The following is a 71,215-nucleotide window of genomic DNA, read 5'->3' as shown; positions in this document are numbered from 1 at the left end:
ATCTGGCACTGTGGACATCACATTGTGCGGTGTAATGGGCATCATGGTATGGGGCATAATGAGCATTACGGTGTGGGGAGCATTGGGTAATTGCCATCACAGTATGGAGTGTAATGGGCATCAAGGTGTGCGGCATAATGTGTAATTAGCATCACAATGTGCAATCTGCAGGTACACAATACAATCATGGTACAGGCCACGCCCCCTTATGATAGGCCACATGCCTAATTTTTCAGTGCACCTCCAGTGCGCACAAGCATTCCGTCTTCCAGAAAGTTGGGGGGGGGGGGGTATGGGCCAGTGCTCTGGACTTGCCCCCTAGGCTAAAAGTTGCCAGCCAGCCCCTGCTGCCGCCTCATTGTTAATATGGCCCCGGATGCGGGTATAGACGGACGCTGGGTGTGAGAGATATCTGTATTTGAGGTGCGAGAGAAGAGAGCTGTGAGAACACAGGGAAGAGGGCCCTGCTCCAAGGAGCTTACAGTCTAGTCCAACATAACATCTACTACACACTCCTAGCATTAAACATGTAATGACACAATGCAGGCTGGGCAACAGATAACACCCAATTACCTAGCAGCATGAAGCACAATAAAGGTAATGTCAAGTGTGGGGACCCTGAATTACTGTAGTTTGGCTGCTTCCGAGGCATAAGTATATAACAATTTTAAGACGTGCAGTAGCTGCTCATATCCCCTAACACGTGCAGCAGCTGCTCATATCCCCTAACACGTGCAGCAGCTGCTCATATCCCCTAACAAGTGCAGCACAAGCTCATATCTCCTAACACGTGCAGCCGCTGCTCATATCTCCTAACATGTGCAGCAGCTGCTCATATCTCCTAACACGTGCAGCAGCTGCTCATATCTATCTCAGGGGCTAATTTATCATTCAAGTTTTGCGGCTAAATCCCCGAAAACACCAGTTTTCAGGGGTTAGTCGCAAATATTATGTATCACCCAAATGTATGCATGAGCAGACCCCCCAGCGCCTGACTCAGCACATCGCAGGGATGGTTTCCTTTCGGAGCCCTGTCCCTGCCTGGCAGGGATGATACATCCTGGAGATAGGATTGCATTTTACAATGTGATCCTGGGCGGTAACATTATACCCAGTGCGATCATTTATATATGGGCCCCGAGCACTGCAAACACTTCATTTGCTCCACCAGTGTGATGCCTTGGGGTAGTTTGGCTGTCCTGTATTCGGTGGTGTCTCCCTATAACTTTATAACCTGTCCTGGGTCCAGATCCCCATAGCAATGGCACCCCTTGCACCCACTATAGTTACACCCATGAAGGGAACCAAAGAGCCTCATGGCAGGGAAGATTGGGGCAACTCCTTGTTTTTCCAATGGTCTGGCCGGGGATCCGTGAAATCCAACATGTGGGAAATATTCATTATCGGGATCGGATCATTGACTCTGGATCGGGGGGGGGGGGGGGTGGTTTAATGGCAGGAATCATGGCCTGAGTTCAGATTTGTGCTGTGCAGTTAGAGGGGCGCTCTGCGAACCAAGTCCTGATGCCACCGGACCACCGGAGAAGGCGTCTGCATGTTCCCACGGAGCCGGAGAAGCGCTGTGAGTGGGTTTGTAAATGTGAGAGATGTTGCCCATAGCAACCAGCTGTTATCCTCTAGACAGTGCTATATAAATGTTAAATAGATTATGATTGGTTCCTAGGGGAAACATTACTCACTTTTATAAAATCTCTCTTTAGAACCTACCACGAACATACTGGTGAATGGCACCATGGGGGAGAGAATCACCATGACAAGGGGGACGAGACAGGGTTGTCCCCTTTCCCCATTACTTTTCAATATAGCGTTGGACCCTATGCTTAGGGTACTGCAGGACTGGACACAATTTAGGGGCATCAGTGTAGGGAACAGGGAGGTAAAAATTTCGGCTTTTGCCGATGATGTACTTCTCTTCATTTCCAAACCAAGGAGATTTCTTGGACAGCTAATGGGGCGTGTTGGAGAATTCGGTGTAGTCTCCGGGTTCGAGGTCAATTTTGATAAATCAACTGCCCTCTACCTGAGACCAGGATATAAACTCCCAAAATGGCACAGGGAACTTCCCGTCAGGTGGGTAACTAAGGCTATAACATACCTAGGGATACAACTCCCCAAAAACCTTGCATCACTATACACACTAAATTTGAGCAATATCATACGCTCCATGAAAGAAGACACAGATAAATGGCGTCACTTAACCTTATCTTACCTAGGGCGAGCGAACTTGGTAAAAATGATATTATTTCCTAGAATACTATACCCGCTACAATCTTTACCAATTTTACTTTCCAAACGGGATGCTAGGGAAATTGATAAAATCATCCGTACTTTTATATGGAAGGGCAAACGGGCTCGAATTGGTCTGGTCAGGCTGCAACAAACAAGATCCAATGGTGGCATTAATCTACCCAATATTACTGAATATAGCCATGCTTCTCATCTGCGCTACTTGCGTGACTGGGTACATAGTGAAAGTGTTTACTCCAATACGGTATTGGACAATGCATTTTTGAACGGGACCAATTTGATCTCTTTTTTGCATCTCCTTGACGAAGAACTCCCCACTAATATTAGGAATAACCCGCTATTAATGACCACACGAAAGGTGTGGCACTTGCTTCGACACAAGCTGTCATTAAACTCACACGTATCACTGTTCTTACCATTAGTAGGTAACCCATCTTTCCAAAATGGGCTAGCAGGTCACCCCTTCTCGTTATGGGAAAAACGAGGCTTAAAAACCATCGGACAGATAACGAATCGCGCTGCTAGAAAACCATTACAATTCGTACAGGCCAAGGAGAAATTCCCAATGTTAACATCATTCCCCATGGCATACCTACAAGCCCAACACTACATAGCCAGTCTCACTAGAATACTCTCCCCGAATGATTATAATAATCCATTAGATACTCTATTAGCGACCCCAAACCCATCATTTAAGGCAATCTCGGTACACTATCGATTCCTCCACGCCCCTATTCAATATGAAACCCAACAAACGGGACTAGCGCAGTGGAAGAATCACCTCCCATCTCTCACTACAAAAAAGATTCTGAAATCGTTTGAATTATCTGTCAAGGTAGTTCCAGCAATATCATATACGGAATTATTCTTAAATGTGCTCCATAAAACATACCTGTCTCCACATCGGAGATACCTTATGGGCACGCTCGAGAATCACTCTTGCCCCAGGTGTGGTTCACCAAGAGCTGAAATATTCCATTGTCTATGGAGCTGCCCTATAATAAGGAGGTTCTGGATCCGAGTCTGGAGGTTTGCAACTCAACACTTGGTTGATGGCCTGTCCTTAACACCCGAATGGGCAATATTTGGTATTATACCGGGTCAGACACGAACGACCCCGGGTATTAAAAAGTTGATGATAATTGTATCCGCAGTTGCAAAGAAATGCATCCTCCAGGTTTGGATACAGCCAACGGCCCCCCCGTTTTCTATGTTTTTGGATAAATTGTTCCATATCTTTAGGATGGAGTGGCTTGAGGCCTCATTGCAAAAAGAAAAATTTACTGAGAAATTTTTTGGGACATGGGAGAGTTACATAGAAATATTGTCAGATTCCATGAAACGACAACTATGGAGTAGCTTTCGGAACACCCTGTGGTATGAGACAAGGATGTGCACACAGGACCCCCCAATATTAATCAATGCACAGACTTAATGGGATTGGGTCTGGTCTGTAGGCGTGGATCCAGTGGCACCTTTAATTCTTCTTGTTATGGTAATACTTTTGCATTGTGCAACAAATGACATGATCACGTTATATTCTGGTAAAAGAGTTATCTTTATTATGTCCATATACATTGATTACCAGGCCAACGTTGTAACACTACTTCCCTTTAACAAAATGTACACTTGCAATGCATTCAATCTGTTTTTATTGTAAATTGTAATGCTTCAATAAAAGAAAAGTTTATAAAAAAAAAAAAAAATCTCTCTTTAGTACATTTACCCCTAAGAAATAAATGACAAAAGTGTTGAATGGACAGAGAGCGCTAGAAAGACGATCAGAAGGCGGGAAATGGGCCGAGGGAACGAAGCGGGAGTCAGAGACAGCGCCATAGAGGAGAGGATTGTCTCCATTTATCTTTGCATAATTACATCCTAATTGCCCGCCTGCTCCGTTTAATTAGAGCCGCAGAGATGGAGTCTCTCCCCCCCTCCCATCTGCTAATTAATATACATGCTTTAACAAGCCAGCTAATGAAGTGTGAGTGTGGGGGAAGGAGCGAAGGGGTTAATGGAGCAGGGCTGAATCACCTCTGGCAGGCGAGGGGTTAATGGGCGGTGCACTGCAGGGTATAGCAAGTGGCAGGATAGGGTTAATCTGTGGTGACTAGTGTAGAAGCCTGACGATGGCAGAGGATGTGTCCATGGCAGGAAGGGGTTAAGTACAGCAATAATTATCTCTTTACAGTATTATTAACGGAAGGTTGGACAATGGGGCAGAGATCTGATGGGCCCATGTAGATCTCTCTGTACTAAGACACAATGGATCTCTCCGTACTCTCATCTGCCCCCCATACACTACTCTTTGTCATTCCAGCCCCCCCCCACTATGTTCCGCCTATCCCCTTATCCATATGAAATCTGGCTTCCAACATCTCCCCTGCTCATTACCTCTTTGTATAATATACCCCTCGCCCCTCCCCCACCTCTATGGGGAATCTGACTGGGATCGGGGGAGAGAGAGAGAGAGAGGCTTCCAATGCTGGAAATTACACATTTATCTGCTATATTCCTCATCCATACACCTCATCTATCTATCTATCTATCTATCTATCTATCTATCTATCTATCTATCTCTGTATCTATCTCTGAATCTATCTCTGTATCTATCTATCTATCTATCTATCTATCTATCTATCTATCTATCTATCTATCTATCTATCTAATATTAGTGCCAGATAAATAAATGTTAGTAAATGTTAATAAATATCTATATATGAACACATGTAACTACATTATAAAGGAGCCTACACACGGTGACAGTGCTGAGTGATCTGAGCAATGTAGTCAATGTAGACAGTGATCTGTCAGGGCCAGTAGCTGGACTACTCTCTCAGGCTTTTAAAAAGTGAGTGGACCCAAAAAGCTTTGCAACTCTCTCGGACTTTGGAGACATGAACAAACCTAATAAGTTGTGCTACTCTTTCTGACTTTGTAGAAGTAAGAGGACCTGAGAGGATGGACTAGACTACTCTTTCAGGCTTTGGAGAAGTGAGCGGAAGTGCAAAGGCTACTCTCTTGGGAAGTCCAGGAGGACTCTTCCAGGCTTTGGAGAAGTGAGCGGAAGTGCAAAGGCTACTCTCTTGGGAAGTCCAGGAGGACTCTTCCAGGCTTTGGAGAAGTGAGCGGAAGTGCAAAGGCTACTCTCTCGGGAAGTCCAGGAGGACTCTTTCAGGCTTTGGAGAAGTGTACAGAAGTGCAAAGGCTACTCTCTCGGGAAGTCCAGGAGGACTCTTTCAGGCTTTGGAGAAGTGTACAGAAGTGCAAAGGCTAGTCTATCGGGAAGTCCAGGAGGACTCTTCCAGGCTTTGGAGAAGTGAGCTGAAGGCAAAGGCTACTCTATCGGGAAGTCAAGGAGGACTCTTCCAGGCTTTGGAGAAGTGAGCTGAAGTGCAAAGGCTACTCTATCGGGAAGTCCAGGAGAGCTCCCCTAAATTCTCAGAATTTCAAAGAAAGTATGTAAGTCTGCATTTTGGACTTCCAGGTAGACCAAAGGAGTCATAGAAATCAAACCGAAGGCCCACCTTGAGAGTTTTCCAGGGACCTCCAAGCCTCTATGTACTCTACTGTATGAACTATCCCCACCCTTGCACTCCAGGCCCCTAAAAGTGCAAGGCCCAAGTAATCCGTACGTGATTCCATCTCTTGGCTCCCCTGTCCAGCATTCTTCCATGCAGTGACACAATTTGCATTATCATTTAGTGAGGACAAAATTACCCAATTTACCACAAATCGCTTCAAGACCTCCCAATACTTTTGAGAAGTGTGTTAACCCGAGAAGCTGGGCTACTCTTTTGGGCTTTAGAAAGTGAGTGGACCCAAGAAGCTGAGCTACTCTCTTGGGCTTTGGCAAAGTGAGTGGACCCGAGAAGCTGGGCTACTCTCTTGGGCTTTGGCAAAGTGAGTGGACCCAAGAAGCTGGGCTACTCTATCTGGCTTTGGAGAAGAGAGACGACATGAGAGGCTGGACTACTTTGTTGGGTTTTGGAGAAGTGAGCTGGACCGGAGAGGCTGGGCTACTCTCTTAGGATTTAAAGTAGTGAGTGAACCCAAGAACCTGGGCTACTCTCTTGGACTTTGGAGAAGTAAGAGTACATGAGAGGCTACTCTCTACAGCTTCAGAGATATGAGCAGACCTAAAAAGCTGGGCTACTGTTTCGGTCTTTGGAGAAGCGAGCGGACCCGAGAGGCTGGACTACTATTTCGGGCTTTGGGACTGATATTATCTTGATCATTTGCCCTCTGCCCCTGGCCCACTAATGCAAAGAAGGTCCCTGTAGTACATATTTATTTATTGACAGTTTATATATAGTGCAGCAGATTCCGTTGCGCTTGTAGACCGTGATAGACCAAACTGGGTAACAGCAGACAGACATGGATGTTAGCTTACAATCTATAGGATATAGATTCTATATAACAATATTCGGTGTCATACTGTATATTGTGCATTATATTAACGTGGATATTTATGTATTTGTGTTAAGGATGTAACCAACAACTGGCTGAGATTGTCATTCGGAATGTGGAGATATAAATTGATACCCTGTATTCTAGCGCACAAATTCCGCTTACACCGCCTTCCTCTTCTTATCACTTTCTCCCATTCTCTCTTTCCACAAAGCCTTCTCTATCTTCCTATCCCAGGCTGTCCGCCGCAGCCTGTACCCATAATTTTGTATCCTTTATCTATAGGAAAATATGACTTTTTAATATTCTAATGCACCCGGGAAGCACAAACACAACTGTGGCCAAATAAAAGAATAATGTTAATTTTCCATGGCCTGAGGTTCTGCTGCTTATCTCCAGAATTCCCCAGATAACAGAGGACAGCTCTTCTTCTCCCCAGCCCCCATCCAGCTTATTTCAAGTGTAAATGACCAGCGCTGAGGGTCTCTTCCCCTTTTCACACGAGCAATGATTAAACTAACAGCTTGAAAAGCAAAGGAAAATAAATGAGGAGATAATGGCTTTGCAGGAGGGAAGGGGTTCTGACCTCCCCCTGCCTCATTTAGAAGACAGGAGATAAAGAAGACTTTACACAACAGATAATTATCTCCCATCTCTGCTGCTAAATGTTTGCACTGAATTAATAGATACCTGTATTTCCTCTAACAAACTGTATTAAGCTGCATGTATATACCTAATACAGTATGTATGGTTGCACAACAGTTATATACCCTGAACTAGAGGACAGTGATGTCATCATGTATAATTATGATGGATGATATCATCCTTTATAGTTTATGATGGGTGATGTCATCACTTACAATGGGAGTCGGGTGATGTCATTATTTTAGGATTAAGGATATTGGAATATTTTAGATGATATCTCCTATTGGAAACTATAAGGATTTTTAAAGTAATGTATACTGGAGCTTAAGGGGCGATAATTGCCCATTTTCTAAGCAGCGCAACAAAGCCCCTTGCGGACTCGCTGCGGGCGCGGTGGCGAGCTACACTTGCCACTTATTCTATTCTCCCTCTATGACGGTCGTGGACCCCCACGAGGGCCGACGGGAACCCGTCTGTTGGTGTTTTCACAGTCGGGGATCCCCTCCCCCCGCTCTCCATTCCAACTCCTTTTCACGTGCCTCTGTCCACCCGTGCTGCTGCCACTGGGGTCCCATTGCGTCTGCAGGCAATGAAAATGTCCCTGCCAAAATGGCCGCCAACTTCTCTATCAGCCATTTTGGGAGGGACAATTTAATTGTCGGCAGGTGCAACAGGACCCCAGCAGCAAAGTACGTGGGCAGAATGTAGGGTAGAATCCTCTGACGGACCCTTGGCGGCCCTTATGGGGGGATTACCTAGCGATCAGGTACAGGGGGCGCTACATGTGGTGGGGGGGGCAGTATTTATAGGTACACTACTGCACAGATCCCTCCTTGTGCATACCCCATAGCAACATGGCTTAGGTCGACACAAGAGATAGGTTTGTCCGATTCCTTATGAAGGCTCGAAAGTCGGGATCCAGACCAACAGTGGCTATTCCCCCTTGTGGTGGTCCGAGCCTGCAAGGGGCTTCTTTGTGTTCGCCCCCCGGCGGTCAGGATCCCAATGTCGGTATACTGACTGTCCGAATCCCAAATGTCGGACCGTCATACCGCACTCCTGCTCAGATATCAGCCCCTAACTGTCATGAAGGGTTTATGGCTATAACTGATCCAATAATAACTATACACAGGTCAAAGTTCAGCTTCCTCTCCTAATACGTGGGAACATAAATGATGTCCCGCTGATAAACGACTGATGTATGATATATCTGCTGTCAATCTGCGTAAGAGATAGCGGAGTAGGAAGTGTCAGTTCATAGCGAGCGGTTAATTCATTGCACAATAACAAGTTAATTAAAAATGAAAATGTATTTAATAAACTAGCAATTGCAGATCTCGGAAACCTGTAAAATACTAATATAACAAATATTCCAGTGACATCTCTTGATGTAATGGTTTCATATGAAGTGTTCTGGCTGAGGAATGCCATACAATGTAATTAATAGCAGCTCCAGCAATACACAGAAGGTTGCTATCAGCGAAGATTATTGTTATTTACACTCTCAGATACAGAATGACTGATGAGGGGGGAGATAAGGAGGGGAAGGGAACAGATAAGATGGGGGTGGGTGTTAGAGGGGGGTGGGGGAAAGAAGTCATCTTGGTGGCATTAGATTGCAGAGACAATGAAGAGAACAGACAAAGGGGTACATTTACTGATACCCCTTTTCCATCTGCAAGGCGGATCGCACCCAGGATTTTGTACCCGGCTTGCAAACCCATTCACACTAGAGTCCCCACCTGGCATAATGCCGGGCGGGCGACGTCATCGGGAGGCGGGGTCGGGGAGGCACTGAGAGATGAAAGCTTTTGCACTGTAGTGAACGGGACCCGGGTCGCATCCACCCCGGTTACCCGTTTACACTACACAGTGACCCAGGTTTAACACGTGTTCCACCCTGGTCGCTACCTGGGTAGAAATGCTGGGTCTCACGACCTGGGTTATTTCTACAGGGAGCGTTTCCACCTGTCTAAAATCCCGGGTATTGCGTGTTCCCGTGCAAAAACTCTGGATATTTAGGCTAGTGGAAAAGGGGGTGTAAGATGGGAGTTCTACCCGCCCTCTCCGCTCTGCACAAGATCTGCGTCTCTCATCCACACTCATTACTTGCTCCCACTTACACTTGCAGGGTTTTTGTCGGGCAGCACCCACCCTACTGAAGGGTGTGGTATGGGACTCCAACAGTCGGGATCCCGACAGTTATTATCCCGACGTCAGGATCCCGGCTGCCCGGAGCCTTGCGGGCTCGCTGCGCTCACCACGCTGCGGGCACGGTGGCTCAGTACGCGAGCCACCTATTGGACCCCCACGAGGGAAAATAGCGGGTGGCCGTCGGGCACCCGGCTGTCGGCGTTTTGACAGTCGGGATCCTGACGTCGGGTAAATGACTGTCGGGATCCCGACTGTCGGGATCCTGTCCGGCACCCCTACGGAATACCATGTCACGCACACAAGACTCTCCTCTAGCCTCCAAACTTTCAAGCGTTCCCTGAAAACTTACCTCTTCAGGCAAGCTTATCATATTCAGGAACCCCCACACAACCTCCAGTAGCGTTCATATCTAATGGCATCCCATCAGGACTGTCCTGTAATTTGATCGGACTGCCATGCTATGGGATCCTATCCTTATGTATACCTCCTATTATTCCTATAGATTGTAAGCTTGCGAACAGGGCCCTTGTACCTCCATGTTGGTTTGGATCTACCCAGTTTGTTTAATCACTGTTGTCTCCAATTGTAAAGCGCAATGGAATATGCTGCCGCTATATAAGACACTGTAACGGAATCTGCTGCGCTATATAAGACACTGTAACGGAATCTGCTGCGCTATATAAGACACTGTAACGGAATCTGCTGCGCTATATAAGGTGCTGTAACGGAATGTGCTGCGCTATATAAGAAACTGTAACGGAATCTGCTGCGCTATATAAGACGCTGTAACGGAATCTGCTGCGCTATATAAGGCACTGTAACGGAATCTGCTGCGCTATATAAGACACTGTAACGGAATCTTCTGCGCTATATAAGACACTGTAACGGAATCTGCTGCGCTATATAAGACACGGTAACGGAATCTGCTGCGCTATATAAGACACTGTAACGGAATCTGCTGCGCTATATAAGACACTGTAACGGAATCTGCTGCGCTATATAAGACACTGTAACGGAATCTGCTGCGCTATATAAGAAACTGTAACGGAATCTGCTGCGCTATATAAGACACTGTAACGGAATCTTCTGCGCTATATAAGACACTGTAACAGAATCTGCTGCGCTATATAAGGCACTGTAACGGAATCTGCTGCGCTATATAAGACGCTGTAACGGAATCTGCTGCGCTATATAAGGTGCTGTAACGGAATGTGCTGCGCTATATAAGAAACTGTAACGGAATCTGCTGCGCTATATAAGACGCTGTAACGGAATCTGCTGCGCTATATAAGGCACTGTAACGGAATCTGCTGCGCTATATAAGACACGGTAACGGAATCTGCTGCGCTATATAAGACACTGTAACGGAATCTGCTGCGCTATATAAGACACTGTAACGGAATCTGCTGCGCTATATAAGACACTGTAACGGAATCTGCTGCGCTATATAAGAAACTGTAACGGAATCTGCTGCGATATATAAGACACTGTAACGGAATCTTCTGCGCTATATAAGACACTGTAACAGAATCTGCTGCGCTATATAAGGCACTGTAACGTAATCTGCTGCGCTATATAAGACGCTGTAACGTAATCTGCTGCGCTATATAAGGTGCTGTAACGGAATCTGCTGCGCTATATAAGACGCTGTAACGGAATCTGCTGCGCTATATAAGACACTGTAACGGAATCTGCTGCGCTATATAAGGCACTGTAACAGAATCTGCTGAGCTATATAAGACACTGTAACTGAATCTGCTGCGCTATATAAGGCACTGTAACAGAATCTGCTGCGCTATATATGACACTGTAACGGAATCTGCTGCGCTATATAAGGCACTGTAACGGAATCTGCTGCGCTATATAAGACACTGTAGTGGAATCTGCTGCGCTATATAAGACACTGTAACGGAATCTGCTGCGCTATATAAGACGCTGTAACAGAATCTGCTGCGCTATATAAGACACTGTAACAGAATCTGCTGCGCTATATAAGACACTGTAACGGAATCTGCTGCGCTATATAAGACACTGTAACGGAATCTGCTGCGCTATATAAGACACTGTAACGGAATCTGCTGCGCTATATAAGACGCTGTAACGGAATCTGCTGCGCTATATAAGACGCTGTAACGGAATCTGCTGCGCTATATAAGACGCTGTAACGGAATCTGCTGCGCTATATAAGACACTGTAACGGAATCTGCTGCGCTATATAAGACACTGTAACGGAATCTGCTGCGCTATATAAGACACTGTAACGGAATCTGCTGCGCTATATAAGACGCTGTAACAGAATCTGCTGCGCTATATAAGACACTGTAACGGAATCTGCTGCGCTATATAAGACACTGTAACGGAATCTGCTGCGCTATATAAGACACTGTAACGGAATCTGCTGCGCTATATAAGACGCTGTAACGGAATCTGCTGCGCTATATAAGACGCTGTAACGGAATCTGCTGCGCTATATAAGACACTGTAACGGAATCTGCTGCGCTATACAAGACACTGTAACAGAATCTGCTGCGCTATATAAGACGCTGTAACGGAATCTGCTGCTCTATATAAGACACTGTAACGGAATCTGCTGCGCTATATAAGACACTGTAACGGAATCTGCTGCGCTATATAAGACACTGTAACGGAATCTGCTGCGCTATATAAGACGCTGTAACAGAATCTGCTGCGCTATATAAGACGCTGTAACGGAATCTGCTGCGCTATATAAGACACTGTAACGGAATCTGCTGCGCTATATAAGACACTGTAACGGAATCTGCTGCGCTATATAAGACACTGTAACGGAATCTGCTGCGCTATATAAGACACTGTAACAGAATCTGCTGCGCTATATAAGACACTGTAGCGGAATCTGCTGCGCTATATAAGACACTGTAACGGAATCTGCTGCGCTATATAAGACACTGTAACAGAATCTGCTGCGCTATATAAGACACTGTAACAGAATCTGCTGCGCTATATATGACACTGTAACGGAATATGCTGCGCTATATAAGACACTGTAACAGAATCTGCTGCGCTATATAAGACACTGTAACGGAATCTGCTGCGCTATATAAGACACTGTAACAGAATCTGCTGCGCTATATAAGACACTGTAACGGAATCTGCTGCGCTGTATAAGACACTGTAACGGAATCTGCTGCGCTATATAAGACACTGTAACGGAATCTGCTGCACTATATAAGACACTGTAACAGAATCTGCTGCGCTATATAAGACACTGTAACGGAATCTGCTGCGCTATATAAGACGCTGTAACGGAATCTGCTGCGCTATATAAGACACTGTAACGGAATCTGCTGCACTATATAAGACACTGTAACAGAATCTGCTGCGCTATATAAGACACTGTAACGGAATCTGCTGCGCTATATAAGACGCTGTAACGGAATCTGCTGCGCTATATAAGACACTGTAACGGAATCTGCTGCGCTATATAAGACACTGTAACGGAATCTGCTGCGCTATATAAGACACTGTAACGGAATCTGCTGCGCTATATAAGACGCTGTAACAGAATCTGCTGCGCTATATAAGACACTGTAACGGAATCTGCTGCGCTATATAAGACACTGTAACGGAATCTGCTGCGCTATATAAGACACTGTAACGGAATCTGCTGCGCTATATAAGACGCTGTAACGGAATCTGCTGCGCTATATAAGACGCTGTAACGGAATCTGCTGCGCTATATAAGACACTGTAACGGAATCTGCTGCGCTATATAAGACACTGTAACAGAATCTGCTGCGCTATATAAGACGCTGTAACGGAATCTGCTGCTCTATATAAGACACTGTAACGGAATCTGCTGCGCTATATAAGACACTGTAACGGAATCTGCTGCGCTATATAAGACACTGTAACGGAATCTGCTGCGCTATATAAGACACTGTAACGGAATCTGCTGCGCTATATAAGACGCTGTAACAGAATCTGCTGCGCTATATAAGACGCTGTAACGGAATCTGCTGCGCTATATAAGACACTGTAACGGAATCTGCTGCGCTATATAAGACACTGTAACAGAATCTGCTGCGCTATATAAGACACTGTAACGGAATCTGCTGCGCTATATAAGACACTGTAACAGAATCTGCTGCGCTATATAAGACACTGTAGCGGAATCTGCTGCGCTATATAAGACACTGTAACGGAATCTGCTGCGCTATATAAGACACTGTAACAGAATCTGCTGCGCTATATAAGACACTGTAACAGAATCTGCTGCGCTATATATGACACTGTAACGGAATATGCTGCGCTATATAAGACACTGTAACAGAATCTGCTGCGCTATATAAGACACTGTAACGGAATCTGCTGCGCTATATAAGACACTGTAACAGAATCTGCTGCGCTATATAAGACACTGTAACGGAATCTGCTGCGCTGTATAAGACACTGTAACGGAATCTGCTGCGCTATATAAGACACTGTAACGGAATCTGCTGCACTATATAAGACACTGTAACGGAATCTGCTGCGCTATATAAGACACTGTAACGGAATCTGCTGCGCTATATAAGACACTGTAACAGAATCTGCTGCGCTATATAAGACGAGGTAACGGAATCTGCTGCGCTATATAAGACGCTGTAACGGAATCTGCTGCTCTATATAAGACACTGTAACGGAATCTGCTGCTCTATATAAGACACTGTAACGGAATCTGCAGCGCTATATAAGACGCTGTAACGGAATCTGCTGCGCTATATAAGACACTGTAACGGAATCTGTTGCTCTATATAAGACACTGTAACGGAATCTGCTGCACTATATAAGACACTGTAACGGAATCTGCTGCGCTATATAAGACACTGTAAATAAATAAATAAATAAATAAATAGATAAATAAATACTGAAGATGGGATGTTGCCGATGGCAACCAGATTCTGCTTCTTATTAAGCACCTACTATAATAAATAGAATGTGGTTGGTTGCTAGGAGCAACATCTCCATGTATATTTGTGCACCTTGTACAAATATATATAGGGGCAAATTTACTAAGATGGGAGTTCTATTGAAGATGAGATGTTGCCCATAGCAACCAAACAGATTCCATTTCTTATTATTTAGTACCTTCTAGAAGATAATAGATAGAATCAGATTGGTTGCTATGGGCAACATCCTATCTTCAATAGAACTCACATCTTAGTGAATTTACCCCAAAGGAACACATAGAAACAGGAAGAATGGTTTTATAGAACAGAAACCAAAACAGAAGCGATCATGTGGTTGCTATAGGTTACAGAAACTTTAGCCATGTTGAGCACTATTATACTGTTTTTTCACTGAATTCCCGGGTCACACACCCGGGATTTTGACCCAGGATTTTGGTGGATACCCTTCCATGGTCCCCGATCGCACTGCCCTGTTTTACCGGGTTTATCCCTTTTTCACTGAAAAGTGAAACCAGGGAAAGCAGGGCAGCAGGAGGTCAGCGATGGGTGGGCACCGGCAGGTGGGTGTGGGCACATCAGCAACAGGTGGGCACTGGCGGGGGAGAGGGCTGGTCTGTGACCAGATAGCCACTGGCCCACCAAAGAGAAACCCCGCACTGTGCAAGCCTATGGAAATTAGAGATGTGCGGGCTCGGATATCAGAGATCCGAGCCCCCACGGACGGCATCATTCCGAGCCCGATTCCGAGCAGCGCTCGGAGATTCCCGCCTGACTCGGTCCGTCCGCGTGATTAGAACGTCATCTCCCGGCGTCGGATTTCGCGAGGCTTTATAAGCAGCTGCCGCGCCCCCGCCATCTTCACTCCAGTTAAGTAGTGGGTTGGGAGAGGGTGTGTTGGTGCTGCTGCTGGGGCTTAAACTTGAGCTTGTCCTTGAGCTTTTGCAATCGCTGGTGCTGTCTCTCAGTGCTGCTGTGTAGTAGTCTAACTGTGTACTTGTAGTACTACTGTCTCCTCTGTGCGGTCTACCTCTGGTGTGCTGTGCTGCCTGTAATTGATTATTTTATTTGCTGGGGCTGTCTCCCTCAGTGCTGCTGTGTACTCTGTTCTCAGCTTAGGACAACAGTCTAACTGTGTACTTGTAGTACTACTGTCTCCTCTGTGCGGTCTACCTCTGGTGAACTGTGCTGTAATTAATTATTTTATTTGCTAGGGCTGTCTCCCTCAGTGCTGCTGTGTACTATGTTCTCCTCTGCTTAGGAGAACAGTCTAACTGTGTACCTGCCTGTAGTACTGTCTCCTCTGTGCTGGGGCATACCTCTGGTGCTGTGCTGTGCCATTTATTATATATATAATTATTAATTAATTATATTAAATATAAATATATATATAGTCCACTGGTGCTGCACTGCTGCCTGCACTGAATCTGCCAGTCTGGCGGTCTGTGGTCTGGGGCTCACTGGCTAATAAATAATTAAATACTGCCTGCCTAATAAATAATTAAATACTGCCGTATATCTCTACCTTTGTGGTCTGGGGCTCACTGCCTATACTGCCGTATGTACCGTCTGGTCTGGGGCTCACTGGCTAATAAATAATTAAATACTGCTGTATATCTCTACCTTTGTGGTCTGGGGCTCACTGGCTATACTGCCGTATGTACCGTCTGGTCTGGGGCTCACTGGCTAATAAATAATTAAATACTGCCTGCCTAATAAATAATTAAATACTGCCGTATATCTCTACCTTTGTGGTCTGGGGGTCACTGGCTATACTGCCGTATGTACCGTCTGGTCTGGGGCTCACTGGTTAATAAATAATTAAATACTGCCTGCCTAATAAATAATTAAATACTGCCGTATATCTCTACCTTTGTGGTCTGGGGCTCACTGCCTATACTGCCGTATGTACCGTCTGGTCTGGGGCTCACTGGCTAATAAATAATTAAATACTGCCGTATATCTCTACCTTTGTGGTCTGGGGCTCACTGGCTATACTGCCGTATGTACCGTCTGGTCTGGGGCTCACTGGCTAATAAATAATTAAATACTGCCTGCCTAATAAATAATTAAATACTGCCGTATATCTCTACCTTTGTGGTCTGGGGGTCACTGGCTATACTGCCGTATGTACCGTCTGGTCTGGGGCTCACTGGTTAATAAATAATTAAATACTGCCTGCCTAATAAATAATTAAATACTGCCGTATATCTCTACCTTTGTGGTCTGGGGCTCACTGCCTATACTGCCGTATGTACCGTCTGGTCTGGGGCTCACTGGCTAATAAATAATTAAATACTGCCGTATATCTCTACCTTTGTGGTCTGGGGCTCACTGGCTATACTGCCGTATGTACCGTCTGGTCTGGGGCTCACTGGCTAATAAATAATTAAATACTACCGTATATCTCTACCTTTGTGGTCTGGGGCTCACTGGCTATACTGCCGTATGTACCGTCTGGTCTGTGGCTCACCGGCTAATAAATAATTAAATACTGCCTGCCTAATAAATAATTAAATACTGCCGTATATCTCTACCTTTGTGGTCTGGGGCTCACTGGCTATACTGCCGTATGTACCGTCTGGTCTGGGGCTCACTGGCTAATAAATAATTAAATACTGCCATATATCTCTACCTTTGTGGTCTGGGGCTGACTGGCTATACTGCCGTATGTACCGTCTGGTCTGGGGCTCACCGGCTAAAAAATAATTAAATACTGCCTGCCTAATAAATAATTAAATACTGCCATATATCTCTACCTTTGTGGTCTGGGGCTGACTGGCTATACTGCCGTATGTACCGTCTGGTCTGGGGCTCACTGGCTAATAAATAATTAAATACTGCCGTATATCTCTACCTTTGTGGTCTGGGGCTCACTGGCTATACTGCCGTATGTACCGTCTGGTCTGGGGCTCACCGGCTAATAAATAATTAAATACTGCCTGCCTAATAAATAATTAAATACTGCCGTATATCTCTACCTTTGTGGTCTGGGGCTCACTGGCTATACTGCCGTATGTACCGTCTGGTCTGGGGCTCACTGGCTAATAAATAATTAAATACTGCCATATATCTCTACCTTTGTGGTCTGGGGCTCACTGCCTATACTGCCGTATGTACCGTCTGGTCTGGGGCTCACTGGCTAATAAATAATTAAATACTGCCGTATATCTCTACCTTTGTGGTCTGGGGCTCACTGGCTATACTGCCGTATGTACCGTCTGGTCTGGGGCTCACTGGCTAATAAATAATTAAATACTACCGTATATCTCTACCTTTGTGGTCTGGGGCTCACTGGCTATACTGCCGTATGTACCGTCTGGTCTGTGGCTCACCGGCTAATAAATAATTAAATACTGCCTGCCTAATAAATAATTAAATACTGCCGTATATCTCTACCTTTGTGGTCTGGGGCTCACTGCCTATACTGCCGTATGTACCGTCTGGTCTGGGGCTCACTGGCTAATAAATAATTAAATACTGCCATATATCTCTACCTTTGTGGTCTGGGGCTGACTGGCTATACTGCCGTATGTACCGTCTGGTCTGGGGCTCACCGGCTAAAAAATAATTAAATACTGCCTGCCTAATAAATAATTAAATACTGCCATATATCTCTACCTTTGTGGTCTGGGGCTGACTGGCTATACTGCCGTATGTACCGTCTGGTCTGGGGCTCACTGGCTAATAAATAATTAAATACTGCCGTATATCTCTACCTTTGTGGTCTGGGGCTCACTGGCTATACTGCCGTATGTACCGTCTGGTCTGGGGCTCACCGGCTAATAAATAATTAAATACTGCCTGCCTAATAAATAATTAAATACTGCCGTATATCTCTACCTTTGTGGTCTGGGGCTCACTGGCTATACTGCCGTATGTACCGTCTGGTCTGGGGCTCACTGGCTAATAAATAATTAAATACTGCCATATATCTCTACCTTTGTGGTCTGGGGCTCACTGGCTATACTGCCGTATGTACCGTCTGGTCTGGGGCTCACCGGCTAAAAAATAATTAAATACTGCCTGCCTAATAAATAATTAAATACTGCCATATATCTCTACCTTTGTGGTCTGGGGCTGACTGGCTATACTGCCGTATGTACCGTCTGGTCTGGGGCTCACTGGCTAATAAATAATTAAATACTGCCGTATATCTCTACCTTTGTGGTCTGGGGCTCACTGGCTATACTGCCGTATGTACCGTCTGGTCTGGGGCTCACCGGCTAATAAATAATTAAATACTGCCTGCCTAATAAATAATTAAATACTGCCGTATATCTCTACCTTTGTGGTCTGGGGCTCACTGGCTATACTGCCGTATGTACCGTCTGGTCTGGGGCTCACCGGCTAATAAATAATTAAATACTGCCTGCCTAATAAATAATTAAATACTGCCGTATATCTCTACCTTTGTGGTCTGGGGCTCACTGCCTAAATACTGCCGTATATCATTATCTACCTGTCTGGTCTGGGGCTCTCTGCCTAATACTGACGTACCTGTCTGGTGTGTGGCTCACTGCCTAATACTGCTGTATCTGTATAACTGCCTGACATATATAATTGCACACCAGTGGCGCTGTTCTGTGACATAACTCCACAATAATAATGGAGATCCAAAATATGGAGGTTAACAAACAAAGGAAAGATGAAGATGCACTTCCTCATAGTTCTGAAGCTGCTGCCACTAGTCATGACATAGGCGATGAAATGCCAACAACGTCGTCTGCCACGGCCGATGCCCAGTGTGAAGGCAGAGGGCATGTACAATTGAAACCAAACTTCCGTAAAAGGAATAAAACTATGAAATGTAAATCGTTGGAAGAGAAACTTAAACTTGGCAATATGCCATTTACGACACGGAGTGGCAAGGAACGTCTAAGGCCATGGCCTAACTTCATGACTAGTGGTGCAGCTTCAGATGACGAGGAAAGTCCTCCTCCTCCTCTCTCCCCGCCCAATAGGAAATCAAAGAGAGTTAGGCTGACACCGACTCAAAAAAGTCTGACAAAATTTCTGAAAAAGAAACAGAAAAAAATTCAGAAAATAAATCTGGAAATAACTCATCCTTCTAAAGACATATCCCAAATCCCCACAGAGAGTCCGAGGGTGGCGGTGGTTGTGATGCCGGACCTTCCTATCACTGTACGTGAAGAGGTGGCTCCTTCCACCATTTGCAGTATGCCCTCTGCATATGCTGGAAGGATGACCCACAGTCTAGTTCCAGATTTTATTAGTGAAGATGATGTTGTACACCAGGAGGAGGATATTGATGTAGCTGTCACTGAGGAGGAAGTTGTCGAGGAGGATGGAGACTTGGTTTGCTTAAATGACGCACCAGGGGGGAATGAGGCACCTGTGGTGGAAAAAGTTGTTGTCCATGGGATGAAAAAGCCCATCGTCATGCCTGGACAAAGGACCAATAAATCCACCTCTGCGGTCTGGAATTTTTTTTATCCGCATCCGGACAACAAAAGTATTGCCATTTGTAGCTTATGTAAAACTCCAATAAGCAGGGGTAAGGATCTTGCCCACCTAGGGACAACCTCCCTTCAACGTCACCTAAAGAAGCGTCATGGTTCAGTGTTTAGTCCAGAAAGTGCGGCTAGCAGTCCAGCGACACCTAAATCACTTGGTCCTCCTTTTGGAGCCAAATGCCTGAAAAGCACACCACCAACTCCCTCCTCGACAAATTCCTCCTCGATCCGGATAGGGGGGAGTCCTGCAGTCCATCTCACCTGCATGAATGACTCCATAGATTCCTCCGGAGGATCCTGCAGCACTACGCCTACTACTACTACTACTGCCGCTGCTGCTGCTGCTCCTGGAAGTCAGAGGGGAAGTCAGTCATCATCCCAGAGGGGAAGTCGTAAGACCGCTACGTCTTTCACTAAGCAATTGACCGTCCAACAGTCATTTTCCATGAGGATGAAATACGACAGCAGTCATCCTATGGCAAAGCGGATAACTGCGGCCTTGACAGCTATGTTGGTGTTAGACGTACGTCCGGTGTCCGCCATCAATGGAGTGGGATTTAAACGGTTGATGCAGGTATTGTGTCCCCGGTACCAAATCCCGTCTAGATTCCACTTCACTAGGCAGGCGATACCCGCGATGTACAGGGAGGTCAGAAAAAGTGTCCTCAGTGCCCTGAAAAATGCGGCTGTACCCACTGTACACTTAACTACAGACATGTGGACAAGTGGATCAGGGCAAACTAAGGACTATATGACTGTGACAGCCCACTGGGTAGATGCATCGCCTTCCGCAGCAGCAGCATCTCCTGCATGTCAGCTCCTTCTTAGGCAGGCTACGCTGTGTATCACCGGTTTCAAGAAGAGGCACAACGCCGACAACCTCTTAGAGAAACTGAGGGAAATCATCTCCCTGTGGCTTACCCCCCTTAGACTCTCCTGGGGATTTGTGGTGTCGGACAACGCCAGTAACATTGTGCGGGCATTAAACATGGGCAATTTCCAGCACGTGCCATGTTTTGCCCACACAATAAATTTGGTGGTGCAGCATTTCATAAAAAATGACAGGAGTGTGCAGGAGATGCTTGCGGTGGCACGCAAAATTTGCGGACACTTTCGGCATTCTGCCACAGCCTGCCGAAGGCTGGAGCGGGAGCAAAAACTCCGCAACCTGCCCTGCCATCAGCTGAAACAAGAGGTGGTGACGCGCTGGAACTCCACCCTCTATATGCTGCAGAGGATGGAGGAGCAGCAAAAGGCCATTCAAGCCTACACAGCCACCTACGACATAGGCAGAGGAGCGGGGCTGCACCTGACTCAAGCGCAGTGGAGGCTGATTTCCGTGTTGTGCAAGGTTCTACAGCCGTTTGAAGTAGCCACACGTGAAGTCAGTTCCGACACTGCCTGCATTAGTCAGGTGATTCCCCTGATCAGGCTGTTACAAAAGCAGCTGGAGAAAGTGAAGGAGGAGCTAAAGCGGAGCGATTCCGCAAAGCATGTCGCTATTGTGGATGAAGCCCTCCATACGCTTTGCCAGGATACGAGGGTGGTCAGTCTGTTAAAGTCAGAGGAATACATTTTGGCCACAGTGCTCGATCCTCGGTTTAAAGCGTATGTTGTGTCTCTGTTTCCGGCGGACACAAGTCTAGAAAGGTGCAAAGACCTGCTGGTCAGGAGATTGTCATCTGAAGGGGACCGTGACATGGCCCCAGCTCCTCCTTCATTTTCTCCCCCACCTGTGCCTGTGAGGAAACAGCTGCGATTTCCCACACAACCCGCTGGCGGGGATGCAGGGCAGGCAGGAGGGAGTTTGGACATCTGGTCTGGACTCAAGGACCTGCCAACGATTGCTGACATGTCTACTGTCGGTGCATTGGATGCTGTCAACATTGAAAAAATGGTGGATGATTACTTTGGTGACAGCATCCAAGTAGACATGTCAGACAGTCCTTACCTGTACTGGCAGGAAAAAAAGGCAGTTTGGAAACCCCTGTACAAACTGGCTCTATTTTACCTGAGTTGTCCCCCCTCCAGTGTGTACTCCGAAAGAGTATTCAGTGCAGCGGGGAACCTGGTCAGTGAGCGGCGAAGGAGGTTGCTCCCGAAAAATGTTGAGAAAATGATGTTTATAAAAATGAATTATCACTTATTCAATGAAGAGCAGGAATTGCCTCCAGAGATTATAACGGGACCTGTGATTGTGGAGTCCAGTGGGGACGAATTGATAATCTCTGAGAATGAGGAAGTACACACTGAAGGGGGCGAGGAATCAGAGGAGGAGGAGGAGGAGGATGATGATGATGAGTGACGATGACATCTTGTTACTGTAGAGCCAGTTTATACAGGGAGATATTATGAATTGTTTTATTTTTTTGTGGGGGCCCAAACAAACCAATCATTTCAGCCACAGTTTTGTAGGCCCTGTCGCTGAAATGTTTGGTTTGTTAAAGTGTGCATGTCCTATTTTCGCAACATAAGGGTGGGTGGGAGGGCCCAAGGACAATTCCATCTTGCATCACCATTCATTATTCCTACTGCTGAGAGTCATTCATATGTGGGACTTGTCTTTTCAATGCATACAACTGTTTGCATTCCACTTGATTGCTGCACCTTCATGGGTGAGAATGTGATCTCCCTGACCTGGGGGACTCAGGGCTGGGGCAGGAAGGCTCAATTTCACTTCTTTTTTTGGGCGGCTAACCTTTTTTTACCTGTCTGGTCTGGTGCCCACTGCTGAGAGTCATTTTTAATGAGGGTATTGTCTTTCAAATGCATATAGCTGTTTGCATTCCACCTCATTGCTGCACCTTCATGGGTGAGAATGTGATCTCCTTGACCTGGAGGAGTCAGGACTGTTGCCGGAAGGCTCAATTACACTTATTTTTGGCCGGCTACACTTTTTTTTACCTGTCTGGTCTGGTGCCCACTGCTGACAGTCATTTTTAATGAGGGTATTGTCTTTCAAATGCATATAGCTGTTTGCATTCCACCTCATTGCTGCACCTTCATGGGTGAGAATGTGATCTCCCTGACCTGGGGGACTCAGGGCTGGGGCAGGAAGGCTCAATTACACTTCTTTTTTTGGGCGGCTAACCTTTTTTTACCTGTCTGGTCTGGTGCCCACTGCTGAGAGTCATTTTTAATGCACATCAGGGTCAGGATCAGGCACATCATAATTAATATTCAATCAATCATAATCAATCAATCATAATCAATCAATCTATCATAATCAATCAATCATAATCAGAATCAAGCCTGGGCGGCTGCAATTAAAGTTCTTTGTGGGCGGCTAAAGTTTTTTTTAGTTTTCCAGTTACTGCAGTTTTATACATAGCTTGGTTTTTGTAAGTTGAAGACTTGTCAGTGCAATTTTCTTTTACAATATCCTTTATCTTTGCATGGACTTTGTGTATTTGGTTAGCATTCTGAGGTGTACACTGACTGCCTTCACCTTGAGCATGATCAGTTTCTGAAGCGGCAAAAATCCTTTTGTTTTGAAGATAGTCACTTTCTTTGCCGTTAGTTGTACAGGCTGACCTACTAACAGACACAGTTGCTTCGGAACAAGTTGTTGGAAATTTTTTAGGAGATAAAGCTGTACAAACCTTCTGGCCCCCCTTTTCAATTTTTAATTGATTTGCAAACATTTTGTAGTATTTGTCATATGTGCATAGCCTTTTAGAGAGAACTGCTTTTTCCTCATCAGATAACCTTTGTAATGATTTGACCTTCGCATCTCTCTCCTTTTTATTTAATGACAAGAACGATGAATACTTCTTTAATTTCTTCATCAACTGTTCTTTATTCATGAAATGGTCCGATAAAGCCTTTCCTCAAAACTTAAGTAAAGTTATGTTTCCTTGATAATACTTTCACAGCTCACAAAATTCTCATCACTGGCTTCCTTTTCTTTGCCACTTGATACCTTGTTTTCACAATAAAGATTGATTTATTTTTGATGACCAGTTGGGTACAATTAGTTACACATCTTTTTGGGCGGCTAAACTTTTTTGGGGGAGGCTGCATTTAAACTTCTTTGGGGGCGGCTGCAATTAAACTTCTTTGGGGCACAGGGGCACAGGGGGTATCCTGTAGTGGGCTGCCACACATTTTTTTAAATATGGATCTTTCAGCACAGAGACAAACTGCACATCAGGGTCAGGATCAGCCAGGTTGTTAAACGGGGTTTCGACCACTGTTGGAGCACTCCTCTTAAAGTAATCTTTTCACGAGCGTCCATCACTTTGATAGGCTTGTCTCCTGCCATGATCTGTTGCTTATTCGAATTCAGCATTTCACGGGCGTCCTGCACTTTACCCCTTATGCGGAAGCGAGCATCTTTGGCCACCAACTTTTCACGGGCATCTTTTATCCCTAGTTTTTGGCGTGCATCAGTCACACCAATTTTCTGACGAGCATCAAATGTTCTCTGAAAACTGGTGGCAAGTGGACGATTGTTCACAGATGGTTGGAGTCTGGATCTCACGTTTCCTATACCTCCCCTGTTACTGACCCTGCGGTACATCCCGGTGCCCACGGACATTCCCCGTTTCCTGATCAGTTCATCCAGCGACACGTCGGCCATATTCCTCCAACCACACAGCTGCTATATCTAATTTGATAAAAATAAAAATAATACTTGTGCTGTGTGGGACTGTAAAAAAGAATTCCATGCTGCTTGTGCACTGACGTCTGCCACTGAGTGCCACGGCCGAACAGTACCTAATAAGAAAATTAATTATTATAAATTCTGCTGGTGCACAATACTAGTATTGCTGACGTATCTACCTGTCTTGTGCCTAGTACTACTGTCTTATCTACCTGTCTGGTGCCTAGTACTGCCATATCTACCGTCTGGTCTGGGGCTCACTGCCTAATACTGCCGTATCTACCTGTCTGATCTGGGGCTCACTGCCTAATACTGCTGTACCTGTCTGGTCAGGGGCTCACTGCCTAATTTTTTTTGGAGCCTTGAGACTTTTAGGGATGCTGTACTAGCCGACACCTTTAGGTGGACTCTGGTCTGTCTTGTATCAAGCACAGTGGTCTCATGTGCATGAGATTGTTCTCTGTCCTCTTTTAAAATTGTGTCACCATCTTTATGGGTGAGAATGTGATCTCCCTGACTTGGGGGAGTCAGGGCTGGGGCAGGAAGGGTACAGGCTGAGTGGGGGTAGGGCACCCTTGTACTCTGCTGCTTTTGCCGGCTCCGTCCGGTAGCGTCTCCCTGGTGTCTCCCTGGTGTCCCTGGTGTCTCCTCCGGCACAGTTTCATTTCACCTCTGACCTCTCCTTTTGCGCTCCTGTGCCAGTGCCCCTGTAACTGTGTGGTGCAAAATAGTACCTGAATCTGGAGCTGATTACGGCGGCAGCTTCTGGATTCCTCACGGCTTCCCTCTTGCCTCCCTCATGATGCTGGCTGCTGGCTCTCTCTGTGTGCGCTGCTGTCCATCACCGCCGGGTCTCCTGCACGGAAACGCTGCCCGGCTCTCTCCTCTCTAGCGGGTCTCACTTCTGCACGCTTCCAGGCTGCGCACTCTGCTGCTCTCCTCTCTGTGGATCTTTAGGGTGCCCAGCCTGTCTTCTCTCTCTAAGCACGTGTCATCCTCTCTCACGCTGCTGCAAACCCTCCTCCGGCACAGTTTCATTTCACCTCTGACCTCTCCTTTTGCGCTCCTGTGCCAGTGCCCCTGTAACGGTGTGGTGCAAAATAGTACCTGAATCTGGAGCTGATTACGGCGGCAGCTTCTGGATTCCTCACGGCTTCCCTCTTGCCTCCCTCATGATGCTGGCTGCTGGCTCTCTCTGTGTGCGCTGCTGTCCATCACCGCCGGGTCTCCTGCACGGAAACGCTGCCCGGCTCTCTCCTCTCTAGCGGGTCTCACTTCTGCACGCTTCCAGGCTGCGCACTCTGCTGCTCTCCTCTCTGTGGATCTTTAGGGTGCCCAGCCTGTCTTCTCTCTCTAAGCACGTGTCATCCTCTCTCACGCTGCTGCAAACCCTCCTCCGGCACAGTTTCATTTCACCTCTGACCTCTCCTTTTGCGCTCCTGTGCCAGTGCCCCTGTAACGGTGTGGTGCAAAATAGTACCTGAATCTGGAGCTGATTACGACGGCAGCTTCTGGATTCCTCACGGCTTCCCTCTTGCCTCCCTCATGATGCTGGCTGCTGGCTCTCTCTGTGTGCGCTGCTGTCCATCACCGCCGGGTCTCCTGCACGGAAACGCTGCCCGGCTCTCTCCTCTCTAGCGGGTCTCACTTCTGCACGCTTCCAGGCTGCGCACTCTGCTGCTCTCCTCTCTGTGGATCTTTAGGGTGCCCAGCCTGTCTTCTCTCTCTAAGCACGTGTCATCCTCTCTCACGCTGCTGCAAACCCTCCTCCGGCACAGTTTCATTTCACCTCTGACCTCTCCTTTTGCGCTCCTGTGCCAGTGCCCCTGTAACAGTGTGGTGCAAAATAGTACCTGAATCTGGAGCTGATTACGGCGGCAGCTTCTGGATTCCTCACGGCTTCTTCCGGAGAACCTGTGGCAGGGAATGGCACAACCCAAGGAGAACCCACAAAAGACAAGGCTACTACGGCTAGCAGCAACAAATATTTATTTAAAGGAGATATGTAAATGGGTTGCTGCAATACACTCACGTACTTATGCAAAACAGTCACTTTATATCATTCAGTAATTAAAGCTATAACTAATCAATGACCAGATTAAAGAGAGAACGATTACGCAATAAATTACATCACAACAATAACAATATGACAGAATAATATTACGTCACAACATGTCCGCCAAGTGGCGCTATGCACCCTATATACACTGCGCGGTAGTCCCTGGTGCAAAACAACACAGTTCCTGAATTTGAATAACGGTCCCGCGAAGGAAATCCTCACAAGGTGATTAGGCCATAACTTAGTGTGCACACTACTTTTATGTATAACAAAAGTGATCAAAAATCCTCTCTAAGAGGGGCAGGCAGATTCCCATCCCTTAGGGCAATCTCCTGTATCAGAGGCAAACAGGCAGTCCTGTTAGTGGGGGTATCCAACACCCCAGTACCTGAACAATCAGCTGCAGTTGCCAGCTCCTGCTGGTCACGACTCCTGGCTGGCCACTGCCTGTCTTGGGTGCTGTGTGGTCCTCTGGGTGACTCCCAGATGGGCGGCAATGTCCCTCTCTGCCTAGTTCCGTGCTGTAGGTCTCTGCAGTCACTCCTACTGGGCTCTATCTCCCTTCACATGCTGCTCACCCCTTCTTCTGGTCAGCAGTGCTGGCTGTCATTAACTGCTGGGTCCTTGCTCCCAGTGCCTGGTCTCAGATGTGTGCTTCTCTCTGCACAGCATCTCTGTCTGCATGCTTCCTGGCTCAGGATACAAGCTCTTCACCCCTCTGCACACTTTCTCTCTCTCTCACACACTGCTGCTGGAATCACCTCTGACCTCCCAGCTTCCTGTCTCATGTGCAGGGGAGCTGGGACACTAGGACACTAGCTGAGTCTGTTAACCCCTCACAGACCTGCAGCTTCCACAAGCAAAGGAGGTTTTCCTCTGAGCAGCATTGGCTGCAATTAAAATCTCTTTGGGGGCACAAGAGTACACCAGGGGTGGACTGCCACACTCCCTGGGCAGCCAATCAGGGGGGTGTCAGGCTCCCTGCACGTGGACTGAGCTGGGGCTGTTTAACCCCTCACATCCCTGCAGTTTTCCTCTGAGCAGCATTGGCTGCAATTAAACTTCTTTGGGGGCACTCCAGGGGCACAGGGGGTATCCTGTAGTGGGCTGCCACACAAGCCCATTCACATTTTTTGAAATATGGCTATCCACAGGTTGTTCAGTCTGCCATTTGAGATTGGGATCTTTCAGCACAGAGACAAACTGCACATCAGGGTCAGGATCAACCAGGTTGTTAAACGGGGTTTCGACCATGAATCAATCACATCAAAAAATTAATTAATAATCAATCAATCATAATCACAATCAAGCCAGATAGGGGTCTTGTTAAATATTAAACTGACCAAAACAGATACACACACAACTAATACTGCCTCATCTACCTGTCTGGTCTAGTGCCCACTGCCTAGTACTACCGTATCTACCGTCTGGTGCCTAGTACTTCCTAGTACTGCCTTATCTACCGGTCTTGTGCCTAGTACTGCAGTATCTACCGTGTGGTGTCTAGTACTGCTTCATCTACCTGTCTGGTCTGGTGCCTACTGCTGAGAGTCATTCGTATGAGGGACTTGTCTTTTAAATGCATACAACTGATTGCATTCCACTAATGAGAGTAATTGATTGCTGCACCAATCGCCCACTGCTCCTCGGCTGCACTGTGTAAACAGTGCACAATCAAGCCAGATAGGGGTCTTGGTGCTTGTTTTGAGGTTGTAGCAGGGGAGTGCAGCTACGAGTCGTAACACCTTGAGAGAAGATCAGTACTTCTCTTACGGCAAAGGACATCCTCCTCGACAGAGCGCACAGCTTCACAAGGGACGCATGTGAAGCAGTGAGCAAAGGGAACACCCGCCTAGCGAGCCAGATCACCTGAATCCACCCTAGCGATCAATAGAGTTACAGAAGTCGCAGCCAGATAGAACTCTTCCAGCTGCCACCTAGTCATTGATTAGCCCCCTCCACTCCACCCATTAGGCAATGATTGACGAGACGAATGGTAATAATAAATAATAAATGAATCACCAAATTAAAAATCAGATGAAATTAATTATAAAAATAATCATAATCATAATCAAGACAGATAGGGGTCTTATGAAATATTAAACTGACCAAAACAGATACACACTCTGCACCATCGAGCAGGTGATCACTGACATGCCAGGTGCAACGGTCTTTAGCACCCTGAATGCCAAGTGTGGGTTTTGGCAGATCCCTCTGGACAGAGCCTCTTCCATGCTTACTGCCTTCATGACCCCTATTGGGTGCTACGTCTTCCTACGCATGCCCTATGGCATCACCACGGGCAGCGAAGTTTTCCAGCGCTGCATGGAGCAACAGTTCGCTGGCTCTCCCTTTGACATCATCGCTGTCTGCATCCTCCTTATCTGCACAGCCGGGTCCATCAGTTACTGCCACTGCTGCAACCAATGCTAGTGATGGTTACGCATGCCCTATGGCATCACCACGGGCAGCGAAGTTTTCCAGCGCTGCATGGAGCAACAGTTCGCTGGCTCTCCCTTTGACATCATCGCTGTCAGCTTCCTCCTTATCTGCACAGCCGGGTCCGTTAGTTACTGCCACTGCTGCAACCAATGCTAGTGATGGTTTACATTACATTACATCTTCCATCTGCCACCTTAAAATTGATTAGCCCACTCCCCTACACCCATTAGGCAATGATTTAAGAGACGACTGGTAATAATAAATGAATAATAATCACAAAATTAAACAATCAGATTACATTATCACACAATCAAGCCAGATAGGGGTCTTGTTGGATGTTAAAGTGATCGAAACAGTTACACACTTGCAGACAAACTCTGTGCTGCACAAAATGCCCACCGCTCCTTGGCTGCACATGGTAAACAGTGCATGATCAAGCCAGATAGGTATCTTTTATGGGCCTATTTTTTTAAACTGCCATCATGTCTGCCGCTGCAGTGCCACTCTTACATGAGCCACGTGTTTGTGCCGCACACTTGTGTGGCTTAGCATAGTTATCCAGCTACCTCAGTGCAAACTTTGGCAATAAAAACAATATTGTGAGGTGTGAGGTGTTCAGAATACACTGGAAATGAGTGTAAATGAATGTTATTGAGGTCAATATAGTGTAGGAGCAAAAAAAACACAAAATTCTGCAATTTTTGCTGTTTTTAGGCTTTTTTAACAAAAAAATCAGAACCCAAAACCCAAATAAATCCAAACACAAAACACTTAGGAGGTGTTTTGCCAAAACCCATTAGAACCCAAAACCTCAAGGTAATCAGAACCCAAAACCCAAAACCCAAAACCCGAAAAGTGGCCGGTGCACATCTCTAATGGAAATATCACAGGCCGGAAAATAACTGCAAATCCATACACAACTCACTCACCACAGAATGATTCCCCCACTCTGAGCATAGCCCAGGCCCTCCTCACTCACCACGGAATGATTCCCCCACTCTGAGCAGTCTGTCTGTAGCCCAGGACCTACTCAGTCACCACAGCATGATTCCCCCACGCTGTGCAGTCTGTCTGTAGCCCAGGACCTACTCAGTCACCACGGAATGATTCCCCACTCTGTGCAGTCTGTCTGTAGCCCAGGACCTGCTCAGTCACCACGGAATGATTCCCCACTCTGTGCAGTCTGTCTGTAGCCCAGGACCTACTCAGTCACCACGGAATGATTCCCCACTCTGTGCAGTCTGTCTGTAGCCCAGGACCTGCTCAGTCACCACAGAATGATTCCCCACTCTGTGCAGTCTGTGTGTAGCCCAGGACCTACTCAGTCACCACGGAATGATTCCCCACTCTGTGCAGTCTGTGTGTAGCCCAGGACCTACTCAGTCACCACGGAATGATTCCCCCACTCTGTGCAGTCTGTGTGTAGCCCAGGACCTACTCAGTCACCACGGAATGATTCCCCCACTCTGAGCATAGCCCAGGCCCTCCTCAGTCACCACGGAATGATTCCCCCACTCTGTGCAGTCTGTCTGTAGCCCAGGACCTACTCAGTCACCACGGAATGATTCCCCCACTCTGAGCATAGCCCAGGCCCTCCTCAGTCACCACGGAATGATTCCCCCACTCTGTGCAGTCTGTCTGTAGCCCAGGACCTACTCAGTCACCATGGAATGATTCCCCCACTCTGAGCATAGCCCAGGCCCTCCTTAGTCACCACGGAATGATTCCCCCACTCTGTGCAGTCTGTGTGTAGCCCGGGACCTACTCAGTCACCACGGAATGATTCCCCCACTCTGTGCAGTCTGTGTGTAGCCCGGGACCTACTCAGTCACCACGGAATGATTCCCACACTCTGTGCAGTCTGTGTGTAGCCCGGGACCTACTTAGTCAATACGGAATGATTCCCCCACTCTGTGCAGTCTGTGTGTAGCCCGGGACCTACTCAGTCACCACGGAATGATTCCCACACTCTGTGCAATCTGTGTGTAGCCCAGGATCTACTCAGTCACCACGGAATGATTCCCACACTCTGTGCAGTCTGTGTGTAGCCCAGGACCTTCTCAGTCACCACGGAGCTATTCACCCACTGTGTGCAGTCTGTGCGTAGCCCAGGACCTACTCAGTCACCACGGAATGATTCCCCCACTCTGTGCAGTCTGTCTGTAGCCCAGGACCTACTCAGTCACCACGGAATGATTCATCCCCCAATCTGTGCAATCTGTGTGTAGCCCAGGACCTACTCAGTCACCACGGAATGATTCATCCCCCACTCTGTGCAGTCTGTGTGTAGCCCAGGACCTACTGAGTATGTGCGATAGAATCAGGCTGATCGAGACCAGAGCTGACGTCACAGACCCTGCCTGCAAACACCTGGGCACACCTGTATATTCCCTGACACTCCCAGTAAATGGCCAGATAACACCTACAAACACCAGATTGTTGTCAATCAACTTACGTACAGCTAATGATTAAAAAAGATGCTGATTTTATCACAGGATGGCCTTGCGCATGTGCGCTCCGATTGATCTGTACGCAGTCATGCAAATTTGCAGCCATGCAATCAGGTCTGAATAATCCCCAATGTTACCGACAGCACCCTGTATATGATACACTGTAGGGGGGGGGGGGGGGTATAAGTGAGTGCCGGCTCCTGGAGATACAATGTTACCGGCAGCGCCCTGTATATGATACACTGTAGGGGGTATAAGTAAATGCCGGCTCCTGGAGAGACAATGTTACCGGCAGCACACTGTATATGATACACTGTATGGGGTATAAGTCAGTGCTGGCTCCTGGAGAGACAATGTTACCGGCAGCGCCCTGTATATGATACACTGTATGGGGTATAAGTGAGTGCTGGCACCTGGAGATACAATGTTACTGGCAGCACACTGTATATGATACACTGTATGGGGTATAAGTCAGTGCTGGCTCCTGGAGAGACAATGTTACCGGCAGCACACTGTATATGATACACTGTATGGGGTATAAGTGAGTGCCGGCTCCTGGAGATACAATGTTACCGGCAGCACCCTGTATATGATACACTGTATGGGGTATAAGTGAGTGCCGGCTCCTGGAGAGACAATGTTACCGGCAGCACACTGTATATGATACACTGTATGGGGTATAAGTCAGTGCTGGCTCCTGGAGAGACAATGTTACCGGCAGCGCCCTGTATATGATACACTGTATGGGGTATAAGTCAGTGCTGGCTCCTGGAGAGACAATGTTACCGGCAGCACACTGTATATGATACACTGTATGGGGTATAAGTGAGTGCCGGCTCCTGGAGAGACAATGTTACCGGCAGCACACTGTATATGATACACTGTATGGGGTATAAGTCAGTGCTGGCTCCTGGAGAGACAATGTTACCGGCAGCGCCCTGTATATGATACACTGTATGGGGTATAAGTCAGTGCTGGCTCCTGGAGAGACAATGTTACCGGCAGCACACTGTATATGATACACTGTATGGGGTATAAGTGAGTGCCGGCTCCGGGAGATACAATGATACCGGCAGTGCCCTGTATATGATGCACTGTAGGGGGTATAAGTGAGTGCCGGCTCCTGGAGATACAATGTTACCTGCAGCACACTATATATGATACACTGTATGGGGTATAAGTGAGTGCCGGCTCCTGGAGATACAATGTTACCGGCAGCACACTGTATATGATACACTGTATGGGGTATAAGTGAGTACCGACTCCTGGAGACACAATGTTACCGGCAGCACACTGTATATGATACACTGTATGGGGTATAAGTGAGTGCCGGCTCCTGGAGATACAATGTTACCTGCAGCACACTGTATATAATACACTGTATGGGGTATAAGTGAGTGCCGGCTCCTGGAGATACAATGTTACCAGCAGCGCCCTGTATATGATACACTGTGGGGTATAAGTGAGTGCCGGCTCCTGGAGATACAATGTTACCAGCAGCGCCCTGTATATGATACACTGTATGGGGTATAAGTGAGTGCCGGCTCCTGGAGATACAATGTTACCGGCAGCGCCCTGTATATGATACACTGTATGGGGTATAAGTGAGTGCCGGCTCCTGGAGATACAATGTTACCGGCAGCGCCCTGTACATGATACACTGTATGGGGTATAAGTGAGTACTGACTCCTGGAGACACAATGTTACCGGCAGCACACTGTATATGATACACTGTATGGGGTATAAGTGAGTGCTGGCTCCTGGAGATACAATGTTACCGGCAGCACACTGTATATGATACACTGTATCGGGTATAAGTCAGTGCCGGCTCCTGGAGATACAATGTTACCGGCAGCGCCCTGTATATGATACACTGTATGGGGTATAAGTGAGTGCCGGCTCCTGGAGATACAATGTTACCAGCAGCGCCCTGTATATGATACACTGTATGGGGGTATAAGTGAGTGCCCGCTCCTGGAGATACAATGTTACCGGCAGCACACTGTATATGATACACTGTATGGGGTATAAGTGAGTGCCGTCTCCTGGAGATACAATGTTACCGGCAGCGTCCTGTATATGATACACTGTATGGGGTATAAGTGAGTGCCGGCTCCTGGAGAGACAATGTTACCGGCAGCACACTGTATATGATACACTGTATGGGGTATAAGTCAGTGCTGGCTCCTGGAGAAACAATGTTACCGGCAGCGCCCTGTATATGATACACTGTATGGGGTATAAGTCAGTGCTGGCTCCTGGAGAGACAATGTTACCGGCAGCACACTGTATATGATACACTGTATGGGGTATAAGTGAGTGCTGGCTCCTGGAGATACAATGTTACCGGCAGCGCCCTGTATATGATACACTGTATGGGTTATATGTGAGTGCTGACTCCTGGAGATACAATGTTACCAGCAGCGCCCTGTATATGATACACTGTAAGGGGGGGGGGGGTATAAGTGAGTGCCGGCTCCTGGAGATACAATGTTACCGGCAGTGCCCTGTATATGATACACTGTATGGGGTATAAGTGAGTGCCGTCTCCTGGAGATACAATGTTACCGGCAGCAGCACACTGTATGTGATACACTGTATGGGGTATAAGTCAGTGCTGGCTCCTGGAGATACAATGTTACCGGCAGCACACTGTATATGATACACTGTATGGGGTATAAGTCAGTGCTGGCTCCTGGAGATACAATGTTACCGGCAGCGCCCTGTATATGATACACTGTATGGGGTATAAGTCAGTGCTGGCTCCTGGAGATACAATGATACCGGCAGTGCCCTGTATATAATACACTGTAGGGGGTATAAGTGAGTACTGACTCCTGGAGATACAATCAATGTTACCGGCAGCGCCCTGTATATGATACACTGTATGGGGTAGAAGTGAGTGCTGGCACCTGGAGATACAATGTTACCGGCAGCACCCTGTATATGATACACTGTATGGGGTATAAGTGACTGCCGGCACCTGGAGATACAATGTTATTGGCAACACCCTGTACATTATACACTGTAGGGGGGGGGGGGGGGTATAAGTGAGTGCCGGCTCCTGGAGATACAATGTTACCGGCAGCGCCCTGTATATGATACACTGTATGGGGTATAAGTGAGTGCCGGCTCCTGGAGACACAATGTTACCGGCAGCGCCCTGTATATGATACACTGTATGGGGTATAAGTGAGTGCCGGCTCCTGGAGATACGTTACCGGCAGCGCCCTGTATATGATACACTGTAGGGGGGGGGGGTGTATAAGTGAGTGCCGGCTCCTGGAGATACAATGTTACCAGCAGCGCCCTGTATATGATACACTGTATGGGGTATAAGTGAGTGCCGGCTCCTGGAGATACAATGTTACCTGCAGCGCCCTGTATATGATACACTGTATGGGGTATAAGTGAGTGCCGGCTCCTGGAGATACAATGTTACCGGCAGCGCCCTGTATATGATACACTGTATGGGGTATAAGTCAGTGCCGGCTCCTGGAGATACAATGTTACCGGCAGCACACTGTATATGATACACTGTATGGGGTATAAGTGAGTGCCGGCTCCTGGAGATACAATGTTATCGGCAGTGCCCTGTATATGATACACTGTATGGGGTATAAGTGAGTGCCGTCTCCTGGAGATACAATGTTACCTGCAGCGCCCTGTATATGATACACTGTATGGGGTATAAGTCAGTGCCGGCTCCTGGAGATACAATGTTATCGGCAGTGCCCTGTATATAATACACTGTATGGGGTATAAGTCAGTGCCGGCTCCTGGAGATACAATGTTACCGGCAGCACACTGTATATGATACACTGTATGGGGTATAAGTGAGTGCCGGCTCCTGGAGATACAATGTTACCTGCAGCGCCCTGTATATGATACACTGTATGGGGTATAAGTGAGTGCCGTCTCCTGGAGATACAATGTTACCGGCAGCGCCCTGTATATGATACACTGTATGGGGTATAAGTCAGTGCCGGCTCCTGGAGATACAATGTTACCGGCAGCGCCCTGTATATGATACACTGTAGGGGGTATAAGTGAGTGCCGGCTCCTGGAGATACAATGTTACCGGCAGCACCCTGTATATGATACACTGTATGGGGTATAAGTGACTGCCGGCTCCTGGAGATACAATGTTACCGGCAGCGCCCTGTATATGATACACTGTATGGGGTATAAGTGACTGCCGGCTCCTGGAGTTACAATGTTACCGGCAGCGCCCTGTACATGATACACTGTAGGGGGTATAAGTGAGTGCCGGCTCCTGGAGTTACAATGTTACCGGCAGCGCCCTGTATATGATACACTGTATGGGGTATAAGTCAGTGCCGGCTCCTGGAGATACAATGTTACCGGCAGCGCCCTGTACATGATACACTGTAGGGGGTATAAGTGAGTGCCGGCTCCTGGAGTTACAATGTTACCGGCAGCGCCCTGTACATGATACACTGTAGGGGGTATAAGTGAGTGCCGGCTCCTGGAGATACAATGTTACCGGCAGCACACTATATATGATACACTGTATGGGTATAAGTGAGTGCCGGCTCCTGGAGTTACAATGTTACCGGCAGCACACTGTATATGATACACTGTATGGGGTATAAGTCAGTGCCGGCTCCTGGAGATACAATGTTACCTGCAGCGCCCTGTATATGATACACTGTATGGGGTATAAGTGAGTGCCGGCTCCTGGAGATACAATGTTACCGGCAGCGCCCTGTATATGATACACTGTATGGGGTATAAGTCAGTGCCGGCTCCTGGAGATACAATGTTACCGGCAGCACACTGTATATGATACACTGTATGGGGTATAAGTGAGTGCCGGCTCCTGGAGATACAATGTTACCTGCAGCGCCCTGTATATGATACACTGTATGGGGTATAAGTGAGTGCCGTCTCCTGGAGATACAATGTTACCGGCAGCGCCCTGTATATGATACACTGTATGGGGTATAAGTGAGTGCCGGCTCCTGGAGATACAATGTTACCGGCAGCGCCCTGTACATGATACACTGTATGGGGTATAAGCGAGTGCCGGCTCCGGGAGATACAATGTTACCGGCAGCGCCCTGTACATGATACACTGTAGGGGGTATAAGCGAGTGCCGGCTCCGGGAGATACAATGTTACCGGCAGCGCCCTGTACATGATACACTGTAGGGGGTATAAGTGAGTGCCGGCTCCTGGAGTTACAATGTTACCGGCAGCACACTGTATATGATACACTGTATGGGGTATAAGTCAGTGCCGGCTCCTGGAGATACAATGTTACCTGCAGCGCCCTGTATATGATACACTGTATGGGGTATAAGTGAGTGCCGGCTCCTGGAGATACAATGTTACCGGCAGCGCCCTGTATATGATACACTGTATGGGGTATAAGTCAGTGCCGGCTCCTGGAGATACAATGTTACCGGCAGCACACTGTATATGATACACTGTATGGGGTATAAGTGAGTGCCGGCTCCTGGAGATACAATGTTACCTGCAGCGCCCTGTATATGATACACTGTATGGGGTATAAGTGAGTGCCGTCTCCTGGAGATACAATGTTACCGGCAGCGCCCTGTATATGATACACTGTATGGGGTATAAGTGAGTGCCGGCTCCTGGAGATACAATGTTACCGGCAGCGCCCTGTATATGATACACTGTATGGGGTATAAGTCAGTGCCGGCTCCTGGAGATACAATGTTACCAGCAGCGCCCTGTATATGATACACTGTATGGGGTATAAGTGACTGCCGGCTCCTGGAGATACAATGTTACCGGCAGCGCCCTGTAGATGATACACTGTATGGGGTATAAGCGAGTGCCGGCTCCGGGAGATACAATGTTACCGGCAGCGCCCTGTACATGATACACTGTAGGGGGTATAAGTGAGTGCTGGCACCTGGAGATACAATGTTACCGGCAGCACACTGTATATGATACACTGTATGGGGTATAAGTCAGTGCCGGCTCCTGAAGATACAATGTTACCGGCAGCACACTGTATATGATACACTGTATGGGGTATAAGTGAGTGCCGGCTCCTGGAGATACAATGTTACCGGCAGCGCCCTGTATATGATAAACTGTATGGGGTATAAGTGAGTGCCGGCTCCTGGAGATACAATGTTACCGGCAGCAGCACACTGTATGTGATACACTGTATGGGGTATAAGTCAGTGCTGGCTCCTGGAGATACAATGTTACCGGCAGCACACTGTATATGATACACTGTATGGGGTATAAGTGAGTGCTGGCTCCTGGAGAGAGCGCTGCAGGAATGTGACAGTGAGGAGGCAGCAGAGAGCTGTGGATCCCTGGGTGAGGGGAGAGGCACCATGGCTACATTCCTCCCTCCTTCTCCTCCTCCCTCTCTCCTCCCCCCTTCTCCCCAGCTATTCACCATTTTACACTCCTCTTTTCCCAGCCTGGAACATCGTTGTCGGATCTGGGGGTAACCCGGAAAATAAGAGAGTTGGGGGAAAGAGAGAGAGGGGAGACCCCTCTCCTGGAGAGCGATCCGCAGCGATATCGCAGCGCATCCCGGGCGATTATTCTGTCGGAGGCGCCTGCACCCTGCGCGTTCTTTCTCCGGGGCTCGGGGAAACGAGTCGCCGCTTCCAGACGCTCCAGACTCGCGGAGGACGCGCAAGAGCAGCGACTCCGCACGCAGCAGCCCTGCGACTCGCAGCAGGAGGAGGCAGGAGCGACTTGCAGAACACAAGGACAGGGGGGGAGGGGGGAAGAGAAGGAGTTCTGTGAAGGACAAGAGTGACTCGGATCGGGGGATAGGACCACGACCCGCAGGAAGAGGACGATTTCTGTCCCGACATAAACACAGGGACAATTGCCCAGATGGATGAGCAAGGGAGGCTTCTGCAGGCCAGGGGAGTGGGAATTCCAGGCCACCCTCTCCATGGGGGCCCCCAAACCCTGACCCCCCACCCTATGCATGACACCCCAGCGGACAATGGGGAGCCCAGGAAGCAGGATATCGGCGACATATTGCAGCAGATCATGACCATCACCGACCAGAGCCTGGATGAAGCCCAAGCCAAGTGAGTGCAAGCAGGGGGGTAGGAGGGAGGGGGGTAGTGGGGGGTGCTGAGGCCTATGTGTATACATACAGCCCTGTGCTGTGAATTCGCCTAGAGAGCCTATACATCACCAGCTTTTGCAATGGACCTAAACTCCCACCCTACTATCGTGATATAAGATGTCCCATTGCAGCAGTCCAGTCCACACTACCATCCACACCGCCTGCATTGTGTAGTATTGCTCTTTTATTCTGCTCACTGTATCTCTGCCCCAAGACAGCTGCTACCTTGAGTAACAAAAACTTTCCAACCCTCCCAAGAAGAAGTGGTGTAACCTCTCCTGGCTGTACTTCTGTGCTAGCTTGTTACATGAGTGCACACAGCCCCCCCCCCCCCCACCACTATTGTTATCAGAGCTGAATGTGTTCTTATATATTCCTTATACATGGTGACAGTCCCCATATCTTAATTTCTCCCAGTGTATTAATATGCTTATCCCCTCCTATGTAGTATATTGTTTACACATTTGCTATTTAAAAAATTTAAAAAACATCCCTATATTTCAAATCTACCAAACCGAACATATTTCAATCTGCAAAATGACTTCTTCGAAGGTTTGTTGTGCAGATGAGAATCTCTCTCTGTCCATTGGACAACACTCTGCTAACTCTAAATATTTACACTAACTTGTTTGTTTATTTATATTAATCAAACTTCCTTCCACATCACTGTTTGTTTGTTTATTTTTCTTACCCCCAAGTTTCAAGTTTTATACTCTGCTGCCCTCTCGGTAGGCCTCAAGCTTACAAAACTTTAGAGTGCAGAAAATAAATAAACAATAAATATATATATATATATATATATATATATATATATATATATATATATTATATATATATATTACACAAGGCCCCCAACCCCCCCCCCCCCCCCCACTCTGTACTTGGAGTATTTGCCTGGTTCTAATAAGTGACTTGAAGTGGCCAGCAGTTGCTCTACCTAGTTCCTCAGAGGCACAATGGGTCCTTTGTGTATTCCTTTAAGTCCGTGTAATGAGGACACTGCGCTGAGCCCGTAACACTTTGCCCGGCATTTGCTTTAGCATGTTTGATGCTCCAGGTATTTGGCTGTATAATTATTGACATTTAATTTATCCTATAAAAGGCCTCTTGATGACAACGCTGCTAATCCCTTAAAACCATGTTGTTCAGAGCCCAGCAGACCTCAGGTTTCCTCTCCTCATGGAGCAGGGGGGGGGGGGGGTGTATTCATTTCCCCTATAAACCTTTGCCTTGGCTTGATCCATCAATTTGCCTCTCGCAGCAATAATCTATACTGTATAATATTACAGGGTCTCCCTTTCCAGGTTGTGTGACTTTGTATGACATGTATAATATTTAGAGAGTTTCTACCTAGGGTGTGGTGGGTAAATAATCTACAATATCCTCTACTATAAAATACAGAGACCCCCCCCCCCCCCTCTTTCTTTTGTTGTAAAGAAAACCCTGCACAATTTCTCAGGAACCCCTATAAAATAAAGCACAAAGCAAATACAGTGTCTAGAAATGACTGTTGGGGGCACTTACTTTTTAAAGTTTTTGCATATAGGAGGGAGACGATGTGAGTCCACATTTACCTGGTGGGCAGGTAAAAGATTCTGTAACCCCAGGTCCAAAGCCTGGTTCAAGTGGTCACTTTGAAAGCAAACGCTCGATGGGTTCAGTAATATGTTATATTATTATTTATTACCAGTTATTTATATAGCGCACACATATTCCGCAGCGCTGTACAGAGAATTTTTGAACACTCACATCAGTCCCTGCCCCAGTGGAGCTTACAATCTATATTCCCTACCACATGTACACGCACACACAGACATTCTAGAGACATTCTAGGGTTAATTTTGTTGGGAGCCAATTAGCCTACCAGTATATTTTTGGATTGTGGGAGGAAACCGGAGTACCCGGAGGAAACCCACGCAAGTACTGGGAGAATATACAAACTCTGCACAGTTAGGGCCATGGCGGGTATCAAACCCATGACCTCAGTGCTGTGAGGTGGTAATGCTAACCACTACACCAGCCGTGCTGTATATATAATATATGGTGTACGTGGGTTTTCTCCCTGTGAGCCAGTTTTCCCGAATGCTCTCATCTGTGTATTAGGCACCTAGGCCTCAGGGGCTGTGATAACTGGGTGTTCCCCATTGACGTATACCTTTTACAATCTTAGTTATTAGGAGCAATGGTGATGATTTATGATGTTATTCCATGCGAGATAAATTGTGCGGCAGTGCTACAAGAAACAAAAGCTGTAAACAGACATTGTGGATCGGAGTCAGTGACTTGGGATGTGGGACAGACTTTTGCAAAATATGACAACTACTCCTTGAGCAACTTTGTTTCAGGTTCCAATGAGGAAAACTGTTGTTCCGTTCACATCGGTGAATGGTTTCATGTTTGGTAGACCCGCCAGGCCTCCCATTGGCTGTTATTTGCGATAAATACCCGTGAATGTGGCAGGCATTGTTTGGAAGGTAAATGTGTCTGCAGCCACCCCCAAACCCGAGTAACATCTCTGCTGAGTATGCCCTTACAGTGGTTTGTATTTTTAGACCCATTTCCACCTGTTGGAGTGGAACACTAGTGCAATGCACAGAATGGGAGTCCGTTGCTATCAAGACTAATGACTGTTTAGTAATGTCTTGCTAAATCAAATGCAAGATTATCCCCTGTCCGATTTGGCCTCTGGGGGCATTGTTGTATTGGTACCTATCATTTAAGTGTATTTGCAGTCATGACCACCGTCCTCAGGTGGTTGCTCTGAATGACATCTTTGCGCCCAACGTTATCAGGGAGGAGCCACGGCCGCGGCGGACACAAGACAGACACTAGATTAATGATAAATAATAAATTCATACTGTACCACCTTTGTCTGTATGAGTTACCAACGGAGTACTTACTATATTCAGGTTGAATTTCAGGTTTTTCAACTTCAAGTCTTGTTCTATTGTCCTAACATGGGTTAATCTCTGCTGTACAGAATATTTACTTATTTACACTGATTTTGTTGCAGTTCCCTATAAATATAAGCTTAATTGTCTTGATCATTTACATTTTTATTCCTGTGAGTGGTTGTGTAAGTAGGGGCCCCACTTCACCGCTTTGTCCAGGGGGCCCATAATGCTGTTAAGTTGGCCCTGTTTGCAGTCACTTATACCCCTTTCACACTTGCAAAAATATCCCGGGTTTTTGCACATGAACGGGCATCAACCGGGGATTTAGCTCAGTGTGAAAGGGTCTTGAAAGAATATCCCAGGATTTCTACCCAGGTCCTGACCTGGGTAGATTCCGGGCTCGGCCCGGGACGCGGTCAGTGTGAATGGTCCCATACCTGGGATTGGGTACACGGGACTTTAAAAAAGCTGCTGATTGGAGCTTTCTTGGGCTCACAAATGCTGATGTCATCTTTCAGAGCCCTGGGGTTCATTTCTAATGACATGCATATGTATTTGCAGGGATTTCCTGAGATCAGTGTGAATGGGGCTGTCCCGGGTGGATCCCAGGTCTTTAGTGCAGTGTGAAAGGGTACATTCCCGAGTAGAGTCCAGGAAAGCATCCGGGAGAACACAATCCCGGGTATGACCCGGCTCTGCGAGTGTGAAAGGGGTATTATGCTAATACAGATACAGAGACCCAGGGTAATTTTATAGAATAACTAGTTAATGGCACGTCAAAATGACGGCTTCTGCAATGTACTTTGAGCTGTAACAGTTTTTAGCCCACAAACTCTCCACCCCTGTCTCTATCTGCTCCTACCTCCAATCTGTCTTCCCAGATCCCCCTCCCCATATCCAGCAAGTTTAAAACAGATCAGTGTCCCTACAAAAATTGCTTTCACTTTCTGTAATGGCATCTTTTAGCACACAAAGGAGTAATATGGTCCGTCGAGGTGGTACTTCACTTCATAGAGGTGAGGAGTATCTCTCTCTATGTATCTATTCAAAATGTATAACTCTTTACCACAAAAAATATCCAGTGGTACTTTCCACTGATGAGAAATTATTCCCTTTAGTTTTTTTCCAACATTTAATGGAAAATTTATTTTTATTTTTAAAAGAGATGGATTGTTCTGGAAGTATATGATACATAAAGTCAAATGAAGATATCAGTGTTCCTTTTAAAGTGTACAATGGAGGCCGCCATTTTTTGGGCTGAGCTTTTTTTGCCTCACGTCTGAAGGAGGTCACTGGTTATGTCCTGCCCACAAAATGGCTGCCACTGGTGTTCCACACAGAAGGTGCACCAACACTGATCCGTTCTTGAAGGAGATACTAATTTCAAGGGCTGGTTCACACAGAATTGATGCAGCAGCTCATAAGTGCAGTGGCTGATCAATACGAGATGAGCTTGTGTGAATAGACAATGGAGACTGATGACAAAGCAAGATGGTGCAGGAAGCATTTTCGGCATCCACCTGAGGCTCTGCGTAATCTACGTGATGGGGCTCGCACACTGATTTCAGTGTTGAAAGAAAGTCAATAGGGGTCAATACTAAAGTAAATGCAATTCATACCGGACCACATACAGGTCTGTTCATGATGCAAAATGCCTGAATCAATAATGTCCATGCATAGAAAATACTATATATTTTTATTTATTTTTTTGCATCGTGGCAAAATCAGGTTTGCTGCAGGGGGGGGGGGGGGGGGCAGATTTGAAAAAATGTGAGTCGGAACAGGGTCAACACTAAACTGCAGTGACAGTCGACAGTTCCTAGGTCGACATGGGGTTTTCACTTATTTTTGTCCCGAAAGTCGATCCCATTCCCTGCAATCTGTGCCATCGGGAAATTTTGTTAAAAACTTTTTTAAGAGTGAGACTCGGTACAGGGTTCCACTGAACAGCAGATTCTGAAAGCAGCAGTTTCTCACCTCATTCCCAAACCCAGCGTTCGGGGAAATGGTGCTTACAAAACATGGCTTCTTAAGTACACATAATAACACATGTTGTTGTCATCACCTAAACATATGTGCAGGACCCATTGTGTTCAGTCCCTGGACTCTTTATAGGATCACTGGCCTCATTATACTTTATGGAGAACGCTGTTCTAAATATACCTTGTGTCATTACACTCTGCTTATGTCAGCAGAATACAAACCTAATCTTTCAAGGACTCCAGTCCTGAAAAATGATCAACCGACACATTTCCTAGATACTGGGAATTCATTATCTTTTGAACCACTGAAATAACCGTACTGGTCGCTGAGGCGCGCCGCGTGTGCACTGTAGCAAGTAATCCTATAGGGTGTATGGAGGCGTTCATGTGACCAAGGGTTTACTTTATTGCTCTCCGTTTGAATAAAGAAACAGACAGCCGTGCAACAGGAGGTATCCCCGAATGTGGGGCTCCCAGCGGAGGGATGGGAGAACGGGACAGGGAAGCTGGCGCACTGCTGACTGATTCATTGAGAGATATTTATATATAGGACACACCAGAGCCAGTGACGCTGATCACGCCGCTAACTGTAGGAAATATCGATGGACATTTTTTTTTTTTTTTTTAAGTAGTGTTCAATAGTACTATTCTCAGGCTTTATGGCAATACTCTGTACAGGACTGCATTAGAGGCACATACAAGGCAATATTCCCCAAAATTTGAGACGAGTCTGGCCCCTCTGCTGTGTAAAGGGCCCCATACAAGAGTCCGACTTGTCTAAAGGGCAAGTCGGTCAATATTTCCCTTCTTGAAATCCCCCAATGGCTTCCATACAATTTAAAGCTGCCGGGGGGAGTTCAAGCGCAATCGGATGCGATGCATCGCGGGGGCAGATGTGCCGCTGATGGGCGCGATTCCGATTTATCCTATGTGATGCACGTCCGACCTCTGACTCGCATATGATGCACATGGGAACGTGAATCGGATGCGATCAGATGTCAATTTCACCAAGAATCGGCTGAAAACAGGCTAAATCGCACAAGTGTATGGGGGCCTTAACCTTTTTGCAGACTGGGGGCAAGGCTGATGTCCTGTTACGTCAGTTGCCCGCCCAGCAGGCATTGGTCCGCCCGCATACCCATGTGTTCTTGTGAACAGCTCGGCGACTATGCAAGTCGCCAAAGCCATTTGCAAAGGGGAGCTGCACGTGCGCAAAATAGACCATGCACCGTCCCCCGAACATTTATTTATTTACAGTGTCTTATATAGCGCAGCAGATTCCGTTACAGCGTCTTATATAGCGCAGCAGATTCCGTTACAGTGTCTTATATAACGCAGCAGATTCCGTTACAGTGCCTTATATAGCGCAGCAGATTCCGTTACAGCGTCTTATATAGCGCAGCAGATTCCGTTAGTGTCTTATATAGTGCAGCAGATTCCGTTACAGTGTCTTATATAGCGCAGCAGATTCCGTTAGTGTCTTATATAGCACAGCAGATTCCGTTACAGTGTCTTATATAGCGCAGCAGATTCCGTTACAATGTCTTATATAGCGCAGCAGATTCCGTTACAGTGTCTTATATAGCGCAGCAGATTCCATTACAGCGTCTTATATAGCGCAGCAGATTCCGTTAGTGTCTTATATAGCGCAACAGATTCCGTTACAGTGTCTTATATAGCGCGGCAGATTCCGTTACAGCATCTTATATAGCGCAGCAGATTCTGTTACAGTGTCTTATATAGCGCAGCAGATTCCGTTAGTGTCTTATATAGCGCAGCAGATTCCGTTACAGTGTCTTATATAGCGCAGCAGATTCCGTTAGTGTCTTATATAGCGCAGCAGATTCCGTTACAGTGTCTTATATAGCGCAGCAGATTCCGTTAGTGTCTTATATAGCGCAACAGATTCGGTTACAGTGTATTATATAGCGCAGCAGATTCCGTTACAGTGTCTTATATAGCGCAGCAGATTCCGTTACAGTGTCTTATATAGCGCAGCAGATTCCGTTACAGTGTCTTATACAGCGCAGCAGATTCCGTTACAGTGTCTTATATAGCGCAGCAGATTCCGTTACAGTGTCTTATACAGCGCAGCAGATTCCGTTACAGTGTCTTATACAGCGCAGCAGATTCCGTTACAGTGTCTTATACAGCGCAGCAGATTCCGTTAGTGTCTTATATAGCGCAGCAGATTCCGTTACAGCGTCTTATATAGCGCAGCAGATTCCGTTACAGCGTCTTATATAGCGCAGCATATTCCGTTAGTGTCTTATATAGCGCAGCAGATTCAGTTACAGCGTCTTATATAGCGTGGCAGATTCCGTTACAGTGTCTTATATAGCGCAGCAGATTCCGTTAGTGTCTTATATAGCAGCAGATTCCGTTAGTGTCTTATATAGCGCAGCAGATTCCGTTAGTGTCTTATATAGCGCAGCAGATTCCGTTAGTGTCTTATATAGCGCAGCAGATTCCGTTACAGTGTCTTATATAGCGCAGCAGATTCTGTTAGTGTCTTATATAGCGCAGCAGATTCCGTTAGTGTCTTATATAGCGCAGCAGATTCTGTTACAGTGTCTTATATAGCGCAGCAGATTCCGTTACAGTGTCTTATACAGCGCAGCAGATTCCGTTACAGTGTCTTATACAGCGCAGCAGATTCCGTTACAGTGTCTTATACAGCGCAGCAGATTCCGTTAGTGTCTTATACAGCGCAGCAGATTCCGTTACAGTGTCTTATACAGCGCAGCAGATTCCGTTACAGTGTCTTATACAGCGCAGCAGATTCCGTTAGTGTCTTATATAGCGCAGCAGATTCCGTTACAGCGTCTTATATAGCGCAGCAGATTCCGTTACAGCGTCTTATATAGCGCAGCAGATTCCGTTACAGCGTCTTATATAGCGCAGCATATTCCGTTAGTGTCTTATATAGCGCAGCAGATTCAGTTACAGCGTCTTATATAGCGCAGCAGATTCCGTTACAGTGTCTTATATAGGGCAGCAGATTCCGTTACAGCGTCTTATATAGCGCAGCAGATTCCGTTACAGTGTCTTATATAGCGCAGCAGATTCCGTTACAGTGTCTTATATAGCGCAGCAGATTCCGTTAGTGTCTTATATAGCAGCAGATTCCGTTAGTGTCTTATATAGCGCAGCAGATTCCGTTAGTGTCTTATATAGCGCAGCAGATTCCGTTAGTGTCTTATATAGCGCAGCAGATTCCGTTACAGTGTCTTATATAGCGCAGCAGATTCTGTTACAGTGTCTTATATAGCGCAGCAGATTCCGTTACAGTGTCTTATATAGCGCAGCAGATTCTGTTACAGTGTCTTATATAGCGCAGCAGATTCCGTTACAGTGTCTTATATAGCGCAGCAGATTCCGTTAGTGTCTTATATAGCAGCAGATTCCGTTAGTGTCTTATATAGCAGCAGATTCCGTTAGTGTCTTATATAGCGCAGCAGATTCCGTTAGTGTCTTATATAGCGCAGCAGATTCCGTTAGTGTCTTATATAGCGCAGCAGATTCCGTTACAGCGTCTTATATAGCGCAGCAGATTCCGTTACAGTGTCTTATATAGCGCAGCAGATTCCGTTACAGTGTCTTATATAGCGCAGCAGATTCCGTTAGTGTCTTATATAGCGCAGCAGATTCCGTTAGTGTCTTATATAGCGCAGCAGATTCCGTTAGTGTCTTATATAGCGCAGCAGATTCCGTTACAGTGTCTTATATAGCGCAGCAGATTCTGTTACAGTGTCTTATATAGCGCAGCAGATTCCGTTACAGTGTCTTATATAGCGCAGCAGATTCTGTTACAGTGTCTTATATAGCGCAGCAGATTCCGTTGCACTTTACAATTGTTAACCTTGATAAAACATACTGGGTAGAAACAAAGACTGACCTAGAGGTAGGAGGGCCCTGCTTGCAAACTTACAAACATCAGAGCGAGTGCATTCACACTGGAAGATCAACACTAAATTGTTGTTATTGTGCATATCCTTGAAATTGTCACCTACGGCCTTATTTTAGTTCCCTCTTTCTGACAACATCCTTCTTAGATGGACAAAACCATGTGCACTGCAGGGGGGCAGATGTAACATAAGCAGAGAGAGAATTAGATTTTGATAATTATTTTGTTTCTGTGTAGGGTAAATACTGGCTGCTTTATTTTTACACTGCAATATAGATCTCACTTTGAAGTAAAACCCCACCCAAATCTAATTCTCTGCACAAGTTACATCTGCCCCACCTGCAGTGCACATGGTTTTGTCCACCTAAGAAGGATTTTGTCAGAAAGAGGGAACTAGAATAAGGGCCCTAGTGTGTATGCAGCTAAGCTGCTGTTTATATAGTAACGCTGCAATTACACTGTTTTATAGTCTATAGTAGATCGGAAATACATATGGATGACCATCGGACGGGATGCCGACAGTCAGCATATCGACACAAGAATCCCGATGGAAGGAGTCCCGACGGGTGTGATAAGTGTGCGTACCTGCTTACTAGAAATGCCAAAGCACATGAGGAAAGAGGGCCCTGCTTGTGAGAGCGTACATTATAGATTGGGGGCAGACAGGCAGGGGTGACACAGATGAGAGACTGCTCCCGATACGCAGCGCTGGCTCTGTACATGGATAACGACCTTGCCATATTCTGCACAATAACAGATTTATAATGAACTGGTTAGATTGCATGTTCCATCTCCGTTCTAATGTGCAGTAATGATACATTGTATTATCAAACAGCGCAGCTCATAATAGGGGGGTAGTGTAGCGCTCACTGGGGCACAGAAACCAATTTACTGAATAGCTATATCCTGAGCATGAGCACACTGCTCTATATAGTGATACTGAGTATATCTGTACTGCCAGAGATCACACTGCTCTATATAGTGATACTGAGTATATATATGTACTGCCAGTGATCACACTGCTCTATATAGTGATACTGAGTATATATATGTACTGCCAGTGATCACACTGCTCTATATAGTGATACTGAGTATATCTGTACTGCCAGAGATCACACTGCTCTATATAGTGATACTGAGTATATCTGTACTGCCAGTGATCACGCTGCTCTATATAGTGATACTGAGTATATCTGTACTGCCAGTGATCACGCTGCTCTATATAGTGATACTGAGTATATATCTGTACTGCCAGTGATCACACTGCTCTATATAGTGATACTGAGTATATATCTGTACTGCCAGTGATCACGCTGCTCTATATAGTGATACTGAGTATATCTGTACTGCCAGTGATCACGCTGCTCTATATAGTGATACTGAGTATATATCTGTACTGCCAGTGATCACGCTGCTCTATATAGTGATACTGAGTATATATGTACTGCCAGTGATCACGCCGCTCTATATAGTGATACTGAGTATATCTGTACTGCCAGTGATCACGCTGCTCTATATAGTGATACTGAGTATATATATGTACTGCCAGTGATCACACTGCTCTATATAGTGATACTGAGTATATATATGTACTGCCAGTGATCACACTGCTCTATATAGTGATACTGAGTATATCTGTACTGCCAGTGATCACGCTGCTCTATATAGTGATACTGAGTATATATCTGTACTGCCAGTGATCACGCCGCTCTATATAGTGATACTGAGTATATCTGTACTGCCAGTGATCACGCTGCTCTATATAGTGATACTGAGTATATATATGTACTGCCAGTGATCACACTGCTCTATATAGTGATACTGAGTATATATATGTACTGCCAGTGATCACACTGCTCTATATAGTGATACTGAGTATATCTGTACTGCCAGAGATCACACTGCTCTATATAGTGATACTGAGTATATCTGTACTGCCAGTGATCACGCTGCTCTATATAGTGATACTGAGTATATATCTGTACTGCCAGTGATCACGCTGCTCTATATAGTGATACTGAGTATATCTGTACTGCCAGTGATCACGCTGCTCTATATAGTGATACTGAGTATATCTGTACTGCCAGTGATCACGCTGCTCTATATAGCGATACTGAGTATATATCTGTACTGCCAGCGATCACGCTGCTCTATATAGTGATACTGAGTATATATCTGTACTGCCAGCGATCACGCTGCTCTATATAGTGATACTGAGTATATCTGTACTGCCAGTGATCACGCTGCTCTATATAGCGATACTGAGTATATATATATATATATGTACTGCCAGTGATCACGCTGCTCTATATAGTGATACTGAGTATATATCTGTACTCCCAGTGATCACGCTGCTCTATATAGTGATACTGAGTATATCTGTACTGCCAGTGATCACGCTGCTCTATATAGCGATACTGAGTATATATCTGTACTGCCAGCGATCACGCTGCTCTATATAGTGATACTGAGTATATATCTGTACTGCCAGCGATCACGCTGCTCTATATAGTGATACTGAGTATATCTGTACTGCCAGTGATCACGCTGCTCTATATAGTGATACTGAGTATATCTGTACTGCCAGTGATCACGCTGCTCTATATAGTGATACTGAGTATATCTGTACTGCCAGTGATCGCGCTGCTCTATATAGTGATACTGAGTATATCTGTACTGCCAGTGATCACGCCGCTCTATATAGTGATACTGAGTATATCTGTACTGCCAGTGATCACACCGCTCTATATAGTGATACTGAGTATATCTGTACTGCCAGTGATCACACTGCTCTATATAGTGATACTGAGTATATCTGTACTGCCAGTGATCACGCTGCTTCATATAGTGATACTGAGTATATATCTGTACTGCCAGTGATCACGCTGCTCTATATAGTGATACTGAGTATATCTGTACTGCCAGTGATCACGCTGCTCTATATAGTGATACTGAGTATATCTGTACTGCCAGTGATCACACTGCTCTATATAGTGATACTGAGTATATCTGTACTGCCAGTGATCACGCTGCTTCATATAGTGATACTGAGTATATATCTGTACTGCCAGTGATCACGCTGCTCTATATAGTGATACTGAGTATATCTGTACTGCCAGCGATCACGCTGCTCTATATAGCGATACTGAGTATATCTGTACTGCCAGCGATCACGCTGCTCTATATAGTGATACTGAGTATATCTGTACTGCCAGCGATCACGCTGCTCTATATAGCGATACTGAGTATATCTGTACTGCCAGCGATCACGCTGCTCTATATAGCGATACTGAGTATATCTGTACTGCCAGTGATCACGCTGCTCTATATAGTGATACTGAGTATATCTGTACAGCCAGTGATCACGCTGCTCTATATAGCGATACTGAGTATATCTGTACTGCCAGTGATCACGCTGCTTTATATAGTGATACTGAGTATATCTGTACTGCCAGTGATCACGCTGCTTTATATAGTGATACTGAGTATATCTGTACTGCCAGCGATCACGCTGCTTTATATAGTGATACTGAGTATATCTGTACTGCCAGTGATCACGCTGCTCTATATAGTGATACTGAGTATATCTGTACTGCCAGTGATCACGCTGCTCTATATAGTGATACTGAGTATATCTGTACTGCCAGTGATCACGCTGCTCTATATAGTGATACTGAGTATATCTGTACTGCCAGTGATCACGCTGCTCTATATAGTGATACTGAGTATATATCTGTACTGCCAGTGACCACGCTGCTCTGTATAGTGATACTGAGTATATATCTGTACTGCCAGCGATCACGCTGCTCTATATAGTGATACTGAGTATATCTGTACTGCCAGTGATCACGCTGCTCTATATAGTGATACTGAGTATATCTGTACTGCCAGTGATCACGCTGCTCTATATAGTGATACTGAGTATATATCTGTACTGCCAGTGACCACGCTGCTCTGTATAGTGATACTGAGTATATATGTACTGCCAGTGATCACGCTGCTCTATATAGCGATACTGAGTATATATCTGTACTGCCAGTGATCACGCTGCTCTATATAGCGATACTGAGTATATATCTGTACTGCCAGTGATCACGCTGCTCTATATAGCGATACTGAGTATATCTGTACTGCCAGTGATCACGCTGCTCTATATAGTGATACTGAGTATATCTGTACTGCCAGTGATCACGCTGCTCTATATAGTGATACTGAGTATATATCTGTACTGCCAGTGATACTGAGTATATCTGTACTGCCAGTGATCACACTGCTCTATATAGCGATACTGAGTATATATCTGTACTGCCAGTGATCACACTGCTCTATATAGTGATACTGAGTATATCTGTACTGCCAGTGATCACGCTGCTCTATATAGTGATACTGAGTATATCTGTACTGCCAGTGATCACGCTGCTCTATATAGTGATACTGAGTATATCTGTACTGCCAGTGATCACGCTGCTCTATATAGTGATACTGAGTATATATCTGTACTGCCAGTGATCACACTGCTCTATATAGCGATACTGAGTATATCTGTACTGCCAATGATAACGCCGCTCTATATAGTGATACTGAGTATATATCTGTACTGCCAGTGATCACGCTGCTCTATATAGTGATACTGAGTATATCTGTACTGCCAATGATCACGCTGCTCTATATAGCGATACTGAGTATATCTGTACTGCCAGTGATCACGCTGCTCTATATAGCGATACTGAGTATATCTGTACTGCCAGTGATCACGCTGCTCTATATAGCGATACTGAGTATATATCTGTACTGCCAGTGATCACGCTGCTCTATATAGCGATACTGAGTATATCTGTACTGCCAGTGATCACGCTGCTTTATATGCTGAGTATATATCTGTACTGCCAGTGATCACGCTGCTCTATATAGTGATACTGAGTATATCTGTACTGCCAGTGATCACGCTGCTCTATATAGCGATACTGAGTATATCTGTACTGCCAGTGATCACGCTGCTCTATATAGCGATACTGAGTATATCTGTACTGCCAGTGATCACGCTGCTCTATATAGCGATACTGAGTATATCTGTACTGCCAGTGATCACGCTGCTCTATATAGCGATACTGAGTATATCTGTACTGCCAATGATAACGCCGCTCTATATAGTGATACTGAGTATATATCTGTACTGCCAGTGATCACGCTGCTGTATATAGTGATACTGAGTATATCTGTACAGCCAATGATAACGCCGCTCTATATAATGATCAGTGGCGGCTCTTGGGTTGGAATTGTCACTTACCAGAGCCGTAGACCTTTTGGTACTCCATGCAGGAAAAAGCGCCCCCACCCATTATTACAAATAGGGTTAGCGCATGGCCTCATTAGGAAGGACCCCCAATTAAAATGAAGCCACACAGCAGTGCGCTTTATTCACATTACACCACACAGTGTGACTTATACATGTTATGCTGCACAGTAGTTCGCTTAATTCACATTGCACCACACAGTGTGCCTTATACATGTTATGCTGCACAGTAGTGCGCTTTATTCACATTGCACCACACAGTGTGCCTTATACATGTTATGCTGCACAGTAGTGCGCTTTATTCACATTACACCACACAGTGTGCCTTATACATGTTATGCTGCACAGTAGTAGTGTTCCCACTAGGCTGTTTTAGCGTGGCGCTGCGCACTGCTCGATTTTTAAAGTGCAAAATGCGCCCTTCCCCTCTGGCAGCGCCCCGCTAAAACAGCCTGCATTGTCCCCTCTGTTGTGACCGGGGAAGCCCGGCGACGCTGTACTTAGCGATGCCCGGCACTTCCCCGGCAGTGTGCAGCCGTCCGGGTGGCCAGGATGCGCCCCCTTTGTGTGACGCCGCCGGCCGGGCCCGCCCCTTTGTGTGATGCCGCCGGCCGGGCCCGCCCCTTTACGTGACGCCGCCGGCCGGGCCCGCCCCTTATCGTCACGGCGCGGCCCGGGCACGCCTCTTTTGTGATGTCGGCGGGCCCGGTCCGACCCCCTCCCGCCCTACTTCCTAGAAGGAACGCTACAGTAGTGTGCTTCATTCACATTGCACCACACAGTGTGCCTAATACATGTTATGCTGCACAGTAGTGCGCTTTATTCACATTACACCACACAGTGTGCCTTATACATGTTATGCTGCACAGTAGTTCGCTTAATTCACATTGCACCACACAGTGTGCCTTATACATGTTATGCTGCACAGTAGTGCGCTTTATTCACATTACACCACACAGTGTGCCTTATACATTTTATGCTGCACAGTAGTGCGCTTTATTCACATTACACCACACAGTGTGCCTTATACATGTTATGCTGCACAGTAGTACTAATGTGTCCACATGTCTTTACTACATTGTGGCATGTGTCTAGTGCAGCTTCTGTGTCCTGTACTGGGCTGACAAGAGGGAACCCGCTGCTGTAGCCGGGTGGTTATGCCGGGATGCAGTTTAAATCCCAGCGGTCGGGATCCCGGCGTTCAAAATCCCGACGCCGGAATCCCAAACGCCAAAATCCAGACACTTCCCCCCCCCCCCCCCCCCCCCCCCCCCCCGTGGGTGTCCACGACACCCTTGGAGGGAGAATAAATTAGTGTGCCGAGCGTAGCGAGGCACAGGGCCTGCTGCGTGCTAAGCGCAGCGAGCCCGCAAGGGGGGGCGATCCACGTCCTCCCCTTGTCGGGATTTCGGCGTTCGGGATTTCGGCGTCGGGATTTTGAACGCCGGGATCCCGACCGCCAGCTTTTCTGCCGAATCCATTATGCCAGTTACTGCCACCTTCTTTTTACCTTTTAAGTACTTTTGCATTTATCAGTCCTCTTTGTTAGCAAGGCGCTATTGCCCACAGGACTGCCCCGCTGTACAGTTGTCAGTTCTGTGCACCAGTCACTGTTATCTGAACATCTGTTGTACAGGAGCTCTGCAGGTGGTGAGGTACTGTACTCCTGTCACCCAATCTAGTGCCAACAGTACTAAATTATTATTATCATTATTTTGCACTACAACGTGTCTGCACAGGAATTACACAACAATACATTTCTAATTCTTCCCAATTCTTGTGTGTATTCACAACAGCTGAACCTCTTGACCATGTCTACATGTGGTTTCTTCAACAAGACTGGCTGATTAGATATTTGCATAACATAGAGATGTAAAGGTACAGAGGGTAAATCAGCCAATGAGAATGCTCTCTGAAAATGGCCACGCTGCTCTATATAATGGTACAGAGTATATATATCCCAATAACAGCTCTATATACCTATAGAGTATCTGTATCCTGCTAATACTGCTCTATAATAACAATAAAATATATCTACATTTTGTTAATGATAACATTACTTTATGGTTATATGGAGTATCTGCTCCTGAAGTGATTACAGTGCTGTACATTATATAACTGCAAAGCCCTGATAGTGCGCTCGCTGCGCTCGCTGCTTTGTATAATTATACTGGGTGTCTTTACACTGATAAAAACTGCTATATATAATGATAACTCTGATAACTGCTCTATATAGTGACACAGAGTATCTATATCCTGATATTGACAAGTTGGGAGTGTTTAACCTGATAATCATCGTATTGTTCTATGCTGCCCATACATATGTCAGATATTGCATGCAATCATTTGATATCGGCCACATGCATTTTTAAGCGGACATTTGATGTCGCATCGATAATATTATGATCTGCACATAGATTTTATCGAATTGCATGAGCAATCGCATGGGTTTTTTAACCACATGCGATTGCTCGAATGTAATCAGCTGCGGGAGCGGGACAGGGATGGGGAGCAGGATAGAGATGGGGACCAGAGGCAGCGGACGAGGAGCGGGAGCTGGGGACCGGAGCGGTGGAGCTTTCAGGTGGCGGGACTTGGCTGCGGCAGCAGATGACTTGAAAAACTAGACTGTCCTCTGATTGGCTGAGGCCGCTGAGAGAGAGAGCTCTCTCAGCGAATCGGCCAATCAGTGGCCGCCTGAATGTGAGGCCGCTGATTGGCTGAGAGAGCTCTCAGTCTCAGAGGGCCGTCCAGTATTTCAAAGTCATATGCTATATGCTGCCGAGTCCCGCCGTCATGTGTATTTCAACAACACCTGTAGGGCCAAAGGTTCCCCATCTCTGTTCTAAGTAATGATACAGAGTACCCATATCCTGATATAGTGCTCTGTATAATGGTAGAGAGTGTGTGTATATGTCCTGTTCATGATCACATTGCTAGATATAAGGGATATACAGTATTTACTATTGTGTAGGTTTTTAGAGGTGGAGATGTGGCTCGTAGCAACCAATCAGATCCTACTTTTTATTTATCTAGCCCTTTCTAGACAAATGAGAACTAAAATTTGATTGGTTGCTATGGGCACCTTCGTAAAGATACCCCTAAGTATCTGTAGCCTGACACTGATCGCTATGTGATTATACAGGATATCTTGACACTTATACACCAGAAAATGCAGGGACCCACCTGGGAATACGGCCCAGGAATCATGCCGGGGCATTCCCGTGTTGGCCCCTTCCACACCAGAAAAGTCCCTGCATTTTCTGGTGTGGGGAGGAGGTGGGATGGTGGCGGAGGCAGCGGACAGTACTCACCCTGGGTTGCTGGTCCTCGGTGATCCACACAGGCTTCATCCGCCGCCTGTCCTGTCATCTGTGCCTGCCGCCTGTATGGATCCCCGGCCTGACCGCACGTACTGAGGACTGATAACCCGGGTTAGTACCACCTTCCCCTTTCACACCGGCCAGGACCACGGGTTGAACCTGGCGAAAACCCTGCTCCCTAGGCAGGGTTGAATACCAGCGCTAGTCGCCCAACCCGGGTATTTAGGCTGGTGTGGAAGGAGTATTAGATCGCTCTGTATAATGACAGAGTATTAATTTGCTGGTAGTAGGTCTCTGTGCAATGCCAGCGATGTGTCCGGATAATGATCACGCTGCTCTATATAATCCTACCGAGTTCCTACAGTATATGCTGATAATGAGATGGCTCTGTAATGATCGTGCTGCTCTATATAATCATACTGAGTACCTACAGTATATGCTGATAATGAGGGGGCTCTGTAATGATCGTGCTGATCTATATAATCATACTGAGTACCTACAGTCTATGCTGATAATGAGATGGCTCTGTAATGATCGTGCTGCACTATATAATGATGCAGAGTACCTATATGAAGGGGCCACGCTGTATCTGTACATCACTAATATGTATACCGCTCTGTCTCCCCTTATCTCTATAGGAAGCACGCCTTGAACTGCCACAGGATGAAACCAGCGCTCTTCAGTGTCCTGTGCGAAATCAAAGAGAAGACAGGTCAGTGCTGGTATCCTATCTTCATGCGCTGCTGATTGTTTTACTTCTCTTCCCCCTTGTCCTTTATGATAATTGGCAATGGTCTCCGTAAGCGGTGACCTCTGCCAGCCCCAACACCACTGCACCCTCCAGGGGACATCACTTCATTGAATCCGTTGCTGACAGTCCTGAATTTTCAGGCCTACATATGCCTGGGCTCTTTTCCTGGGCACGCTATGTACCGCTTGCTGTTGTGGTATTTATAAGCACTCAGCAGGCCTGCTGTCTTCTGGCAGGAATCCATTTTATCTGCTCTGTGACAGCCAGCGTGGGGGAACCAATTGGGAGGTGCACGTACATTGCTCTTTAACCTTTCAGACTGGCTACTATGGTAACCGGGGTTACAGACGTGCCCTCTGTCATGTAACTTCGGCGGGAGCAAGGCGGTAGTGCTGCGGCAGATAGCCAGCGCTGGAGGAAGTGGGTTTCTTTTGAAACAGTCGCTTGAATAAAGTGATTATTAATGAGGTTTACAGTGTGCGTAGGGGGAGGGAAGTGGGGTTCTATCTCTTTCAGTATGTGCGTCTTGGAGCCTCACCTAGATGTTGACAGCTGCCAACAACCAAAGTGACTGCGATACGATGAAATAAATCAGAGAATTCCCTAAAATATAAAAACTTCTTCTTTCTTTCTGGAATCCGCAAAACACTCGGGTGATTGCACAACCTTCCAGCAGGGAAAAGATCAACTGTTCCTCGGAATATTCACCTCTTTCCACGTTTTCCTGCTAAACTTTCCCGCTTTAAAAAACAGCCTGTAGTGCAGCTGTAGAAGTAGTGCAAAACATTGCTACAACTTCTTCGTGGTGCGAGTCGCTGCCCCTCTTATGTTTCAAGAAACAAACCAAGGTGTTGTTTCCAAACCATGGCGCTCAATACAAATACTGATGTCCCTTGGTTGTGGCGACCCGGTGTGAGCCGCTGGGAGATGGTTCTTAATGTATGGTATGTGTGCAGGGCCCGATGTGAATTTCTAGGTCACTGGCCTCTTTTTAGATCACTGTTGGATATTTACTATGATATTAGCCTCCATAGCCCCCTTATGTGCTTGGGAAGCAGCACATGTGACACACTGTATGGTGGTGGTGGGGTGTATACAGTAGGCCGCTGACAGTGGGGATGAGGCTGTCCTTTCATTTGTGTAACAATAAAGGATCATGCACTCTAGATTTTCCTTCTCTCTCCTCCTCCTCCTCCTGTTTAATGGGAGTCCCCCCCCCCCCCCCTACTGTGAGGCTGGTAATGGAGAGGGGGGAGGGCAGCAGATCGAATGTCTAATGCAGCACACAGCACAGTCTTGTGCTCTCTCCTTCTCCCCTCTTCATTAATGCCCTGTCTTTTATTCTCTTTATCCCAGTCCTTCCATGCACCATTAATACCGGTCTCGTGTTTCCTACATTTCATCCCACTGAACTCCTGTTGTTCTTTTTGTAGTGTTTCGTGTGTGTGTGTGTGTGTGTGTGTGTGTGTGTGTGTGTGTGTATATTTATCATACATTAGACCAGATGTACTAAGTTTAACAAATGTGCTAAAATTGAGAGTGATAAACCACCAACAAATCCGCTCCTATCGGCAACATCACAGGCTGTGATTGAAAAAATGACAGTTGGGGGCTGATTGGTTGGATGTGTCATCACTTTTCAAGACATTTCGCCCCTTGTTTTTGTAATTTATTTCTCTCTCCAATCAGCTCCTGTCATTTTTCAAACCCATCCTGTAAAATGACAATTAGGAGCTGGTACTTGCTCGCTCAAACTCTCTCCCCTTTATCTCTCTCCACGCTTTGATAATCTCCCCTATATGTTGATGGCTCTGACGTGGTTTCGGCCACTGCACTTGTGTACACACCGTAACTACCTTAGTAAACGTTCTCGGTGCCGCCATCCTTTCTCTGTGCCCGTCTTTGGCTCGGAGTTCCACGCCCCTCTGGCACGGTCAGAGCTGTCAGCCCCTCACAAGTCCAGTAGCCGTGACAAACCTGAATAAATGGTGTGTGTGTGTGTGTGTGTGTGTATGTATATATAGCCAAGGCTGGGCTCCTCAGGACTTTATGTGGCCCTATTCATCTGGCAATAAGTCCATGCTGGGGTGTGATCTGTTCTGTATTCACCAAGTTATGATTTAGCTTTTAATACTGATGTCCATTCCCTGGCACAATATCCGCGCTGCCAGCTCTACCCCTGCCCACGTGACTGTGTGTGAACTCATGAAGAGATGCATGGCACAGAGCTGCCCAGCCTCCTCATTAATATCTTGGTGTTAATGACATAATTGTGACAGTGTTGTGAGGAAGGGGGGCAGTGTAATTATCTGGTATGAATCTGGTTCATCTGGGAGTGTAAACAAGGAGGCTCGTTAATCAGTTCTCGTTAAGCGGCGGACAGCCCCCAGAACATACAAACAAAAGCCTCTTATGCGGCCAGTGCCTTGTGTAATAAACGTTTGCTTCAGGGCTCCCCCGACCACTGATGTGTGACTGAGATCGGCCTTTGTTTCTGGTTCCTCTCAGTTCCTTTATTCAGAAGTCGGTGAGCGGCTGGGACTTGTAGTACTGTCTTTCCTCTTGGTTTTTTTTTTCTCCGGCATCATTCTGTCTCTCTCCTCTGGTGCTGCTACTTTTAAATCCTGGTGTGCCTCTCCCCCTGTCTCTGTTGTCCCTACCGTGCCACTCTCTGCCCCTTTCTCTGTTGTCCCTACCATGCCGCTCACTTTACCCCCTGGTGCCCCTCTCCCCTTTCTCTGTTGTTCCTACCATACCGCTCCCTTTACCCCCTGGTGCCTCTCTCACCTTTCTCTGTTGTCCCTACCATGCCTCTCTGTACCCTCTGGTGCCTCTCCCCCCATTCTCTGTTGTCCCTACCATGCCACACTCTGTACCCCCTGGTGCCTCAGTACCCCCTTTCTCTGTTGTCCCTACCATGCCACTCTCTGTACCCCCTGGTGCCTCTCCCCCTGTCCCTGTTGTCCCTACCATGCCTCTCTCTGTACCCTCTGGTGCTTCCGCCACTTTCTCTGTTGTCCCTACCATGCCGCTCTCTGTACCCTCTGGTGCCTCTCACCTTTCTCTATTGTCCCTATCATGCCGCTTGCTGTACCACCTGGTACCTCTCCCCCCTTTCTCTGTTGTCCCTACCGTGCCGCTCCCTGTACCCTCTGGTACCTCTCTCACTTTTCTCTGTTGTCCCTACCATGCCTCTCCCACCTTTCTCTGTTGTCCCTACCGTGCCGCTCCCTGTACCCAATGGTGCGCCTCTCACCTTTCTCTGTTGTCCCTACTGCGCTGCTCTCTGTACCCCCTGGTGCCTCTCCGCCCCTTTCTCTCTTCCAGTTTTGGGATTTAACTCACTGGGGGAGTATCAGTATCCATTTAAAGAAGATAAGGTAGAGCGAGATTAAGGGGTCTATTTACTAATGGTTCCTTGGAGAGGGATAAAATACCAGCCAATCAGCTCCTGTCACATCACAGGCTGTGTTTGAAAAATTACAAGAGCCGATTGGCTGGTACTTTATCACTTTATCGCTTTCCACTGCTTGACAAAGAACCAACCCGCTCACTCCTTACTGCCACATGAAAAATGACAGGAATATTATCTGGGGGGGAAATGTGCTAAGATTTGAAAAGTAATAATCCACCAATCTACCCCCAACTGTCATTTTTGTAAACCAAGCCTGTAACGTGACAGATAAGCTGGTTGGCTGGTACTTTATCTCTCTTAATTTTATCACTTTTCAAGCTTAGTGCCTCTGGCCCCATGTTTTGTGAAATCTCATTTTCTACCTCTCTCCAAGGTTTGATACATAGGGTGAAATTTACTAACATGCAGGTTTTTAGAAGTGAGATGTTTCCCATAGCAACCAAACCGATTCGTCTTCGCATGTACTTAACACAATCTTGAGGATAATTTCTAGAGTCAAATAGGTTGCTAGGGGCAACATCGCTCGCAAACTATCTTTACACTTTCCCTTTTTATAATAAATATATATATATATATATATATATATATATATATATATATATATATATATATATATATATATATATTGTGTGCACTACACTACTAATTACATGCAAGTATCCATATATGTCCCAGATCTTTCACACATCATGTTCCTCTACCGATGATCGCATCTGCCCCCTTTCCCATATACTAGTTCCCCCCGTTTCTCCCAATTTTCTTTCGCCCATCTTGCAACCCTCCCCTCCCTGGTTGCTATGGTAGCCATGTTTCCTCTGCTGTTGCTGTGGCGGGAGAAAAGGTCGTCGCTAGGTCGTCTCCATAGCGACGGTGGCTGGGAGCCTCTGCTTGTCTGAGTGCGGGGATTGGCTGAGAGGGGGGAAGGGCTGAACAGACAGGAAACGGTGGATCTAATGAGTGTGTATGTTAAGGATAATGGGTGAAACCTATCAGGATAATGCAGAGATTATCACAGGGATAATGTCAGAAATCGCAGCTCTCCAGGGCGAGCCGCTTTGGAATTCCATTCACACCAACACATAATGGCTGTAAATGCTTAGAAGTAAACCTTTGGCTTTCCTCCCTGCAGACCTGAGACTTGTTGTCGGCGCTGAGTAGGGATGCCAATCCCGGGGCATTTTTTCAATCCCGGATTTCGGGATTGAAAAATGCTCAATCCCGGGATTCTCGGGATCCCGGGATTGGCATCCCTAAAAGAAAAACATGCCCTGTCCACCCGTTTAATCGACATGGCAGGGGGGGGGGGGGTGGACATGGGCGGGCGGGCGATCATCGACATGGGGGGTGGGCGGGCGGGCATCGACATGGGGGGTGGGCGGTTATCGACATGGGCGGGCGGACAGAGCAGCGCTGCGGGGGGTGCCTGCTGCAGCCCCACAGATTACCTTACATAGGCGGGCTGGAGTGGGGCACATAGCGCTGCGGACGGTGAAGCTTGCAGGAGGGGAGGTCAGTGCGGCCGGAAGCAGTCACCTGTGATAGGCTGCTGTGGCCTGCGCAGCGTGACAGTCAGAGGTCACGCTGCGCAGGCCGCACGCCGGGGTCGGGAACAGCCGGGGAGCTTCTGAGCGGGTGCTCAGAAGCCGCTCGGCATTAGACTGCGCGTGCGCAGTCTAATCCCGAAATCCCGGGATTGGATACTCCAATCCCGGGATTGAAATCCCGGACATTTTGGGGCCAAATCCCGGGATCCCGCCGATCCCGATCCCGGGATTGGCCACCCTAGCGCTGAGTGTGTGGTGTGCACAGGGGCTTCCTCAGAAGCGTGCATGGAAAACCATATGCTATGAGAACACACAGGCCGTATATCCCCATATATGCGGCATTATCTGCAGCCAAACCACCTAGGTACATTGGTTGTAAACCCTAGACCCACATTAGTCGCTTACTAAGTGTGCAATGATCTTTGTAAGGTATGGTAAGGTGCGGGAAATGGCCGGTCCAGTACCTGCAACCGTGGTTCAATGCTCAGAAAACATTTGCTGTTTTGGGATGGTCAACCCCCAATTAATATGCATATAAATTGGCTATACCCCCATCATGGTGAGGCCACCCCATTCCCCCCTCCCCCATCAAGGTGAGCCCCCCCCCCCCGGAATCCTGGTGAGGCCACACCCACTTAGCAGGAACGTGTACATACAGGCCTAACTAACATTACAATGTTGAGCAGTATGACCCGCACGTGTTTCTTCGCATTTACTAATAATGCTGTTTTTTCCATCACGTGTAACAACTGACAATACACCCACTTTCTTCTGTTAAATACCCTTAAACAGCATCTTTTGAAATGCACCCATTTGATGATCGTTCTCATCTTCCCCAGGTCTGAGTATCCGGAACAATCAGGAAGAGGAGCCCGTTGATCCGCAGTTGATGCGTTTGGACAATATGCTGTTGGCGGAGGGCGTAGCGGGACCAGAGAAAGGAGGAGGCTCTGCAGCAGCCGCCGCAGCAGCCGCAGCCTCCGGAGGGGTCTCTCCGGATAACTCTATAGAACACTCGGATTACAGGAACAAACTGTCCCAGATCAGGCAGATTTACCATGCCGAGCTGGAGAAGTATGAGCAGGTGAGGGGGAAGAAGAGTGAGGTAGGAGGTGGTGAATTTATATTCCGCACTAGACGGCGAAACATATGTGGACACCTGAACGTTTACTTATGTGTGCTCAGATCACATCTCCAAAACCATAGGACGTAATGTGGCTCCCACTAGATATTGGTGATTCACGTCCATTTAGCCACCAGATTGCTAATGAGATTGGGTGCCAGGTAAGGGCTCAGCAGGGCACATCCTATACCTAATTAACGGTCTTGTTCCATAGAAAAATATTAGTGCTGTAATTGGTTGCTTTGTTATGTGGCAAAATGTCTTCCTGCCATTTACGTTGACTCACCAATGTGCTCTGGAATATGTGACAGTTGGTTATCTCTGCCTGCGCACCTGCTGGCTGACTTGAAACATGTGACCTGCTGGGTGGTCTGGGAACTGTGACCGTTATCTGCAGCTACCGGCTAAGCAGGGAATTTTTTAAATTGGACTCTTAAAAAGGTAAACTGTTCTGGCCAGCAAACCTTTTTTCTCCGGTTGAAATGGGCACAACAGCCGGTTACTACAGAATGCATTAGTGAGTATTGCAACCGTGGGTACAGCAATTTGCCAATCGGATTAGTTGGAAAGGTGGCATCATATGACTGTGCCATGTCCAAAGTCTTTGATTTTATGCATTTTCTGGCAATGGGTTTGGCTAAAATGGCCAAACACCCCAATTACAAGGGACGTCCACATAACTTTGGCCATGTAGTGTTACCCCAATTAGTCTACGTTCTTTAGACTATATTTCCAACGCTCTGTTTTCTTTCTTTCCCCTTCTTATCTCAGGCGTGTAATGAATTCACAACACACGTCATGAATCTGTTGAGGGAACAGAGCCGTACCCGACCCATCTCCCCCAAAGAGATTGAGAGGATGGTTGGGATCATCCACCGAAAGTTCAGTTCAATCCAAATGCAGCTGAAGCAGAGCACGTGCGAAGCGGTCATGATCCTGCGCTCGCGGTTCCTGGACGCGCGGTAAGTGGAGTGTGCTAGATCCTGGACACTTAGTCATATGTTAGTTAGTAGGAATCTTAATGGCTTTAAGAAGAATGTTTGACCTCCCTCCATATATCTATATATTAATGGCAGAAGGACCACTGGCAGAGTGGTGGAACTTCCTTTCCCCGCCTCTTCCCTCCCCCACTCTGTGTCACAGCCAGGGTTGGTGCTAGGGTGTTCGGTGCCACCCTGTAAGATTTAAATTTATGGCCTATCCCACACACCCATGAAAAGAATAATGTGGGCCCCATAATACCACCCCTAATTCAAATTATGCTGAACAGCGTGCAACAACCTACAGGTAACACTCCCCAAACAACGGTGTGCGCCGAAAATTTCCCCATTCTCTACATCACGCCACATGTCCTTGTCCCCCACATCACGCTGTACCTCACAGTCCCCCATGTCAGGCCACACATCCCCATCTCTGTACATTATACCACCTGCTTTACCAGGCCACACAGTCCAGGTGACACCGCTCCGCCGAAAGGTCCGCCTGATGCACGCCACCCATCCCCCGCTGCCCCCCCCCTCCCCCATTCCTATGCCCCAGCCTGCAACACTAGGTAAACGAGACTGCCAGACAGAGAGGTGGGAAACCCAGCTGTCTCAGAGCACATCGTCCATCCGTCCTCAGGCGGCGCGGCTATTTGAAATGACGCTCCGGCAGCCAATCAGGCAGCAGTGGCTCCTGATTGGCTGCCGGGCTGCGAGCTACGATTGGCTGGTGGGTCATTTGAAATAGCGGCACTGCCCGTGGACGAATGAATGACATGCTGTGAGACAGCCGTGTTTTTCCACCACTCTGCCCGGCAGTCTCGTTTAGCGATGCAGGCAGAGGGGGCAAGGTGAGTGGATGGAGGCGGAACTGTTCCGCCTCCAAAATGGAACTGACTGAACGCAGTTCCGCCCCGCTCCAGCTCACTTTAACCCCTGCCCCTGTGACCATAATTCTGAGCCACCCACTATTCGGGGTTCCACCACACAAATATTTGCCCGGTTGGAACCGGGGCACTTGAGCTTAGAGTATGTCATTACCTGTTCTTTTCTTAGGCGGAAGAGGAGAAACTTCAGCAAGCAAGCCACGGAAGTCCTGAATGAGTACTTCTACTCACACCTAAGCAACCCCTACCCTAGCGAAGAGGCAAAAGAGGAGCTGGCAAAGAAGTGTGGCATAACCGTGTCGCAGGTAAAGTGTTATTACATAGGACAACTGCTGTGCGTGTTGCATCGCTGTGCTGATAAAGGGCCTTTACTGTGGTCATTATAGAATACATGTAGTGGTGTCTATGTCGATATAAATGTGTGCGTTCTATGCCCCATTTCCTTCGCACAGGTGTCAAATTGGTTTGGGAATAAAAGAATTCGGTACAAGAAAAACATTGGAAAATTCCAAGAGGAAGCCAACATCTATGCGGTGAAGACGGCCGTTACTGTGACGCAGGGTGGACATAGTGGAGCCAATTCTCCAACAACCCCAACTTCGGCAGGTAGGTCGCCTTCCACGCTTTGGGGCAGGAAGGGAAGGCTACTCCATGGAAACCAGCTCTAGAGCTACCACTTACCGCTCTTTATGTAAAGTCACCCTGCACCTGGGCAGCTAGGTAACTTACCCATAACTGTAGGCTGTGGTCCCATCTAACTACTGTTCTTTGTTCCTTCTCTGTTCTCTTCTCTCATTCTGCCATTTACATCCAAAAACTCCTCCCTTCCCCCTTGCTGTGTGCTTCTTCTCCAACCGTTCCTTTGACATATTTGCAACTGTAATTCTCACAAACCCCTCCAACGGTCTGACTTCCAAACATAACACAATCCTCACCAAAATCCATGTTCTTCTGTGATCCTCTAAAACTTACACTGAACTGCTTTACTTCTTCAACCCACTCACCCGTAAACACCAACAATTTATCCTCCTGCGACCCTCTGAACCTCGATCACCACCATTTTATTTCCTGTGACCCTCTGAACCCCACATGATAACACTTTATGACCCTCTGAACCTCAAACATCGCCGCTTTACCTCCTGTGACCCTCTGAAACCCACATGATACCGCTTTACCTCCTGTGAACCTTTGAACCGTTTACTCTGCCATTTTGCCTCCCTTGACCAAATGAATCATGCATACCATTGCTTTACCTCCCGTGACCCTCTAAACTTCACACTACACCCCTTTATTACGAACCGTACATTCCTTCACTTTACCTCCTGTGACACTCTGACCCTTACACTCCACGGTGATATTCCATGTGACACTGACCCTTAAACTCCACCGCTGTACCCACCACTGTACCTCCTGCGACGCTCTGACCCTTACACTCTACCTCCTATGACACTCTGACCCTTACACTCTACCACTTTACCTCCTATGACACTCTGATCCTTACACTCCACCGCTTTACCTCCTATGACACTCTGACCCTTACACTCCACCGCTTTACCTCCTATGACACTCTGACCCTTACACTCCACCGCTTTACCTCCTTTGACACTCTGACCCTTACACTCCACCGCTTTACCTCCTATGACACTCTGACCCTTACACACCACCGCTTTACCTCCTATGACACTCTGACCCTTACACTCTACCGCTTTACCTCCTATGACACTCTGATCCTTACACTCTACCGCTTTACATCCTATGACACTCTGATCCTTACACTCTACCGCTTTACATCCTATGACACTGACCCTTACACTCCACTGCTTTACGCTTTACCTCCTATGACACTCTGACCCTTACACTCCACCGCTTTACCTCCTATGACACTCTGAACCTTACACTCTACTGCTGTACCCACCACTGTACCTCCTATGACACTCTGACCCTTACACCACTGCTTAATCTCGTGTGACAATCTGCCCCTTATACCGTTTTACCACCTGTACTCCCTATGACACTTTGACCCGTACCGTGTACCTCCTGGGACACTGACCCTTACACCACTGCGATATCCCCTTTTACCCTCTGAACCTTGCGCTCCACTGCCTTAAAACTTCTTTTGACATCCACCTCTTTGCCTTTTGCAACCCTTGACCTTGAGCTCCACCACTTTGCTTCCTCAAACCTCTATTTTTCTCCTCTATCTTCTTGTTCTCTCAGGTTCTGGTGGCTCATTCAACTTGTCTGGATCTAATGACATGTTCATGGCGATGCAGGGCTTAAACGGGGATTCTTATCCCCCCTCACAGGTCAGTTTTAGGTCCCTTCCAGTGCTCTCCTAATCTTCTGTTGTGCTTTACTTGCTCTATACCTTCTCCGCTCCATTTCATCTATTGTGTATGGGATTCCCTCTCCTGTTTGAGTGTTGTCCAGGTGTTCTTTCTTCATCAGTCCTTCTATTTGACCTCCTTCACGTTTTATATTTTCCTTTTCTTCCTCCATTTTTCTTTCTGCTTAGTTACTTATCCTATGATGTTTGTTTTCTCCAAGGTGGAGTCCCTGCGTCACACAATGGGTCCTGGTTACAGTGACACATTAGCAGCAAGTCAGATGTACAGCCCTCGAGAGATCCGGGTAAAATAAAATCAAGGGTTTAAAATGTTGTAGTTAATCTATAATATACCGTGTTTGTGGTTGAGGTGTTACATCTAGAACAATTAGAAAATGGGTCATGTGGGGAAGGGAGTAGGAAACCAAGGAGAAGGTGAAAACTCATCTGTAATGTACCTCACTCCAACCTACCCAGCCTCTACTCACATTGAGTCCACGCCAACCTCCACTAACAACTTTCCATCCCGCCTTATTTATACTTTCTCTGACAGCTCTTGACGCTCCAGTCGGCCCTGCCCCACCTCGCCTCCGGCCCAGACCCGCCTCACCTCCAGCCGGCCCTGCCCCGTCCTGCCTCCAGCCGGCCCTGCCTTGTCCCGTTCCGCCTCCAGCCGGCCCTGCCCCGTCCCGCCTCCAGCCGGCCCTGCCCCGCCTCGCCTCCAGCCGGCCCTGCCCCGCCTCGCCTCCAGCCGGCCCTGCCCCGCCTCGCCTCCAGCCGGCCCTGCCCCGCCTCGCCTCCAGCCGGCCCTGCCCCGCCTCGCCTCCAGCCGGCCCTGCCCCGCCTCGCCTCCAGCCGGCCCTGCCCCGCCTCGCCTCCAGCCGGCCCTGCCCCGCCTCGCCTCCAGCCGGCCCTGCCCCGCCTCGCCTCCAGCCGGCCCTGCCCCGCCTCGCCTCCAGCCGGCCCTGCCCCGCCTCGCCTCCAGCCGGCCCTGCCCCGCCTCGCCTCCAGCCGGCCCTGCCCCGCCTCGCCTCCAGCCGGCCCTGCCCCGCCTCGCCTCCAGCCGGCCCTGCCCCGCCTCGCCTCCAGCCGGCCCTGCCCCGCCTCGCCTCCAGCCGGCCTCGCCTCCAGCCGGCCCCGCCTCGCCTCCAGCCGGCCCTGCCCCGCCTCCATCCGGCCCTGCCCCGCCTCGCCTCCAGCCGGCCCTGCCCCGCCTCGCCTCCAGCCGGCCCTGCCTCGCCTCCAGCCGGCCCTGCCCCGCCTCCAGCCGGCCCTGCCCCGCCTCGCCTCCAGCCGGCCCTGCCCCGCCTCGCCTCCAGCCGGCCCTGCCCCGCCTCGCCTCCAGCCGGCCCCGCCTCGCCTCCAGCCGGCCCCGCCTCGCCTCCAGCCGGCCCCGCCTCGCCTCCAGCCGGCCCCGCCTCGCCTCCAGCCGGCCCCGCCTCGCCTCCAGCCGGCCCTGCCCCGTCCCGCCTCGCCTCCAGCCGGCCCTGCCCTGCCCCGTCCCGCCTCCAGCCGGCCCTGCCCCGTCCCGCCTCCAGCCGGCCCTGCCCCGTCCCGCCTCCAGCCGGCCCTGCCCCGTCCCGCCTCGCCTCCAGCCGGCCCTGCCCCGTCCCGCCTCGCCTCCAGCCGGCCCTGCCCCGTCCCGCCTCGCCTCCAGCCGGCCCTGCCCCGTCCCGCCTCGCCTCCAGCCGGCCCTGCCCCGTCCCGCCTCGCCTCCAGCCGGCCCTGCCCCGTCCCGCCTCGCCTCCAGCCGGCCCTGCCCCGTCCCGCCTCGCCTCCAGCCGGCCCTGCCCCGTCCCGCCTCGCCTCCAGCCGGCCCTGCCCCGTCTCGCCTCCAGCCGGCCCTGCCCCGTCCCGCCTCGCCTCCAGCCGGCCCTGCCCCGTCCCGCCTCGCCTCCAGCCGGCCCTGCCCCGTCCCGCCTCGCCTCCAGCCGGCCCTGCCCCGCCTCGCCTCCAGCCGGCCTCGCCCCATCCCGCCTCGCCTCCAGCCGGCCCTGCCCCGTCTCGCCTCCAGCCGGCCCTGCCCCGTCTCGCCTCCAGCCGGCCCTGCCCCGTCCCGCCTCCAGCCGGCCCTGCCCCGTCCCGCCTCCAGCCGGCCCTGCCCCGTCCCGCCTCCAGCCGGCCCTGCCCCGTCCCGCCTCGCCTCCAGCCGGCCCTGCCCCGTCCCGCCTCGCCTCCAGCCGGCCCTGCCCCGTCCCGCCTCGCCTCCAGCCGGCCCTGCCCCGTCCCGCCTCCAGCCAACCCTGCCTCGCCTCCAGCCGGCCCCGTCCCGCCTCGCCTCCAGCCGGCCCTGCCCCGTCCCGCCTCACCTCCAGCCGGCCCTGCCCCGTCCCGCCTCCAGCCGGCCCTGCCCCGTCCCGCCTCGCCTCTAGCCGGCCCCGCCCCGGGTTGATTTCCACCACGGCCCTAGAAACCCAGTACTTGCATGGGTTTCCTATGGTACCCCAGTTTCCTCCCACACTCCGACAAAAAAAAGTATCCCTATTGTGTAAGTGTGTGCTGTACATGGGAAGACTAGATGGGCCAAGTTGCTCTTATCTGTCATCATCTTCTATGTATCCCTGACCAGCCCCAAACCAGCTCTCCTTCATACCGCCTGAATAATACCCATTTCATCCCACCTTGCCTCATCCAACCAACCCCATCCCATATAGTCCACTTTACATACTTATTCCTTCCCAACTCACTCCACATCATTCCTGAGATTAATTTCTTGTTCAGTAGCCATATTGACCAAATTTTGAAAATAGTAGGTCCTCCACATTGGACCCAGGTGATCTGTGACACCACAGGTCATTTCCTAGTCTTGTTTCATTGGAGATAAGAAAGGGTAAAACAATACAGCTTATATAAGTGTCCTGCTTCTCGTCTAATGATCTGTCCTTGTTTTCCAGGCTAATGGAGGGTGGCAAGAAGCCGTCACCCCCTCCTCTGTCACTTCCCCAACAGAAGGACCAGGCAGTGTACACTCTGACACCTCTAACTGAGCACTCTCCTCCTCTCTGAGCTTCTCCCCTATCACCCCTCTGGAAAACAAAGGGGTTTCTGTGGAATGAACTCCGTAACCTGGTTCTGAATGGGACAGAGCGTGTGAGATCTCTCTGCTCTTACATTCGCCTCTCCTTGCCGCTCTTTCCAACATGGCCCTCCCTTGTATAATGCTTCCGTAAAAAGAAGGCTTACGAAAAACCGCGTGAGGTTCTAAGCCTGGAGTGCTGACACTGGAAATAACCTGGCTGGTCAAAAACCATTGTCTTGGCACAGAAACCCAAAGATTAACTACTCCTCATCCCATCCACCCTTCCAACGGAACCCATGTGAGCGGGGAACACTAAATATGGTTACACGGAAAGATGAGGATCACTTCCTGTGTCCACAAGAAGGGAGGCCTTTGACTATTATTCTGCTTACTTTCCAAACTGTTCCGGTGGAGCTAAATGAATGTATTAAATCCGCAATCATATCTTTATGGGCTGTGAAAAAAAAAACTTAAAATGGGAAAGACGGGTGGATCCAGCCCAGGAAGAGAGAACATGGAGGGGGAAAGATTGACGCTAAAAATGGAAAGACCAGAGTGGATTAAAGTTGGAAAAGGGACACCAGTTACATAAGGCGGTCAACCTAAGAGACTAAAACGGTTACGTTAAAATCGGGGGAAGTAAAAGGGGTGCGGAGAAGCAAAATGAGGAGGAGCAAAACGGATACAGGAGTAAAAAAATAAAAAAACAACACAAAAGAGCTACAAGGGGGAGATAAAAGTAAATGAGACTTTAAATCTCCTCACTCCTTCCCTCCAGAGTCTACCCAGAATCCTTTTGAGGCTCAGCCAATCAAAGAACAGCATTATTACCTCATAGCGGCTCACATAACCAATAGAGAAGACTTTTTTTTTTCTTTTTTTTTTTTTTCTGAGTTTTCTTTTTGTTCACGTGTTCGCAAGTTTGACTACCTCCGAAGGGAAAAAAAAATAAAATTATATATATATAAATATATCTCACTTCTGCACGGTGGGTGGCAGTGAGGCTCGTGAGAATTTTGTCTCCTTCTATCCCTTTCACTCTTGAAATTTTGTAGGGTTTTTTTTGGGGGGGGGGGGGGGTTATGAATATGGTTTGTTTTAGGTTTTTGCGTTTTGAGGAGGGGGGTGCAGTTTATTTTTCATTTAGCAGTTGGAGGAACAGTTACAGTATAGGAGAGGGGGAATGTGTGTGTGTGTGTGTGTGTGTGTGTGTGTGTGTGTGTG

The 71,215-nt window shown here is 47.7% G+C and overlaps 1 protein-coding gene across 4 annotated transcripts; it reads left to right on the top strand.

Moving 5' to 3' along the window:
• The first annotated feature begins 37,774 nt into the window (after nucleotides 1-37,774).
• PBX2 (PBX homeobox 2) lies at nucleotides 37,775-70,982 on the top strand. 4 transcript variants are annotated; one of them, XM_083160142.1, is made up of 9 exons: nucleotides 37,775-38,503; nucleotides 56,582-56,655; nucleotides 62,493-62,737; nucleotides 63,548-63,738; nucleotides 64,816-64,951; nucleotides 65,099-65,252; nucleotides 66,864-66,923; nucleotides 67,250-67,277; nucleotides 69,867-70,982. In XM_083160142.1, the coding sequence occupies exons 1-9, from the start codon at nucleotides 38,301-38,303 to the stop codon at nucleotides 69,976-69,978; spliced, it is 1,203 nt and encodes a 400-aa protein (XP_083016268.1). In that variant the 5' UTR covers nucleotides 37,775-38,300; the 3' UTR covers nucleotides 69,979-70,982. The 4 variants fall into 4 exon arrangements, with proteins under 4 accessions (XP_083016268.1, XP_083016267.1, XP_083016265.1 ...); XM_083160139.1 differs by having other exon boundaries at nucleotides 37,779-38,503; nucleotides 62,493-62,758; nucleotides 66,864-66,952; nucleotides 67,194-67,277; XM_083160140.1 differs by having other exon boundaries at nucleotides 37,785-38,503; nucleotides 66,864-66,952; nucleotides 67,194-67,277.
• Nucleotides 70,983-71,215: the final 233 nt, after the last annotated feature.

The sequence above is a fragment of the Crinia signifera genome, chromosome 9, assembly GCF_055691185.1.
Source record: "Crinia signifera chromosome 9, ASM5569118v1, whole genome shotgun sequence".
Classification (NCBI taxonomy): domain Eukaryota; kingdom Metazoa; phylum Chordata; class Amphibia; order Anura; family Myobatrachidae; genus Crinia; species Crinia signifera.
Note: the sequence above shows the minus strand (reverse complement) of the source record. Positions and strands in the feature narration are given on the sequence as shown.

What these genes read in the sequence shown, in the direction of transcription:
- PBX2 (XM_083160139.1), top strand. Translation starts at nt 38,301, where the DNA reads ATGGATGAGCAAGGGAGGCTTCTGCAGGCCAGGGGAGTGGGAATTCCA. An exon ending in AACAACCCCAACTTCGGCAG is followed by an intron (nt 65,253 to 66,863) that starts GTAGGTCGCCTT and finishes TTGTTCTCTCAG; the next exon opens with GTTCTGGTGGCTCATTCAAC. An exon ending in ACAGCCCTCGAGAGATCCGG is followed by an intron (nt 67,278 to 69,866) that starts GTAAAATAAAAT and finishes CTTGTTTTCCAG; the next exon opens with GCTAATGGAGGGTGGCAAGA.